The sequence below is a fragment of the Haemaphysalis longicornis genome, unplaced genomic scaffold (assembly GCF_048455015.1).
Source record: "Haemaphysalis longicornis isolate Haplotype H1 unplaced genomic scaffold, Haemaphysalis longicornis Haplotype H1 scaffold_1, whole genome shotgun sequence".
Taxonomy (NCBI): Eukaryota; Metazoa; Arthropoda; class Arachnida; order Ixodida; family Ixodidae; genus Haemaphysalis; species Haemaphysalis longicornis.
The window spans coordinates 415,274,898-415,346,986 of record NW_027526203.1 but is presented as its reverse complement, the minus strand read 5'-3'; the positions used below and the strand labels follow the sequence as shown (position 1 = coordinate 415,346,986).

Below are 72,089 nucleotides of genomic sequence, written 5' to 3'. Positions count from 1 at the left end.
ACACAAGCAGGCACAAAATCAGGGCACGCTGAAGATTTCCCGAGGTCATCTGAATAACTTGTTCCCTGCTGCCGCAGATGGAGGTATATATGTGAGGGGCCGTCACTTGGATTTCCCCACCTTGAAGAGCCATCTGCAGAAAATTTCAGAAAAAGAACAAAATCCAGTGCAACCATAAGCCCCTCACACCAAATCACAGGCATGTGAAGTACGAAAAATATATTGCACGAAAATGAAGACGGAGACCAGAGAATGAAATGAAAGGTCACACCAGAGATGGAGTGATTTACGGCCTTTCAAATAATTTCACATCCTTTCAGTAATCGTTACACAGAGTAATTTGGCCGCATTGTTCAGAACAACGCGAAGCCACTATAGTCATACCGGCAAACCTTCCCGAATTTTAATCGTGCCGTGTTCCTGTTTGTCTCGCGAAATGTTTCTGCATGCTTACCCAGAACAGACAGAAACTTTTGGCTACGAGATAAACTGACATACGTTTGCAAAAGAGAAAGCAAAAACATTTCCGCGCCTACATGTGGAATCACCAGTAGACGCAACAAAGCGAACGTCGCACTAAACCCAGGAAGCGTGCTTTCACGATGCTGACGCCGTCTGCGTCACATTTTTGGATGTACTTAAACATTTCCTCCCCCCCCCCTTGTACTGGCAGTTTCATTTTGAACGAGGATCCCACGTGGAAGCCGAAACATTTTTCATTTCAGTAAGGTGTTCTTCTACCGGTGGTTTCTTCCTCGGCTATTCGTAAAAAGGAATCGCCAACTTACATTTTTTCTTCGTCCAAATGTTCTGTGGGAGAGGATACATCTAGAACTTGCACCGATCTTCAAGGTGCATTCCCTGTAATGACTGAAAGGGTTATTTGGGTTAACATGTAATAGGCTTTAGAGCTGGGCAGTTGGTATACATTCATAATGAAAGAACACCACAAACTTGACAAAACGAAGAAAAGAACACCGCACAAGCCCTCACTAACAACTGGAGCTTTCTTAAAGAGCTCTTTTAGATAAAGAGTTCTTGTTCGCTCTGCAAAACCACGCATCTTATAGAATAGGTAGAGTTGCTGAAAAACTACAAAGCTCCATGCTGAGGAAATCGTTTTGTTAATTCATAAAGTTCATGTAGTAACGAACTGATAGGAAGAGTCACTAAACATGAGGCAAAATAAGATACGAAATATAACATCATAACACTTGAAGTAAGGTCTCGCATTTTTATAAGTGAATCATACTTTTCTCTGAGCAGGCCTGGGTGCCATCTTTACAAAGAATATTTGAATGAATGAGTTTTAGTTATTGCATTTTCATACCGTTGTTTCCACGGAAATCAGACTTCATTTCAACTTGTGTCATACGCAGGGGAGTCCTGGTTGTCAGCTCAAGGAACACTGCCTGCAAGAAAAACAGCAGTGCTCATAAGTCATAGCATAGGTAGCCAGATGCAACCACACTTTTCGAACAGCCAGGAACCGATGAGGGTGCAGCACCCATTTTTACACCTGCACTTACTTGTCTCTGTGTAATTCGTCACAATTTCTGTATCATCAAAAAACAATCAAGCAGCCTTTATGCTGGCTCATACATAGCACCATTCTGTAAAGTCGCTTTACTTCACTACACTAGTATCACGTGAGACAACCATTTGCCCTGCAATACCACGCGAATAAATAAACGACTGATTTGTGCGAATGGGAATAATAAACCCACTTAACATGGTGAAAATGCCCCGCTACCTCAAAATGACTAACACCAAATTTACCCACTCAGGGAAAAGAATGACAAAAATGAAGAGTGTTGTAGACATAAAAACTTTTTATTGTGCGGTAGGGCAAACTTTCACAAAAAAACAGGCTTGTGCTGGACAAAAGTGAGTTGAGAAATTTTGGGAAGCATTTAGTGCACTACTTTTCTGCAGCACACACCTGGTGTTTATCCGGATATATTACTACAAGACCAATAAACTAGACACCATTCCGAATATATGCAGCGAGAAAAATGAATATTTCCCGATTACTGAAACAAAATGATAATACCCAGAGAATAGCGCGATAATATAAGACTTTATTGGGAAAAAATTCAAATATTCAAGCAGAGCTACCTGACAATTACATGGGCCAACAACTCGTCAAGTGCGCCCGATGCAGCCAACAGCTTAAACAAAACGCTCAACACATTGCGAAGGCGCGCAAAGCAGAAAGCAGGTCACGAGCGCCGTTATCTGTTATAATGTACGGGCTTTCACGACCGTCCGCTCTAGTCTGACGCAACGAACGCAAGCCCGTGATTTCATTCAATTGCCGTCGCGGGCAACAGAAAACGTCCAGCGAAGCAACCAGTCGGGTAACAAAAATCCCTCTCGACTGCTGCAATTTCGAATTGAAAAGCCCCCAGCGAAAAGATACATCCAATGAAAACACGGAAACCGTTACGGGAATATACTCACCGAGTTCGCTTTCACTGGCGCCGGGGCATTGCTCCAACATGCGAACTTGACGCTGGTCGTAGAAGAACGGGCCGTGTAGCGCTGCCACTCACAAATGGGCTCGCCGCAGCCTCCGCGACTCACGCCGACAAATAAGTCGTGTAACAGCACTCCTCGCTTCATCGTAGGGGTATCACAGCGGTAAAAAGGCTCGAGTGGCACGAAAACGCGGCCACCGGGCCTGCGGGCGCCGCCATTTCTCTATATCCCGTCATGCAACAGAGAAATCAACGGCCGCCTGGAGAGAAGGCGCGACGAGCATCTCTTATAGGTTACGGGGTGTTTTATAGGTTACAACGTAAAGGTTACATGTCAGATTTTGTTGATGTAACCTATAAATCATTAATGTAACCTATAAACTGCTTTTAACTTCACGCTTGTAACCCTTAGAATAGACTGGGATAAAGAAAACATCAAAATGGATCCATTGTAACCTTTATTTTACAGGTTACATCTCTTTAGAAGTTACATTATGGGTTACCAGGATTAGAGTGTACGAAGGCCCAGACAACCCCGCGCTCGACGCGGATATAGAAGAATGGGAGGTCCGCCGAGCGGTGCAAGAGCTGAACTGCAAGTCGGCAGCCGGCCCGGACCTGATCCACAATAAGGCCCTGCGTAACCTTGGCGACGTGGCCATTACGGCCCTTACGAATTTCTACAACGACTGTTGGCGCTCCGGCACGCTGCCTAAGCAGTGGCGGACCGCCCGAACGATATTGATCCCTAAACCCAACAAGCCGCCCAGCATTGAGAATCTCCGCCCGATCTCCCTAACGTCGTGCGCGGGCAAGGTGCTGGAGCACGTGCTAAACAACCGTTGGCAGAGTTTCATGGAAGAGCACGACGCGTACCCTGCGGCGATGCTGGGCTTTCGGGCCCGGCTGAGCACGCAGGACGCAATGCTACTGATCCAGCACGACCTGCTCGAGTCCCCCAGCAAGACCGACTGCAGGGCGATCCTAGGCCTCGACCTCAAGAGTGCCTTTGATAACGTGCTGCACTCCGCAATCCTGGCACAGGTCGAGAGGCTCGGGCTGGGACGGCGAACGTACGATTACATCCGGGCCTTTCTCTCGAATCGGACGGCGTGCCTCCACGTCGGTCACCTGCAGCTGGAGGAGCGAAGGTTGGGCAGCGTCGGCACACCGCAAGGGGCCGTCATCTCCCCCTTTCTTTTCAATATAGTCATGATACCAGTGGCCGAGCGCCTTGCCCGATTGCCGCAGGTCCAGCACACAATATATGCAGATGACATATCATTGTGGATGACGGGAGGCACGACCGGCCACATAGAGGAGTCACTGCAAGAGGCAATCTGGCAGATAGAAGATTGCCTGCGGGGGACAGGCCTCCGATGCTCTCCGCAGAAGTCGGAGCTACTGGTATTGCCACCTCCTGGCCACTGGCGCAAGTCGGCGGAGAAGGAGGCGGCTAACATCACGCTGCGGACCGAAGACGGCACCACCATCCCGCACGTCCGAGAAATCAGAGTACTTGGCATGCACGTCGACGCGGGAAACGGCAACCACACCGCTCTGAGCCGGCTGCTAACGAAGGTGGGAGTGGCGACCCGCCTGGTCAAGCAGATCTCCACCAAACGACACGGGATGCGAGAGACGAATCTCCTGCGACTGCTGCAGTCGTTCGTGACGAGCCACGTCTCATACGTCGGCGCGTTCCACGGATGGCTGCGGCACGAGCGGGAGAAAATCAACGCTGCAATAAGGAAGGCCCACAAGACGGCACTGGGCCTCCTCGCCAGTACGAGCAACGACGCCCTGGCTCGACTAGGAGTCCATAATACCCTGGAGGAGGTGAGCGAGGCCCAGCGCACGACGCAGCTGACTCGCCTCGCAACAACCAAAGCCGGAAGAGCGATCCTACAGAGGGTCGGCCTGCGCCCGCCAAGGGCCGAATCCTATTGGGAGGAAGCCCCGAAGCGGGAGGAGGTGAGCAAGCAAGTAGCAAGGCGCCTGGTGGTCCTGCCGCTCCCGCGCAACGTGCACCCGGACCGCAACAAGGAGCGAAGGGTTGCCAGGGCGAGAGCGCTGGCAGAAACATACGCCGACGACGCAACGGCGGTGTACGTGGACGCAGCCAAACACCAACGCAAGCCGAAGACGTACGTGGCAGCGGTTGTCCGGGCCACGGACGGGAAAGTACTCAACGCCTGCAGCGTCCAAGCGACGTCTGCGGAGCAAGCGGAGGAAGCCGCCATCGCCCTGGCGCTGAGCGGCACACCGGAGGCGACCACGATCCTGAGCGACTCCCGCACGGCCATCGCCAACTTTGGCCGCGGGAGCGTCGGGACGCCGGCGGCGATCCTGCTGCCGAGGACCAAGTCAACCACGACCCATCTACGATGGTTCCCGGCCCACGTCGGAGTCATCCCAGGGGGAGCGGCCAACCGCAACGAGGAGGCGGACGTCGTCGCGCGTGAGCTCGCGTACCGTGCGGCGCCCCCCCGCCCCTCGGAAGCGGATGAGGCTGACTTCCTGGACCCGGACCCGCTACTGGACTACGGAGAAATCCTCGCTTGGTACCGAGAGGGCCGCCGAGCGTTGCCTGGGCCTCACCCGAGACTAGGGCGACGTGAGGGGGTCCTCTTACGACAGCTACAGACTGGAACAGTACTCACGCCGGCCCTAGCCCGGCACGTGTGTCCCGGACTGTTTGAAAGTGCTACGTGCAGTGTGTGTGCGCGAGAACTGGCAACCTTAGCCCACGTGCTGTGGGGGTGTGACGCGTGTGCGGGGGGAACCGTGCGGAACTCTCTGCCACCGGACATGGAACACTACATCAGTTCGCCTGACCATCAGGCGCAACTCCAAGCCATCCAGCGGCTCGACGCGGCCCTGGCCCGGCAAAAGCGAACGGAGGTAACTCCTAGTAGCTAGCGCCGGACCGGTCCACGCTGAGGTCTAGTGAGATAGGGGGTTGGTGAAGCCCTGCGCGGCCTGATCCACCCTTACATGCCGGATTGATAGCAATAAAGTCATTTTCCTCCTCCTCTAGACAGCCCCGCCGAGCTGTGAGAGAGAGGGGAGAATACCAAGGAGCAGGGTTTTGCGCCACCACACAAACAGCGCAAGCTGCAGTTTTAGCACAGCGGTTAGCGTACGCTAACGCTAAGGCAGCGGGTGCCTCGACCCGACTGGGCAGCGACGCATTCGTTCCGCGGGGACGGTCGTCTATGCCTTGCCAAGCCCGCGACCTCCTCTAGTACGACAAGGGGCGGCCTTCTCGCCGTACCCGCACGCGCATGCGCAGTCGGGTCTTGGCAACCCGCCGCCGTAGCGCTAGCGTAGTACGCTAGCCGCTGTGCTAAAACTCTATTGTGGCGTGATCTGGCGCACTTGTGTGCGCGCTCACCCGCGCCAGCTGCGAACGGGGAGCGACAGATGCGGGCGAGGAGGAAGAGAGGGGGGAATCCCCGAGCAGGTTTTAGGCGTACGCCACTGACGGCGCAAGTCATCCAATACAAGCTTCGCTTGAAAATCATATTCCACCCGTGCAAGGAGCTGACGCGGTTGTAATGTGATTTTTGTTATGTTTAGTTACTGAAATCTACGCGCAACTCCATCGTGGTCACTGATACCAGAGAATTGCATTAACTGATTGAATTAACGTTTCGGCGTTCGAAAATAAAAACGAGTGTTCCCGACAGTGAGTGTCAAACAGTGTGGAACTGCATCCAGGCCGTCCATTCGTCTACAAACGCTGGCTCTTTGGATCGTATCCCCACAGCTTCTTCTACTTTGCCGCTGAGAGTAACTTGTTTCAGTACATTTAACCCCCTCGTTTTCGCGTATTTATGCTGCAGATCAATTGCTTTCGAATTAAATAAAAGTCGAGTGCACAGCCACAATCACTGATGCGTCTATGGGGAAACCGTCGGGCTGGTATAAGGCCGTGCGTTGCTGTCATTTTGCTTAATTCACCGGAAAAACCGGCCGGGGAAGATAAAACCCGACATTTCTTTGCCCACTAAACACGAGGCATGTGAAGCGTTGAAGCTTGGGCTGGTTCGTACATAATCGTAGGTGTGAAAACAACAACGCACGTTTCTCTCTCTCTCTCCTCCGGTGTCTCGTCGGTAGCGCTTTGGTTTTCATCCCTACGAAGCATATAAAGACGCCGCTGAGAAAGAGATTCGTATTTATGTTTTGCATGGTTTTGCAATGCGTAACATAAGCAGCGGAAATGATCGAAACTTCTGGAACTAGAACTCCGATAAAAGAATCTATTGTAACATGTCCGTCGTTAGCTACAATGACTTTGCACGACACGCTTTCGTGGTTACAACGCTAGGTATGGATTCGTCGGCGAGAAGAAAAGCAGCCCCGTCGTGTACGCCACGGTCATGCCGACAAACTTCGAAACTAGGCGAGAAAACTTGCTTGTTGTATCATCTAACCGAGATTATGTGCCAACCAAACTATAACTGAGGGCGTCTTGTTTATTTTTATACTGCGTCAATTCATAATTCAGACGTCAAGCTCCGTGGGCCGACAAGCGTCCCGACGAACAGGAGCTTGCTTTAGCTCGTCATGCGTTTTGTGAACCATGTTGCCATACAGAAAACATTTTGGTATGAAAACTACATTAGAGGTCAAGTCTTCCGTGTAGAAGTGCTTGCGAAGTAACAGTTATTCGTGCCTTAAGATATGTTCAGACTACCGATGCAGAAGCCATATCGTGATCCATGGTTGTGAAAAAAAAAACGGCAAGTCACGCAGTTCGGTTGGCCGAGACGAGAAATGACGTCATTCTTTAAAGTTATTACGACAGTTGAGGCAACAGTCTCAACCCGGCCTTAGCTGCTAGGAAGATTTGTTTTGCTTGGCAAACTCGAATTGTCAAGTTTCGCGATAGGTGCACCGGGACTGAAAGACGTCAAGTACAGTGAACTCGATCTGCTTCTTGACTTTATTGCCACTGGCAAGAATGAATTGCTCATCTTTAAAGTGATTAAATATTGCAACGATATATGTTGACTCTTGTTCGCTTGAAAGTGTCGTGTCTTGCGTGCTTTTTCAACGTCAGACTGGACGGCCCTTATGCACAACAATTCTGAGCACAACAGCACTGTTTCCTCTGACTAGGCCCATGTTTCATACTGGCTGTACGGCGCTACTTTACTGCCACATCACGTGTGTGTCATGCTAGTTCTACGCGGCTACAATCATGCCGAATCGTAGCTTCTCAATGCGCTATTTCGAATGGTATTCGGACTAGTAGCCAATGAAGACGGAAAGGAAAGCTAAGGAAGAGAGGCACACACGACGAGCCGTAAGTATGCGTTGAGTGCGCAATGACCCGACATTAGGCCTAATGTTCCGCTTTGAGGTCTAACGCCACATATCTTCACGTACAATGAATTTGGCATTGCTTTCACTCCGTTAGGCTCAACGATAGCGTTACTCAAGCTTAAGCGTGAATATCTCGGGGGGATTTGCCAGTGACGATGAAAACTGCCGTCAAAGGCTGATGGATCGATGCAGCAATTCCCATTGGCATAACGCTTTCGCGTCCAAAACACGTAAGCAGACCTAAATGCCCACATGAATTTTTTTTTTGCAGAGAGAGAGAGAGAGAGAGAGAGAGAGAGAGAGAGAGAGAGAGAGAGAATAAACGTTTTTGAGGAGAATAATACCCCGGTCACACGGCAGATCTAATGACATTCACTTTGGCTGACATTAGATTTGCGGTGTGACATGGGCATAAGTTTTGGCTACCTTTGTGAGCAATGAATAACTTATCACAGATGCTCCGAAATCGTTTTAAATGCGAATGCATTTATTAGCCGGGGGTTGTCTTGCTCCGTTGGCCGGCGTGCACCTGCATTCCTCCAGCGCGAGCGCACGTGAGCTCGCGCCTCGTAGTTCTGCCTTCGTCGTCGTCGTCGTCGTCGTAAATGCGAATGTGCGCCTGCATTCCTCCAGCGCGAGCGCACGTGAGCGCGCGCCTCGTAGTTCTGCCTTCGTCGTCGGCGTCGTCGTAAATGCGAATGCATTTCTTAGTCGGGGGCTCGAGACGCCGTTGCTGCGCAGCTGGACGCGGCTATGGAAAGTGTGCGCGTGCGCTCCAAACCCTCTGACCCCATAGTCTTGGTTGGCGACTTCAACGTTGACGTGCGCAAGAAGAGTGGCGAGTGGCTGGTCGAGTACATGCAGACCAGGCACTCTATGCATTGTCTCTCTGCCGGCTTCGACACGTGCCCCACTACCATTCACGGGAGTTGCATTGATCTGGTCTTTACGCGAAACTGTGACGCGCGTATGCTTCTCAAAGACCCTTTGACCGTGCACTTTAGCTATCACAAGGCAGTGATTGTGGCCGTCAGGTACAACGATAACACAAACAGGTGCTGATGAATAAATGATTACGTTCACACTCTCGTCATTAATTACGCCATTACGCGCAACACACTCATCGGTGCACCCAGTGCATTCGCATTTCTGCACGATTCCCTTCGGGGAGGTGCGGGGGAATTTTTTTCAAGAATCTATGCTAAGGGTAAAAATATATTCGCTTGAAGCATATCCTAACGGTATCCTTCAATCTCAAGCAGCGATCTTTGCCTTCTGTCAGCTGCTTCAATCAGTATACAGGAGCTTCGGTGAATGACGACAACGAGAGCGGTCAGCAGTATTAGAATATGTTTACTCCAACTAGCTATCTTAACCATCTGCTGCTTGCTGACACGGCATTTGATCTTATTCCTTGAAGTGTCAGATACAGTTCCAAGACGGCTAGCTTTATTTAGCTACCTAATTGGAATATTTTGGTCTGTCTGTCTGTCTGTCTGTCTGTCTGTCTGTCTGTCTGTCTGTCTGTCTGTCTGTCTGTCTGTCTGTCTGTCTTGTCGCCCGGCGCCACGAAGACAGGTCACACTCAGCGAGCTCCCGTAATCTGCCCTCTTCGCCTTTTCCCAGATTTTTTTTAACATCAAAACACCGCCCAACTTCCATCTCCATGAAACTAACACCAGTCTTTTTTTTTTTTTTTTGTCGACCACGCGAGAACACGCACTCTTTTTTTAAATCACACTTATTTTTTTAAGGTCACGTAAAACTAATGAAATCCGCCTTGGGGGTTTCAACTCCACCCTCGAATTCCACTTCCTAAATCTAAAAGTAAAAAATTACACCATCTTCCCGTAGGGGAACCCTGAGTAGTATGCGAAGCAGCCATGTGGTCGGTCGACTGAAGTTCCCATTAGTTTTCAGTTCGTCGTTTCCGTTGACGTTCAGCTTCCCGTGCCTTCGTTGTATCAGTAGTTTCTTGACGTAGTTTCAATGAGTGAAGGACATAAGGCGCACATGCTCCCGTCTCGGTTTGTAGCCCAGTGGGAAGCGCCACGTACCTCCCGCTGCGGCCAGAGAGTTGTGGGATCGAAACCGGGCGCCGCCTAACTATTTCATTTTAGTGGACTGCGCTGACGTCAGCCCAAACGCTGACGGGGCTGAAGAGACGATGCGCAGTAGAGTGCGGACGGCGGACGACAAGGGAGGGAGGGACACAGCCCCGAGCATGAGATGTTCCGCATCTAATAATCCGTGCAGTATTTTTTTAACACAGCGTCACCTTAATAGTCAAAATTGTCCCGTGAATAACAACTTAACAGATTTTTCCTTAAAATTTTCACGTTTTCAACTCGAACATCCGCACATCTAAGCTAGCCTTAAACGCTCTCGAAGGTTTAACTTCTAACCGAATACACGCAAAAGCAATACCACCCACCACTCGCAACCACGCGCACTGAACTACACCAGCCGCTCTGTCAAAAAGATGCGTTTTTCACTTGAAAAACGCCCTTTAAAACGTCCACGCTGAGCTCACTGCGCGCACTTAACCACTAGCTTAACACCGATACCTTCATTGTACCCCTAATGAGAGGATCGGGATGGTATACGTTTTGGAGAGTTTGAGGGGGAGAGAGGAAAAGGAGTTCTGCGACAACTGCGGAAGAAACGCCCTGGCTCTTTTGACGCCATTCGAAGCGAACACACAGAACACAAATAAGCCGGAATGGGAGTAAATGGCTTGTGTCATAACTCAGTACCAATTCGGAGTTTTCAAAACTCCTTCCAATGGGAGTTTCGCCTTACTCCCATTATTTCGGCAGTTTTTTCAGTAGCATATGGGAGTTTCATTTTACTGCCACTACAATGGGAGTTTCCAGGGGTACCATTGGGAGTGTATCGTTTCCTCCAACTGGGAGTTTTCAGGGGGCGCATTGGGAGCAGTGTTGACCTGCATTCGAGGTTTTTTTTTGTGTGTGTTTTTGTGCGCTTCATATATATGCGCTGCAGTGCAATTTATTACTGCATTTGGGAGTTCTTAATAAGGGCACAGGCCACATTTTTGTTTTTCGTTGGGAATCACGTAATTTCTAGTTTTTTTCCGCTTCAAACGTTGAATGGCGAAACGTGAAAAGTTTGTTTTCTGCACAGTCAATTTATTGCATAAAAATTACATGAATACGATATACGTGTGCACACGTTAATAAGACAATAAAACACTGAATAAACAAAACACCTACATCGAGAACACACGGTATCTTTGTAAGAACTTTATCTACTACAACACTCCTCAACAAAAAAAATTTAAGCCATTTGCAAACAATGAGGACAGCATGTCGTCGGTGCGCTGTTTGCTTGCACGTGCCTCCCAAACGCTGACGTTGCCGCACCCCCTGGCACGTTCTTCTGGAAGCCACAGCAGCACATTCATTAGAGGGATAGCAAAACGCTTTAAATCTGCGGTAACAAATACATAAGCATATTGGGTATCTGACCTGAAAAAAAAAAAGAAACGAAACGGCACTGTAAAGACGCTGAACTTGTCACTCTTGTGTCCAACTTTCCGTAACGTCTGAATGTTTGTTTAAAGCTACGCAAAATTGCACTTCTGTCCGAGACACCTGCGCTCACTAGTTCGTCAAAACGAAGTGTTCTGCTGTTCAAAAAGGTGCGCGACCCTTGTGGCGACCAACTTCTTAAAATGCTTCCTTTCCCTCTTTTCCTTGCGTGTAGTGTTCTGGGAACGAGCTTCAGGTTTTACCCCCCGCACTGCCCCTCTCTTCCCTCTCCGAAAGTTACGGAAAAATTTCGGTCGGTGTAACGCCTGCGCGTGCCCCTCTTCAAAAAAAAAAAAAAAAGCAGTCGTCTGTCGACTCTACAGAATGCTCCCTCGAATGGCGTTTGCTGGTTATAGTTACACGCGCCTAGCGTACGGAGAGCTACCACGGGGCCCCGACCTTCTCCCTTTCCAGTGAAAGCAATTAATCGCCGGCGGCACGCGGCAGTCACCCTCCTCGTAGCAGGCGCGGCTGGCACCACACCTACTTCTCAAGAAAAACGGCAGCCCTGCGACGTTTGACCCGCCAACTTCACCCTCGCTTGCCAGTAAGCCACAGACGCAGCCTAACAAAAACACCTAACAGCCGTTCAGAGTTGGGACAGTTTTCATTCTGCTTGCGAGTGTGAATGAGTGAGTGTTCTGCTCGAGACCCGCGCAAATACGCATTGCTTTCACACTGTTCGGCCTCCCCATTGACGTTCCGGGCATGGTGCCGTCTTTCACGCACAACGCTCACCTCCAGTGGCGGAGAATCACCCGTGCAGTGGCGCGGGAAACACGTTGAGTTTATTTGACGCTAGAAGGGGCACAAGTCTCCCAAAATGTTGCGTACAATAAAAAACGTGAAAATCTTACCTTCAACCACCTCGCAGAAGCACAACCGCGTTGTTTTTAACGAGCCACTATCAGCGATCACTGCATTTAGGCCTCGCGTCGGCTCGCTGGCGTATTCCGTCGGCTCGAAGGTCGGTGACACGGAGGCGACGTTGCAGTCCGTCGCACGTCAGTCCAGGCTGGTTCCACAATGTTCGCCACGATCTTCGGTTGTTGGGAAGCACTTCACATCCGTTCGTCCGGCCGCAAGTTCACACTGGCAATAAATTTTCGGGGACGCTGGAGCTCACACGACACACGACACCAACTGGCAGCCATTTTGTAAGGACGCGTAGAGGAGGAAGGGGTGAAGGAGGAGGAGAAGGAAATGGAGGTGGCGTGGGAGTTTTTAATACTCCCATTAGGACAAACGCAGTAATCATAACCAGATACTGCGTTTTGTGAAGAGGCACAACCGTGGTAAATGCGCTTATTTACGACGGCTTGTGGCCCCCGGTGTAAACTGGCAGTTTTTCCACCATCATACTACCACACGTGGGAGCAGGCCGTCTGTCGTGAGGAGTTTAAAAGACGTATTCCAGCCAAGAAACTCCCATTCAGGCTAACTTGTGTTTTGTGTGAAGCAAGCCCATATGGGGCCAATTTCTTTCCGTCAAGACCTGCTTAACATTTTTCAGCGTTCAACCGGCCGCGCGAAAGATGTCCTCCGCAGTAGTATTCTTTGCTACTAGGTTTGCTATTTTCTGCGAAGCCGAACTTTCTTCCTTTGCACCGTACGCGGTGGAGTGGCCTGGAAGAGGGCTTGGCACTGGCCTCGGTTCTCTCGAAGCCCCGATGGGCATGCTAACCGGATTACTCAGCCCTATGCCTGCACCAGATAGGCCTGTCTGGCCGTTGGCTTTTCCCCTGGCGCTTTCCTTGCCGCAAAATTACTTCGAGCGTGTTGGGCAAGTCCCGCTTTAGACGACTGCGTTCGGTTTGTTGGTGTTCCTTCCCTGGTTCAATTTACCCTGATGCTCTTCTTATCCAGTCTGCATTCTTTACCTGGTGCCGACACCTGCGCGCATTTTGAGCGTGGATCTTTTTCTCTTTTTTTGCCTTTTTCTGTTTTTTTCTTCATCTGGTCAGGGCACAATCACCCTTTTACTATCCGTACAAAGTTTGTGCATTTTATTTTATGTTTGTGTGTATGTGCGTGTGTGTGCGTGTGTCCGGGCTTCGTTGTTGCAGAGGGTGGCCCTTTTTATCTCCTACTCGCTCTTCATCCTTTGCGATGTTGGAATATCTGTGAGCGGGCCCCGAACGTCTGTGCGAGTACGGTTGCGTGAGCACCCGCGCCGCTGCTCCGTTCTCCACGCCTGGCTGGCCTGAGCGAGATTTTATCTGCAGAAGTGCTTCTTCGGCTTCAGATCCAAAACTCCCTGAACCCCTTAGGGCGTCTGGCTCCGGAGTGCATTGGCGTGCTGCTGCTTCCTAGGCCGCTGCTTTCTTTCTTCTAATGGCCTACGCTATCCGCTCACGTATTGTTCCGTAAATTTACTTTTGCTCTGCTCTGATTTCAGATGAATCCCCGCATGCCTTTCTGCGGCTGCTTAGCGGTATACACGTCATCTTTTCGATGTTTTTTTTAGCCCCTTTCTGCTGTCTCGTGTTTTCAATGTACTCTGGAGAGTGGAGTTACCATAGCAAACTGTATTTTAAGCGTCTTTTTTTTTTTCTTCTTCTTTGAGGTCTGTTGAGGGCATCCGGTACACGCATTTTTCTTTCCAACTACAGTTCTCACTTTGATATCACATGGTCCGCTTCGTGTGCATTCACTCTTCTATTCATAGAAAATATCCAGCTGTCCGATTGCTGGCTCGACTTAGAAGCTACGTTTCACAGAAGCCCTTCTTACAGAATCTTCGTATATAGTTGCGTAATGCACAAACAAGTTGCATAGGGTCTCAAAGATGTTTGCCTCTCTTCTTATTTTGTGCTTGCCAAGATCTACAAATAAAACTACGCAGGAACAGCTAAAAGGCAAAGGGGAGGCTGAGATTAAATACACGCCAATGATTGGAGGGTGCATGTAGTATTAGAAGAAGAGCTGGGCATGGAATAAAAAGATTTAATGCGCTGAATCGTCTGCTTTTATGCGAATAAATAATAGATTAATCGAATTTGTACAGTTAGAGGAATAAGACGTAAAGTATTAAAGCGCACATTTTCTGGGTGAAGTTTTCTTCCGACATTTATTTATTGGTTTATTTGTGGGGTTGTCAACGCTGCTGGATACATGCCTTTTTAAACGGTCAGTGAATCCGTTCATTTTCGGAGGCAAAACAGTTTGTTGACATTTCGCGCCAGCAGGGCGTTTCTTTGCTTGTCGAGCCATCACGGCTGTGCTGTACACATGTTCGCACGGCGGTGAAGTCACCAGGACGCTCAGTGTAATTTTCTAACAGGTATCAGCTTCGCAAAGAGGGAGCCCTGCACCTCCCACTACTTGAACGGACCCAGATTACTGTTTGGTACCTCTGCCATAGAAGGGTAAGGAAACACCCAGCAGTGCGTGGTTTCCTCTTCGTTTCCTGCCGCAAATATGTACTTTCGTTTTTTGTCGCAAGTATTTTTTTTTTTTAAGTAAGCGTAGTGGATGGCTGACTACATGGCTAGCTGGAAAAGCCTTTCCCACGCACTTTCACGGTGAACTCTGTCAACAGACGCGGGGTTCTGGAAACTCAGATTAAGGAATGTAGCCCTACAGCAAACACTGTAATGCAGCCACGCAAGAAGCCTTTCTTTGGCGGAATTGATGTGAATGGCCTTGACTTGGCATCAGGGCATGGAGGAATACGGACCTAGGTACGTATTTCTCTGCTCTGAGGAGTCTGGTGACACCAAGCAAGTTTTTAAGCGCATTCCGAAGCTGCCCCAACATTTCCCAGTCGACATCTGTGTTATGTACAATTGGTGCTTTACTGCCATTTTCGTCCTTCGCAGTGCGGCACAAAGGCTTCTTGAGCTCAATAACACTGCTTATCATTACATATGTGCTGTTCCAATATATGGCGATGTCCACCCTGGAGCTTCTTTCGAGACACACCGAGGTCCATATAGAACAGTGTGAAAGAACCACCTGGTAAGTTGGACTGTGCCTATAATGACACAGAATGCGTCGACAAATGTCAAGCAGGGTCGTTCTGCACCAGCCATGCTGAGCCCCTTCGGTACACACAACTGCAGCGTATGAGCCGTGCACTTCCCCATTTGGGAGTTAGTCTCCTTCATCCAGAGGCAGATGTTGTGAACATTATCTGTGCACGCAGCTATATTTTTATCTATTTCCCGATCTATGGTAGTGTGGAAATGTGGCGCTCCGTCGTGTGTCTCGCCTAGAGTGTTACAGATCGAAGCACCCAGTCTTCGTTAATGCAATGCGCAGTTCCACCGAGGTAGAAGTCAAAACGTCAGCTGTTAAGCAGATGAAGCTGGCAGTCAAAACTCCCGCTTTAACATTGCATTTTTTCACATTGTATAAATCATCGACCCCAGCATCCACTGCGCGACGCGACGTAACATAATAAACCTGAGGCTATCTGAAGAACAATCATTAATTCGCCGTCTTCAACAGTTCTCAGAGAGTAGCTAGCAGAAGCAATCCAGGTATCAAGGGCTTGTTTGACGCTTCAGTTATTTAAGGGGATTTTGCGGCGTCGTCGATAATTCAAGACAATAAAGAAGACGCCGGCAACAAGAGGAAATGAAACAATCATGTTTCGGCCCCCCGAACGGAAGCCTTGTTCACACTTCTTCATTATGTCTTCGATGATCCTTCCCAACCATACGGGCGTCCGTCGAAGTCTTGATTTCATAGACGTCGATAGTTGTTTGCCTTTTTTCCGAGGACTCTTTCTGCAGTGCCCAGCCTGGGTGCTTTGCTCGCAGGTGCTATTGAATCCAGCAGACGCTTCCACAGAGAGCAAATGCCTTTTTTCACATATGGCTTCGAGCTACAAATTTCACCTCTACTGCCAACGCTAAATATGAATTTCCGTGAGAGTTTGCCTTTGGTGCTGGTACACTTCATATGCTTGCGCCGTGCCCAACGCTGGAACGAGTATGCCAGCAACAGTTGTAGACCACCCAGCAAATCTCATGCGCAGAAGGCAGCAAAGGCGACGCCGCTGCCACGAGGTCCATGGATAATTGGTGAAACTAGGCGCTGTAGTATGTGACAAGGAAAACTCCAAGTAGCCAATTTAAAGCGCATAATTACGACTCGGCGTATGCCCGTCGCTCCTATCGGTGACTACTGTCGGCAGACATCCCTGTTTTTTTTTTTACTGGAACAGAGCTGAAAGTTGGGCTAGTTGGTATAGTTTCATCTCTTGGTAAATAGCTTGGTAGGAGGCATCGTCGCCCAGTACAAGGAGTCTGCACGACCTGGCCGCATTGAGCGTGTAAATGTTTTTTGATTGGTCGCTCCAGCTAGATGGGATTGGACGCGTGCACTGGAGTGGTAGTGGAAGAAAAGTAGGGAATAACAGCGTCAGAGGAGCAGGAAACATTAAATTTAGAATCGCTGGGGGAAGGAGGTGAGGGGGAGGGGGGAAATGTGGAAAGCTGTTATAAGGTGCTAGGAATGAATGAAAATCATAAATACTGGGAATGGGAGATGATGTGAGAGAGAAGACGCAAGTTGATAAAATGTGTTAAGGGTAGGACATAAAACCGACGCCTTGATACAAATAGAAACCCGCTCGTCATAAACATCATCCTCGTCTTATTCAGTAATACGCACCCCCAAAAACCGCTTCCGTCTCGGAAATGCGCGCAGTGTACAGGCAGACAGACAGATGAGGATGTAAGGATGCACTGGTATACGAGGGGAGGTATAGGAAAATAAACAAGGCTACTAACTCCCCCTGCCATCAAAAAATTGGATGCGTATCTGCTCGTTTGGCTGCAGTTGCCCTCAAAAGACGAGAGTCTTCTGCCGCCTCTGCCACGTACTCTCGCCCCACCCACCCCCCCGCGCTGCTCCTCCCCTCCTGCCTCTGTCCTGTTATGATAAACGCAGTAGAGGTTTTCTGAATTCGATGCAATATTCCCGTGTTCGCACTGGTGCGCCATCTTAAGGGACCTTTTCTTCCTGTTCGGCTTGGCGTGCGAGCCACGATCTCGAGGCTCGGACACGAGTTCTGTTTGTATTTAATTTGTGGTTAAAATATTGTTTTTAACGCGTTTTTTTTTTGTTTGCTGTAGCAAAGCTAATGCCCACGTCTACTTAAGAACACTTCATAGTATCAGTTATGTGTTTATGATTTGCCTCAAATATGTGTAATGTTTTCTTTTTTTCTGGATAATGTTGATAAGTATTTAGCATGCTAGCAGATTTAGTAGTTTGGAAATGTTTCGCCTATATAAACGTCTCTCTCAAGTATCCGTTTAGCTTCTGACCGGGAGGCTAAATCGAGGGACAGACAATCCGGCATACATGCAGGCAGACCAAAAGTTTCGCGTTCGAAAAAAAAAAAGTACCCAAATGAAGACTCTCATCTGTAGGAAGCTACGCACTGAGCTTACGCAGCTTCGGCGTCTGCTCTCACCGCGACGATGAGCTACTTTGCAATGCCCTTGAAGAAAAAAACAAAATGAACAAAACAATCGTATGTTCATGTACAGTACGCACGCGCTATCTCGCATTTCTAATTGTTAAATTTATGTTCGATATTTCGGCGCACGTTAAAGATCCCCAGGTGGTCAAAATTAATCCGGAGTCTTCTACTACGGCGCGCCTCATCGCCTGTGCAGTGTTGGCGCGTTAAACATCGCAATCAGTCAATAATTGCTAAATTTAAATTGATTCCTTGTTTAAACACGTTTCGTTTTGATTTTGCTTTTTTCCTCCTCCCATGTTCCCCTATGCCACTTTCAGAGTCTGTCCATCTCCCTCCCGCAAAGAAATCTCGCGCAAACCAATGGTCGGTCGGACGGACGGACGGCACGAGAATTTGAATAAATGCAAAAAACGGGAATAAACAGACTGTCAGCCTAGGCGCTCTGGATACTGCACTGCCACTACTGCAGCGACTGGGGAGCCAAGGGTCCGACGCGCCGAAGACGACAATGCCGGCAGCAGAAGCTCCGCACGCGGCGCAAGCTCACGTGCGCTCTTGCTGGTTGAATATATCAGTTCATGCCCAAACGCTGTCGCATGTGTTTGTCTATGCCGGTCGCGACAATACGATTACTGCCATTACTGCAGGCGGCACTATAGCGACGGCCGACTACTGTCAATGAACACCCCCGAAAAAATTTAAAGCCCCTTTCTCAAATAGATCACGCGCTTTATGCAGACGATATTACAATATATAGAACGGGTGGTTCAACTGGCGAGCAGCAAGACGCACTTCAAGCCCCTGTTGACACAATCAATTTAAAGCCGACCTTCAACCTCTTGGCTTAGCATGCGCCCCAGCAAAATCAGTTATTAATTATCCGAAAACGGACCCGTGGGCGCCCTCCGCCTGAAGGCCCTGATCCCGACGTGACGGTCGGTGGCACACAGGTACCCACGGTATCCAGACTACATATTCTTGGCTTGAAAATTCCCAAAGAGGGACCAGGAGGACCTCAACTACTTCGCTTACAAACGGCCTATAATCAAGCTGTTCATGTAATTGAAGAATCACGAACCGTCGGCGGGGGCTCAAGGAAGAGGACAGCGTAAAAATCATACAATCACTGGTATACAGTCGCCTAACGTACCGAGTACGCCATACCTAAGTCTAAAAAATGAAGAAAAGCAAAAATTAAATATTCTCATCCGCAAGGCATATAAATTATACTAGGACTTTCCACAACCGAATCAACTGAAAAAATTCTCAACGCCTGGGAAGAGCTAGTCAAAGCCCGGCAAGCCAGCCAAATGAACCGTCTACAACTAACACCCACCGGAAGAGCGCTCTCACCCAACTTGGCTACTAGAAAATGCTCCTAGAAAACGTTCCTAGAAATGCCCCTATAAAATGCTCCTACCAACCAAGTCACCTCTCACCCCACATTAGAGAAAACATCTACGTATTCAACATCCCACGCAACATCCGCCCAGAATATGACAAAGAACGATGCCGCAGAAGAGTCTTTGAGAGTAGGGGGCAGCGAAATGAGCGGGACGAAGCGGAGACGAGACTAGACAAACACAGGCAGGCGCTTAAATTAAAGCGCCTGTGTTTTTCTAGTATCCGCTTCATCCCGTTCATTGCGCTGTCCCCTACTCTCAAAGTTACGTACCAACCGGATCAAGCTTCAACTCTTCTGAGGAAGAAGAGCCACGTATCTACAGCAACAACTAACAACACGACACACCAGAGGCGCACTCTGGTATGGACTCCGCGAAATATTCAAAGCGCGACAGCTACGCCATCAGTGTGGTTAATGCCCGTGGGGAAGAGGTCACAGCAGTACCACCCGAGCTCGCACCTCCCCGGCGGCGGAGGAGCCGGCTGTAGCAATAGCAATGACCACTGCGACTGAACCAGTGACAGTGGTCACAGACTCACAACAAGCATACCGCAATCATAAAAAGGGTATCAGCAGCAGCGCCGCACTGCACGTACTCACCTCGCAGCACCAGCCGCTACAGGACACCCACATCGTTTGGACGCCAGGTCATGCGGCGGTACAGGGGAATCAAGCGGCCCACGCCGCAGCCCGCGGGCGCATACACCGGGCACCCCCTGCCATCGTTTTTCCAATGCCAGCAACTCAAGGCACAGAGACAATACCGAGCACATATCGGGACCTCCTCGAACACTACCGGGAAGAACGACAGCAATACCCTGGTGCACACCACCAGCTCGACCGCGAACAATCTACCACCTGGCGCCACTTACAAACCAACAAGTGTCAACATAGCACTTCAAGCGATACACCCGGGAGTGCCAGTACTGTGAAGACGAACCGAACGCACTGCAACACATGGTGCTGTACTGTCCCAACACGCCCAGACGAGCTCCGTGGACACTACCAACACCTCTAACACCCTGGCAGGCCCTGCTGTCTAACCCGACCTTGGATGTCCAGCTCTGGCTAAAAACAGGGCGACGCGGGCACCTGAAGACCACTGCTTCTTGAACTGAGGAAGCCGACCAGGGCTGCAATGACCGTTTTTTAAACAAATGTTTATTCCTCCTTCTCCCCTTTGTTAAGAGAAAGATGGTTAAAACGCGATGCTTTCTCCGTGCAGACCGAGCCAAATCAAAGTCCAGCATCCACGTTCCCAAAATCAAAAATCCAAACTGCCAGTGCCCGAAGCCAAAGTCCACTTCAACGCAGCCAAAGTCCAAAGCCAACCCCCGCGCAACGAACCCAAAGGAAATGCTGACCAACCCGAATGGGATGATAGAGTGTTCATCATCATCATCAGCGATTCTATTACAATGCGCATGTGCCTTCCAGTGCTCTACCGCATCGTGTATTGTGCGTAAAGACCTCCCATCGTACATGTGCCTTGTATGATTGATGTTCCTGTGCGGAAACCCACTGCGTAAAGTTGGCTTTCCTGCAGTGCGTTTTGGCGTAACTACATCGCCATCAGTGAGGCGTAGAAAGCTTCGCTTTAATACCGGTCCAGTATGGCGCAACCGGTCAAACGTCGGGTTAATAACGCACTCTATACCCGGGTTCAGTTCCGACCACGAGAAGCGTGTTTTTTCTTGAGGAGCTTGGTTTTTTGAAACACCATCACGACCTTGATGCGCCTTTGTGGAAACCAATTGTGTAAATCCGGCTTTGCTGCAGTGTGTTTTGGCCTTACTACATCGCAATCAGCGAGGCATAGAAAGCTGCGCTTTAATAATATTAACCAACACGGTGGAGGGAGTAATGCAAGCCATATAATAACGACCTCTTTTAAAAAAGTAGACAAAACGACTCCTACATCGAGTAAGTTTTTTTGTTCTCGTATTAAGAAAATTCCGCCGCTGTCAGTGTCATTGGAGACGGTAGAGCGTTCCTCAAAAAATTACCACTCCGTCCCAGAAAAACTGGAAAACGGCGCGACGGAAATGCGCGGAGTTAACAGACAAAAATCTTTCAACTTTCCCGTGTCTCAAGTTTCCCGCAGACGTCGGTTGCGACATATAGCATTGCGGTCTGCTTAATTACATGATTGGAGTCAGCGAAAAATTGCAAACGGAAAAATGGAAACATAATATTGTACCGTTTTTGGCTCGTAGATATAACGGCGAGGATCGGGTACCGATCACCGAGGCAATTTGGATTGCGGAGTTTTCTTTCTGCGAATGAACAGTTGATTATTTGACTTTTACGGCGATCCCAATATCGCGCGGTCAGGTTCATATTTCTGCGCTCCGGTTAATCCGTTGATTACTGCGCATTGATTCTTCCGGATGACTGCGACCATCTATCTGCTCTTTTGATGAGCAGAAAAACAGAAACGCATTGCGGGGCCTCTTTGAACATGTAAGTGAAACGGGTTCGCAGTATTTGTTTAGTTTACATAAAAAAACTCACTTTATGCGTCTCTGCTCACCCTGTCTTTTGGGCTCACCGGAATGCTTCTCGACTCGGGCCCAAGGTCAAGCGTGTGGAGCGCATCTGGCCATTTTGCTCCGCTGCTATCTGCCTAGACGGCCTTCCCGCAACTTTTCCCCCTAAATGCCCTCCATCGTCTATTTTATTTCATCACAAAAATGTACTTTTCTTTTCTTTAAAAACAAGTCAGAAGCGCTGAATAAACTCGGATAACGAGATCACCACTTCTTCAGGCATGAAAATAATTTTTTCGCGTTAACTGAAGTAATGCAGTCTGCATGCCATAAGGGTGAACGTTGCTCTGCCTCGGGCCAGCTTAAGCGCAAAATGCCTGGATGACCAATCAGAGTGATGAAACCAGCAAACTAGCTTTAAATGAGGCCTATTATATAATTAAACTCGGCAAATAAGTGCTGCGATGCGCCAATTTTAGCAACTAAGGATGACGCTTTCCAATGCGGGTTATATCAGTGCATATAAATGTTTTTAGAATAATCTTGAGAAAATCAGATGTCTAGCATCGTTATTCGTCAACTTTGTTTCCTTGGATGCAGCGCCACTAAAAAAACCATGCATCCCTCCGTCAAACGACAACGCTGGTTTTTGGTGCACCGGGGGCGGCGGGGCTCCTATGTGCTGTCGTTGACTGGACCCTCGTCAGTTTACCCCTTTGAGATACACTCCCAGGTAAGTCTTAGCATACCCAAAGAAGCACATTGCACTGTCAACCATCTGGTGTAGCAACCTATTTTCTTGTCAGCCGCCATCGCTAGTCCAGTAGCAAGTACCGAAAGTGATGGGGTTGCAGGTGCTTTGCACAATAGCTTCCGGGCATAGTGCAAGGCAACTTTATGGCATGCCAGCTGTGCACAAATAATCAGCGGCATGATTTCCAAGGACTGCAACATTTTGCGTTGTGTTGCATTTTCCGGATTGGAAATTGGTGCTCCAGTCATGCAGTGGTAAAAATAAAACTGAAGGCATCAAATGTCCACATTGCGTCGCTTTGTGTTGCTTTGAACCGGCATTGTCACTTTGCGTCGGTTCAGACCTGTCACAGAGAGCAAAGCTCACTGCTCTGTAAAAGCCCTGTTCATTTGTTCTGCCCCGAAAATGAATGCGTCATGACAGGCGTGCCTTTTGGTCCATCTGCAATGCGAATTAAGACGCCTAATGTATGGTTGTTGGCATTTCCAGTGCAGCGTGCTGTCACCTAGTTACTGTCACTGCATGGTCCACATGATATCCGTAGTGCTGTTACCAGAGCTGAAGTTTATGCCAATAGGCAGCTGTCGCACTGTTGTGTTGCTTCATAGCTCTTTATGCTGTGACTGCCAACAGTGACCCGCTGCGGTGGCTCAGTGGCTAAGGCGTGGTGCTGCTGAGCTCGAGGACGTGGGTTCGATTCCCGGACGCGACGGCCGCTTTTCTGATGGAGGCGAGAAGCAAAAACGCCCGTGTGCACGAGATTTCGGCGCGCATTAAAGATCCCCAGGTGGTCAAAATTAATCCGGAGGATACGGCACGCCTCATCGCCTGCGTTGCGCCGGCCCGTTAAACCCTACAATCAATCAATCAAAGTTTCCCATGCCGTTTCGAAATGGAACAATCAGATAGACGCCGGCTTTAAAACGCGAGGGACCCAGGTTCGAGTCCTGCCGCCGGAAGCGTTGTTTTTCTTTCAATTCAGCGTTTTCGCGTTACAGACGCCGTCAGTGAGAGCACTAATCTTCGCTTCAAAAACAACCACCAAACAATGTTTTTTTTTTTTTTTTTCAGGCTGTATGCAACCACGCCCAAAATACGATTGCGCCTGAGGAAGTTGATGAGTTTCTGGGCATAGTGTCATTCCAGTGTACTACAAAGTGACAGAAGCAGTGTTGTCGTACAGTGCGCAGCACGCTTATCTACAACAGTGACTTCTACTTCAAGTGGCTATACCTGAAAAGTGCTGCCACAGACTATTCGAACAAATGCTGGGAACTGAAGTAAACGGCTCAGACTAAACTTTGGGACAGTAGTTTACTCTCTAGGGACATCATCATCATCTTCCTTGCCAGCTTCATTGTATCATTGTAAACCAGCACGGGATATTTCGTTCCAAGATAGGTACAAGCCCAGCACATCCGGTGCGATGCAGAACGCTAATTAGACATGTTCATATGCCGCGCCCCACCTCTAAATCGGCCTAAAAGATACCAAACCACTTTTATTGGTGAAAAGAATGCGAATAATTGAGCTAAGAGAACATTTTACAATAAAAGAACCTCCAGTCTCGGAAAAAAAATCATGCACCCCTCCGTCTAACGACGACGATCGTTGAACGCGAAGCTTTCTCGCGAGGTTGTCGTCTGAGTTAGGAATTTGACTCGTAGACGGTTTGGACTTTGACTCATTGAGCTTTGACTTTGACTCGCAAGCAGCTCGGACTTTTGATCGCTTTGGCCTTGACCCTTGGCCGTTTCACTTGGCACGAAGAAAACTTCGCGTTCAGCTATCGTCGTTGTTAGACGGAGGGGTGCATGATTGTTCTAATTTTGGGCGTTCATGCACTCCTCTCAAAATCCAGTGTGCTTCGACGGTGTCCGAATGGCACAATCGGAATGGCGCAATCGGATAGGCGTCGGCTTCATACGCGAGGGACCCATGGTCGATTCCGACCAAGCGAAGCTTTTTTAAAGACGGTAGTCTTTCTTAGGCTACTTAAACGCGGAAATTTTGGTCTGTCTGTATGTCTGTCTGTATGACTGTCTGTGACTCGATTCAGCCACCCGGCCAAAGTGAAACGGAAGCTGCGCAATAGTCTTATATACCCACAGTCAAATCTAAATTCTAAGCCCGGTGTTAACGTTCATACTTGTCAACATTGTTAAAGTCAAATAAGTCAAAGTCAAAAATCAAATTTATTTTTGAGTACAGGTATACAAGCATATTAATATACAGAAGAGGGTCCCAGAGTCCTCAGACTGTAACGGGACCCTCTATAAAAACGCACAAAGTGAGTTTGTCAGAGCAGTGATTAAGAAATAAACATGAGCAAACATACGGAAGAGAGAAGAGAAGTACACATAACTGCCAAGAGCAAGAACAATACATTCAGCAAATATAAGTCAGAAAATCAATACATAAGTGACGTTTGCAGTGTTCTTTTATTTAAAAAATCACGCATGCTTGGTTTTTGCGATAACAAATGAAATACTACATCAACTGCAGAAAACCGTCGCCTGCTGTTGCCCGCGCCACTCAAGAAATCAAACGGCAACAGCAACGAAAGGTTCCAATAGATAGGTTCCACGTTCCGCTTGGAACATGGAACGCTCGTGGAGTAAGGGAACGTGGTTCTATAAACGTTGTAGTAGGGTGCCCTGATTCACGCGCGTCAGCGTGAAGAGGACTTGGTCCCTTCTAAGACACCTACTCGATCCATCACGTTCTAAAAAGGAGCAGGCGAACCAAATTACCCGACTTACCAGACAGCTTGCGATCGATCTGTACCAGGCAATTCGAGACCTCATCAATAGATATGTACCAGATGGGGAACAGCAACAGCACCCGGACAACTCCGGGCCGCCTAACCCCTCCTTGGACGAGGATATCACAGAGGCAGAGGTCAGGGGAGCGCTGCAGGACGTGCGAACGTCTTCCGCCCCAGGGCAAGACCGAGTCACGAATAAGATGCTCAGAAACCTCGACGATGGCTCGGTATCTTATCTCACCAAGTTCTTCAACAAGCATTGGACAGAGGGGACTCTTCCTCGAGAGTTCCGTCATGTGAATATTACCCTAATTCCTAAGCCCGGCAAACAGCTTTCGACAGAAAATCTCAGGCCGATATCGCTAACGTCATGTATAGGAAAAATAATGGAACGAATAATTATGGCACGAATAGACAGGCTAATAGAAGAAAAAGAATTGTTCCCGCCCAACATGTATGGCTTCAGGGCAGGGCTTGCGGCAAACGATGTCCACCTGAGGCAAAACTGGGATTTGCTGAAGGACCCTCCCTCACGTGACTCAGCGGCCATTCTAACCTTGGACCTGACAAAAGCATTCGATAAGGTATCTCACTCAGCCATCCTGGCAGGCGTAGAGCGCATAGGGCCAGGCGTACGGACGTACAACTATGTTCGCGCCTTCCTATCACACAGAACAGCCACGCTGACACTGGGTGACTTACAATCTCCTGAAATACAGCTACCATCATGCGGCACACCGCAGGGTTCGGTCATATCCCCCCTACTGTTTAATCTAGCAGTGTCACACATAGCCTGTGCTCTGGATCAAGTGCCCGGTCTTCAATACAGCATGTATGCAGACGATATAACCCAATACGTCCCTCGACGAAGTGATGCATACATAGAAGAAACCCTTCAAGCTGGCGCTACAGCCGTCGTGCAAGGAGCCCGAGTAGCGGGCCTGCAATGCTCTCCCACAAAATCAGAGATGCTTGTCTTGCCAGCAAAAAGATCTGGACCTTCGCGAGAGGCTTCCATCCATATTTTAGTGGACGGGAAGCCTGTACCGCGGGTCACGAGACTCAAAATTCTAGGACTTATGCTAAAGAGTAATCGGCGCAATACGGAGTTAATCAAAAAGTTATCGGCGCATGTTACCCAAATAATAGGCCTGCTCCGTAGGATCGTTGCCCGAGGGCACGGCCTGAAAGAGCAAGACCGTTTGAGACTCATACAAGCGTTTGTTATCAGCCGACTCACATATGCTCTTCCCTGTCTTCCCCTCAACGACAGCGAAATGAGGAAAGTAGATGGTCTCATCCGCAAAGCATACCGAGCCGCCTTGCAGTTACCACCGCATGCATCCACTGCCAGATTAGAGGCAACAGGGACATACAATACGGCAGCAGAACTAATCGAAGGCCACCGCACTGGCCAAGTCAACCGCCTAGGGCGCTGCTCCGCGGGCAGACTCCTCTTGCAGAGACTAGGGATCGGCTCAGCTAAAGCCCTGTGTCTGTGTGCTGCATCAAATCATCAATCGGAAATCACATCATCGTTTGAACGATTCCCAAAAACATGCACCCAAAATTTCATATTGAAAGGCGGATTCATCGAGCCACGACACTAGATAAAATATTTCCCCCTTCCCAAGCGACCCTCTATGTCGATGCCGCAGAATATCGACATAAAGATGCATTCGCAATTGCCTTAATTCACTCCACTTCATCTCCTCCTCTTACAACCCTCACCATTAACACCCGTCACCCGCATGTCGCGGAAGAGGCGGCAATCGCACTGGCATTAACCCGAAGTTCCACCCCTGATATTGTATTTTCGGATTCGAAAACGGCCGTTCAAAATTTCGCCAACGGGCTAATTTCCGCCCCGGCACACAAAATTCTCTGTCTAAATTTGCCATCCGACATGGTCGAACTCCAATGGTTCCCGGCTCACACGGGCATTGGAGGGATAGAGACGGCCCACACGGTAGCCCGAGCACTTGTCACCCGGGCGTACGATGTGGACTTTTCCCTCCATGGAGCCAGATCGACCAGGGACAGTCTCCTCACATTCCGAGAGGTCACACAGCATTACCGCCTCTCCCGCCGCAAGCTTCCCCCCGCTCACTCATCCCTCACTCTGGAGGAGGAACGCCTCTGGCGTCAACTCCAAACAGAATCTCTACCGTGCAGAGCCATCCTTCATCATGCCCCCCCCCCCCCCTTCCTCTGCCCCCGCTGCGGTGAAAAAGCCACGACCCAACACCAAATGTGGGCTTTTGCAGAAAACCCCTTCCCTCCAATTAATTCTCCTGACCAGTGAATGGAGGCGTTGGGCCGCTCGGACCCCCAGCTCCAGAAGGAGCTTGTGACTCGAGCGGCTGAAGTCGTCGCGACCCTCCGGGCCGTGCCCACCATGCCCTAACCCTATAAAAGTTATTTCTCTCTCTCTCTCTCTCCTCCGTACGGCAGCGCTGGCATCGAGTCACCCGACTTGGAGCAGTGGAACGCGGTAAATATAAATTGACTTGAGCAAACCTCTAGCGTGTTATCTTGGGAGAAACGAGACGGGAGAGGAACAGCATGAGAGGTGAGGGGGATAGAGAAGGGGGGATTTGCTTTGCAGGGACTCCAGTCGACTATCGCCTTTCGTCGTAATTTGCAACGAAAGGAGCAGATACGCGGCCATTTTTTTCTCTTCATCGAAGATCATCATCCTCATCAGAGAAAGGCTTTCCTGCAGTGTGTTTCCGAAGCGACATACGCCATCAGTGAGACAGGAAGCTTCGCCTCAAAAATATTGTCGACACTGTGGTTCGAACCCGACGCGTTCGTTCCAAAACCCACGATTCTACCCCTAGGCTACTTGAGGCGGAACAGAGGAGCCTTTAGCAGTTTCATGAAAGAATAGGAGGACTGTTCCCGGCGCAGCAGCATACGGCGTTCGGTGCGCGCAGGAAATGCCTAGCTTGTCCCGGGGTAGAATCTCGCAGAGCAGCACCGGTCCCGCTTAGAACATGCTCAGTGCAGCGCTGCATTCTGCTACTCGTCTGCGGCCGTGACAAAGCCGCTGCAACTGGAATAAACATGGGCTTGGCCACACTACCACGTCGGCCTCCGTCAACTGGCGACTAGCGGACGTTATCTCCGCCATGGCAGCGCCGTGGTGTTCTCCCAGCCACTACGTGGACGACGACACGCTACAAAGGCGACCCACACTCCCAAAGCTGTCTGGACTGATTTTGCTTGGCTCTGTCAAGAGCCCCGCCACATTGTTGGTCGTGCTGTAGAGCCATCTTAACATCAACGAGATCCAATCTCAGAAACTCAGGTACCATGTTACTGGGCAGACATTACATCATGACGTAATTAGGAAGGTACAGCTCCCTACCCCCGGCCCTAATGCATGCGAGAATCTTATCGTCCTCAACCGTTATGGTATAGAAACAGAGAAGACAAAGATGACAAGACGGGCTGCATTTACCACCATCAATAACTCTTCGTTAACCCAGAAACCAGAACCCAAACCCAGAACAATGTAAAAAAATAGTATAAAAAACAAAAAAACAAACAAACAAACAACAGACAGCATAAAAGACAATGGCAGTCTAAATCTCGCCAACCAATCCTAAGAAGGATACGGCTCGTTCGTCACATCGCGTTTCTTCTTAGGGAAGTTGGTAATTAGTACAGTGTACTAGAAGGTAGAGGTGTGTCTTGCGGGAGAAAAACCAATGGAGAGCGTGGGCCCCTTTTGCGATGAAAAAATTGTATGGAGCGCAGGCATTCCCCGGAGAACTCCTGTTACAGCCAGCGCCACCTAAAAGTTTTAAATCAAACTCAACAGTTATTTGACGGGCTTTATTAAACTTTATACATAAAATGAAGAAATAAGACTATAAGGGCAATCAAAAAGGATTAATTTAACAAACAAAACTTCTGAAGCCAACTGGTAAGCAGTGGCCGCCACGGGTGCTGCTTACAACGGGAGTTTCAATTTTCATCGCAAAAGGGACCCCTCCCCCCCCCCCCCCCCCCCCCCCCCCAAATAATCACCGAACGACACACCTCACTGTTCTAGTACACTGTAGTAATAAGCCGGTTTGTAACAGGGGAATATTCGTCACAGGCCAGTTCGTCCCATACGAAAGTTCGTCATTGGTGCAGGAGAACAACTTCACCGTATTTTTATTTTCAAGTGCATACAAGCTTCAGTGAAATAAAATGGTCCAGGATAAGACGGCTAACGACTCAAGAGAAGGAAACGGAACAGGGAAATGGCAGAATAAAGAAGACGCCTTGGTCGAGGGTAAGGATTAGCAATCTGCAGCCCCATCCCCACATTTGCGGGCGGCTTGTGTCCTTGAGTCGCACACGAGGGTAGAAGGGTACATAGCACGACGCATTTGAACATTCAATGCTAATCACAGGGCCAGTGAGGGCTGCGTGATTCCAGGCTGAAAGGTTTTCTTTTTTCCCCTCTTGGCTGTATAGCTACTGCTTTTTAGCAACGCATCCAGTGGAAAGGGAGGGTAATATGACCAGAGCCTAAAATAGTTTTTTTTTTTTGCCCCTGCCGTGTAGTTATCATGTATTTATAAATAAGTAACGCCAGTCAGCCGAACGGTATACGTACTGGAAGTTGCCACAGAGCACCACGGAAGGGCGACATGACCAGCTGTGATGGAAGTACATACACGGCGAACCGGCGCATGCAATGCATTGTAATACTGAAAAATGTGGTTGATTCCTCTGTCATAGGAATCGCTAAAACACGAAAGTAAAATGTACAGCGAAATCTGCAGCTGAGCTAGATTTGCGGGTCTGCGGCTATCTTGTAGGTATGCTTGGCGAGCGACGTCCTGCTGGCGGGTCGCTTCGGCAAAGGTGTACTGGCGTCATTTCCGTGACGGATATGACGTCAGTGAAATCTTGGTGTATACCGGCATAAAACACTTTCGTGTTAAATTATAAAACCCGAAAGCGAACAACCCGACGTATAACGTACTTTTTAGTATAGTAAAGGTTGCTTCCCCGCCAGAAGACCTTGTGTGCAGGGGTGCACCCTTTACAGGCCGCTTGCTTCGTTGTACTGGCGTCATTGCCGTGACGGATATGACGTCAGCGAAATCTTCGTGAATCCCAGAATAAAACACTTTCGTGATAAAAAAAATCGATTCAATGAGGTTCTAACACGAATATTCTCGGTCCCGATACAAGTGCGCTCCCACTGCTCTACCGGGGCCTTCTTTGTCTGACAGAGGCAGGCGCTAGTCGGACCCGAAAGTAGCCGATTGAAAGCCAGCAGGAGGAGAAAACGACGCTTTCTCGCGTAGCTGGACTGCAGGGAAGGACGAGAATCAGGGAGGACAGCGAGGCGGAGCAGTCTTCCAGCCACCCATCGAGGGCCGCCAAGCGATCGGATTTCCCTCCCGGCGCGCTCCCAATTAGCCATTCTCTAATTAAGCGAGTCGCCCAAAATTAACGGTGCCCCAGGCTTGTTCAGTCAATTATGCAAAGAGGAGGCCCTGCCTCAGCCACTGCCGCGTGCGTACCCGGGCAACCGCCCATGGTGACCCGAGCGCGCTCGCCCCGGGAAGAGTCGTCCTCTCACACTGGCGTCTCCGCTCATAGGTCGTCAACTTGAGCTATGCGTGGTGGGAAATGGGTCGCCGGCAGATCTGGCGGATAAGCGCCTTAGGCGAGAGGTGGGAGCTTGCGGTATGACCTTAGGCCGCTTTGCGCAAGCTATGCATATAAGAAGTGCAAGAGGATTGCCGTTCCGCATTGGGGACTTCTCACTCCTATCATGAAGGATTATCGTGACCGTGCATCTCTTGCGTACGACCTCCCCTGTGTAAATTTCCTTAACTCCATGGTTACCAGTGAGATTCGCCTAATCACTGTACAGTGGCCGCTGCTTTAATTTTGTTGCGAGGGTAAAAAATTCCGCCCATTGTTACGCGAGATCTAACTCGTAGTTTTTGCCCATGCGGCGAATGATTACGTATTCGCCGATTCCCGAACTCACTACAATTTCCGGATTTTCGCGGTTGTAAAGAGCCGCCTTAACGGCATATCGTTAGAGCCGTCCCATCTCCTCAGTGAAGCGTTTTTATAGAGTGCACCGAGGCGCGGCGATGGCAGCACTCTCAGTGCACCACTGGGCCTGTCTCTCCTGCAGCTCCAGCGCGGAGGCCGCACGGCAGCGCTCCCACTTCGCCGTACTGCGATAGCGTCGCCATCCTCCCATTGGATTCGTCTGACAGCATGCGCTATTTCTCCTTTCCTCGTCACGTAACCTTCATGTCCGCTTCCGACATATCCGGTTCGCGCGATAACAATCATTCTCCACAGAAACTACATCAGCGAATCGTGTCTCAAGTGAGACGCCTCTTGCCTAAAGAGGTTCTTAATATGCTGAAGGATGGCACCCAGCCGGCGACAATCAAAAGTGGCTCGCCTGCAGGAGCTACCAGTGAGATAAGCCTGTCACAGCGAAAATGCTGACGGGGTGAATTAGGAAATGACTTGGAATGTAAGGTGAAGCGCACAACAGGCGCTGTTTTTTTTTTTGTTTTGTTTTTTTTTTAAAGTGCGGAGCACTTTAGAGGCCCGGCTTGCTGCCGCAGCTCGTCCGGGGTGCGCGCCGTCACACACGCAAACAGAGGCTTCGCAAAGATCACCGCTTCCCCTGGTCAGGGTCGAAACGGGGTCCCTCGCGTTAAGAAGCCGATGCCAATCCCATTGCGCCACATAGTCACACTTTTCTCATATGCAAAGTCTTGATGGTGATCTTCGCGCTGCGCCATTTCAAGGCCGCAAACAAGAACACAATAATATTAAATAACGAAAAAAATCATTATTTAACGCAATAATTACCCCAGAATAATTAAAACGCAATCCAGTGTATTTTCATAGATCTTTTCAGGACCTGCGGCGCCCTCTTCTGACTGCTTTCCGTATCAACGCCAGGCTGATACTGAAACTAGTAAAGAGAGTGCTTACAGCTTTCACGTTGAGTGGAGCTGCTTTAATTTTTTTGCCTCACATCCACGACTGGAGTTATCGCTGCAGTCTAACCTGAGATGAAGAGCCCTTAAACAAGAATACAGAACATCATTTTATACTTTGTATTCTTCGGTGAGTACCCCAGCGAAATTGGTCTGTAATGTGCGCGAGCGGGGAGGAGTATGCCCTGAGAGCCTATAGAAGCCTGCCGAAAAACGGCGCTGCAATTGCCGCCGGCCTTCGAGCTATAAAAATCGAAGTAGTTGTGTGCATGGCGGCGAAAAAAATAACCCTAACTCTCGTTCTATTCCATCACTCTTAAAAAAATTATTTTAAAAAGGTAGTAACTGGTCCTATTTACTAACTCCTTACGAGCTATACTACCCCAAGAACGGTATGTAGGTCCTGCCACTAAGTGTGGAACCTAAATGCTGTCGTTACTAGTCTAGACTGTGCACTTAGTAACTGCTGCTTCTTTGATACCAACATTCACTGATAGTAACAAAATTCTATGAATTATTGAACATAATAACTACATTAAAAAGTTTTTGCATATCCACATGCTGCCATTAAAATGCATAATTCTACAATTATCGCTAAAATATTTGATTTCTTGCGAGACGAGCCCGCTGACTCTATCACAGGACTTTCCGCTGCCGGCTATAAAAGCAAGAAGAGCAGATGTATTTCTAAGGTAACTAAGTTATACTCGCTCTCCTCGTGCATCCTGTTGGCTTTCTTGCTCAATTTATTTGTTGTCGGTGTGCGATATGTGCGTGTTGAATGTGTCTATGTCGTCCTGCGCTCTCAGCCGATCCACATTGTCACGCGTAGCTTTTTACTAGGTTGTACATGGCCAGTTGGTAAAAGCCCTAAGTACCTAGTGGATGCTATAAGTAACTGGTTAGTGTTGTGTCTGTAAGTGGCACGACCTTTTTCTTTGAGTGATGTATAGCCTCAAATACGTTGCATGACGACTATCTATCGGCCATAAATATCCCCCGAGAAGGCAAAATTTCATTAACATATGTCGTGAACGCCAACGTTCCATGCACATGCCCATACAAAGCAGTGGTGTGAAGGGGAACCGGGATCTGTAGAATGTTCCATCCACTGCAGGAAGTTTGCAAAGGTAATCTAAGGATAGTCATGCCGCAAAGACGAACTCGATAGTAGATGGCACGAATTCATTGTGCTTCGAGGCGAGCACTCATTCGACTGGTCTAATTTATAATTGGCGCCCATTGAACAACTCGCGTAGGGATTACAGTTTTTTTTCTTTTTTGCGTAGACGAACGTAGAAGTCCTTCCAGTACTGCTATTTATCTCGTGTTTCAGGGTGCAGCGATCCCATTCTGACGCTCCATTACGTCGCCCCTCGAAAGTATCTTGAAATGAATTTCAAAGCAGAAAATGACCAGGACAAAACAGCAGCGAAGCACGAACACAGCGCAGACGGCAAGTACTGCCAGTAACGATCGATATTCCACTTATCGATAGAATGTTCTGTGAACATTGGACTCTGAACAAGGAATCACAAAACAAGTAACCACTGATGAAGTGACCGACGAACAAAGAGTCCCTAAACACTGATCGATAGTATGTTCAAGGTAACCCCTATCGTACTAAATAATGAGCTCCATGCAGCAGATACTTGACAATGTTTTCAACGTGGGTGTAGATTTTAAATCAAGACATTGCATTGAAGTTTGGTAAGAAATCGGCACTGAAGCAGTTCTGCAGTGAAGTTCGTTTCTGACACAAAGACTTGTTTTCTTCATGCAGGTTCAGTAAGGCCGCGATAACTACTCTCACTCGTCGTCTGCCTCATCTTTCGTTCGTCGTGTTCTTTGCCGCGTTTTTTTTTATTTCAAGTACGTTCCATCAGCTCACGAGTAGCATCAACTCATATCCCGCAATCTATTTATGCACGCACAATTAAAATCATTCGTGTCATTTCATGCACGCTAGCGGGAGGGAAGTACTTCCTGGTTTCTGGCCACCTTTGAATTAGCCGTAATCAGGTGGGGTGTTTGCACAGCCCTGAGTGTAGGTGATTGAATGTGCATGTGACGATGCGGGTGTGCCTCCCCTTGAACAGAGAACGTTTATTGGCGTCAGTCACGAGATTTCCGCCTAAATATCCCGCTAACGGCTCTTTCTAAAGTAGATGTATCGATTTTGGGCGCCACGGCAAGCGCAAATTCAGCTACTAACTCAGGCCACACAATAAGAAGAACAAAAGAGGAAGTAGAGGGGCTGAAAATCTGAATTCACCAACAACGCTCGCCGACACACTCTAATGCATGTGCAAATAATCTCAGCTACCTAGGGATCTCACGCTCGCTGACGTGTACGAAATCTCCCTGAGCTTCCTCCACGCTCAGTGAATCAATGATATGCGGCAGAAATGATTTCAACCAGATATTTATTTCTCTCTCACAAACACATGCACACACGCACGCACGCAAGCAGGACGCACGAATTAAACTGTGTATGTAGGTCGTCTGCGCTGGTATAATTTTGAGTTCGCTCCCACCACCACCCGAGTGGACTCACGGTACATGCTTCATCCATTCGCGAAGTTTCGAGAGTTGGAAGCTAGCTTTGTCATGCGCAGGCAGTAGACAAATTGTGTCCGACGCGGCCAGCGTTCTTGCTCTTTTTATCCTGCGCCAATTTTCTAAAAATACGTGGCTTCGAAAATTACTGGTTCCCTACAACCGAGCACCCACAGTCCTGTCATTGGCAGCGCCCCTGGCAATTGTGGACGACGGGAACGACAGGCGTGTACTGCGCCGCTATTCTATAGCGGGTTTCAGTCACGCAAACATCCTACCGCTCTGCGCAGGCATGCGCTGTGCCGCAGGTTTTACAGATTCCATGTACGCTAGGTTGCCCTGTTCTCTAAAAGTTCCTTTAAAATTGCCCTTTCTGCCTGTTTATCGTTTTCGCCTGCCTGAGAGAAAACGCTGGACAATAAGAAACAGAAACGTTGCAGTATATACGCGTTGTAGTTGGGAACAAAAATGAACAGAGAGGAATGAAGGCGAAATATATTGCTTGAGTTTTTATGCTTTGCAACAAAATTGAGTAGCCATGCTGTCCCACTGCTACGTGGGTGACCAGCGAAGCTTGTGGGTGTATAAAACCAACACACGATAAAATCTACGTTGGAAGAGTTTCATTTCGTCCGAACCGTGTCGCGAACGACCGTGCGGTGAACTTCCGCAGCGTAGTTTGAACAATCACGATGCATTCCGCCCGTGTGAAACGGCGAATGTACATGAACTGAAGTCGCGCCGGCGAGACTCGCCGTTCTTCGACGGCATTAAGTTTCCGCGGGTGAGGCAGTCTTTCGGGGTACACGCAACTAAGAGACGGCATTTCGTGTGTACGCACGTCGTGCTCTCCTGGCAGCCCAAGGGGAAGCGTCGCGTGCGTGGCTGTGCAGGGTTAAATCTTTTTCAGCAAAGCTGTATATGTCTAGGATCCAGCAGATCGTCTCCGTGGACGTAGACCAATTTTCGGCATACATATCGGTTTATATATGAAGCTTCTTAGCACATGCGTCAAAACTGTTGATGGATGGCCCATTGTTCTACTCCTCGCCACCGCCGACGCTTCTTTCACAAGTCGCGGAATCGGACGATGACAGCCCTGCTGCCGCTATCAGCTGTTGCAATTTCAACTCGCTATGGGACGGACACGTTTCGTTCGCTCTGAAGAAGAAGAGCGCGAATTGAAGGAGCGTCGCGCGCACAGAAGCGCGAATGGGTGCGAAAACAACGGGAAGCCGCCGCCGAAGAACGTGTAGCCACCCTTGCTGCTTCGAGTAATCGACGATAACATTTGCAGACCAAGCTCGTGGTGTGGAAGGGCTAACTACAGATTGTACATATATAATGTACAAACATAATGCTAAATGTGCAAATATAATTCTCCTGTGCGCCGGAAAACCCACACGGCAGAGCTTCTCCAAAGAAAAAAATCGAAGCCCCTTCCACACTGCGAACAGGAAAGACCAGCAAAGCTGGCGCTCTGGTGGGATTTGCTACTTTTTTGTGTTTAGCTATCATGGTAATTTGCTGCGTTGAATTATAAGGACAGTGGCGCGATCTGCAGGGGAGAGGCTAAGGACGCACGCGATCAGTGGGTGAGGCAACGGCGTTTTATTAAAGCGCAGCCAGCCCGATCACGGCGCAGGCTCTAGTGCGCCGCACAGGTGGCCGCTGAACAGCGCGCCCGCTGTTCAGCGGGGAGGCGATGCTGTGCGTGGTGAGGAGCCTACACGACTCGGTAAAGAGGTGGCAGCTGTGGAGAGGAGAAAAGTGGGGCCGTAACTGCCCTCGCTCTGCAGATGGTCATGCTTCACTGAGTAACTCACAGTGTGGGAAAGCCAGCTTCCAAAACCAGCTTACACCGATTCCATTAAAGTCGGCTTCACCTCTAAACACAAAGGCATTGCAGAGACGATGCATTTTCAGGGGCAATATAAGTAGTCATCAAGATATGGAGGCCCTTACACGTTATATATATATTGTAAGGAGACAGGACGCTTCTCTCAGGAAGGCAGCAGATCGAGCGGTTCCACCTTTACTCGTCGGATCGTGACTCCACAACTCAGACACTCATGATGATGATCATGTACAGATGACGATTATAATGGTTATGTACAGGTGAGAGAGGGCTTCCGGTGTTGGCATTTGGCACAAGAGGAAGTATACTTGGCCACGTTTGTGGAGAGTCCAGGCCAAAAGTAGCGACTACGGATGCGGTCGTAGGTTTTCGCGAAACCAAGATGTCCTGCCGTGGCGTCATCATGAAACGCCTCCAAGATGGCTCTCCGCAGCGGCTGAGGTACAACGGGGACCCACCTGCTGCCTTCAGGGTGATGACTGCAGCGATGGAGGACTCCATCCACAAGCCGGAAATTCCTTAGCTGTCAACGTAGGCGACTGTTGGGAGGTGGTGTGGAGCCTTGCATCCTGTCCATTATTGTGCGACAATAAGTGTCGCTTCGCTGGAGTTCCGGCAGGTTAGCTGGATTATCAACCATTGCATGAAGAATAGGTGTGACCGATAGAGTGGCGTGGTTTGCAGGGAAGGTAGAGGCAGACGTTTGCGGCAAAGGGCATCGTGAAAGGGCGTCTGCGTCTATGTGCTTCTTTCCCGACTTGCAGGCGACGGTAAAATTATACTGCTGGAGACGGAGAATCCAACGTCCCAGGCGTCCGGAGAGGTTCTTGAGCGTGGATAACCAGCATAACGCGTGGTGGTCCGTGACGACCGTAAAATGCCTGCCGTATAAGTAAGGACGGAACTTTTGAATGGCCCACACAACAGCGAGGCACTCCTGCTCTGTAATGGTGTAGTTCTGCTCTGCTGTCGTGAGGGACCGACTAGCATAGGCGACTACTCGCTCCCGCTGATGACAGTCAAGTTGTAGCAAGACTGCTCCGATGCCCTGGCCACTGGCGTCCGTGTGCAGAATGGTTGGCGCAGCATCATCAAAATGGGCAAGCACTGGATTCGATGTTAGGGCGACTTTAAGGGACTGGAAAGCCCGTTCGCACTCCTCATTCCAATCAAAAGCGATGCCAGGGCGCAGGAGGTGGTGCAGGGGAGAAGCAATAGTCGCGAAATTTCGGATGAAGCGGCGAAAATATGATGCTAGCCCGAGGAAGCTGCGAAGATTTTTCTGTTGTAGTGGACGGGGAAAATTTAGAATGGCGGAAATTTTCTCTGGGTCGGGTTGGATTCCATTTTTGCTGACGACGTGTCCCAATACTTTTATAGATTTGCTGGCGAAAGTGCACTTTTTTGTATTCAGCTGCAGCCCTGCATTTGAGAGGCACGTAAGCACTTCATCTAGACGTTGCAGGTGTTGATGAAACGTAGTTGAAAAAACAACGATGTCGTCCAGATAGCAAAGACAGCTTTTCCAATTGAGCCCACGGAGCACAGTGTCCATCATTCGCTCAAATGTAGCCGGAGCGTTACACAGACCAAAGGGCATCACGTTGAATTCGTAGAGCCCATCTGGTGTAGCGAAGGCAGTTTTTTTTTTTTGTCCTCTTCGTGCATCGGGATCTGCCAATATCCAGAGAGTAGGTCAAGACTAGAGAAATATTCTGCCCCTTGGAGACTGTCCAACGCGTCATCAATGCGAGGCATCGGGTATACATCCTTACGAGTTATCTTATTTAACGCACGGTAGTCAACGCAGAATCGAACTGAACCATCCTTCTTCTGCACAAGCACAACCGGCGATGACCACGAACTTGATGAGGGGCGTATGACATCGCGCTTTAGCATGTCGGAAACTTGTTCTTCTATAATTTTTCGTTCGTGCGAAGATACTCGGTACGGGCGACGGCGTACAATGGCTGAGCCGTCGGTTTGAATCCGATGCGCGGCGACCGACGTACGTTTCAGTGTGCTGGAAGTCACGTCGAAGGATGCGCTGTGCTTCCGCAGAACGGTCAGCAATCGTTCCCTCTGCGCCGCCGTGAGATCTGGGCTAACAGTGGCAGCAATGCCAGGCACATCATCCGAGGGGGCACGATGCCGCGTGAGCGAAGGTGTACCGGTGTCAGACAAGATCGAAAGAGGCTCGCTGTCGACTACTGAGGCAACGGTCATGCCCTTACGTAGCAATATGGGCTCATTGGTGGTGTTGAGCGCTGCCAGAGCTGCAAATCCCCGCGAAAAGCGAACGAGGCAGGTAGACATGGCGATTCCTCGGGGAATCAAGCGGCTCGCAGGAGAAGCTATCACGTCACCTTCAAAAATGTTGTCCGATGAAACCGACAGGACTTCTTCGCAACCGGGCGGGAGGACGTGGTCAGCATGCAGAGTCAAAAACTGATGCCGCAAGTTCGCAGCAGCTGTAAACTATGTATCTGTAATTTGAATAGCTGGATGGCGACAGGATATAACGGCGGAAGCTGAGGACAGAAAGTCCCATCCCAAAATCAGTTCATGAGAGCACTGTGATAGGACCGCAAATCGGATGTGATGACGATCTTTCCCGATGAAGACTCGTGCAGTACAACTTGCGACAGGCCGCATAACATGTCCGTTTGCATTAAATAACGAAGGGCCAGAGTAAGGGGTCTTCACTTTTCGTAGACGAGCACACAGATTAGAATCCATAACAGAAAGGCTGGCTCCGGTGTCAACTAAGGCTTGCACACAAATTCCTTCCACTTCCACAGATAAAACATTTGACGGGCGCTCTGGAGGAGTTTCAGTCTGTCCAAACGATGCAGTTTTCTCTCCACAAACTGCAGCGCCTAGTTTTCCGGTTGGAGGTCAGGGTCACGAGACACGGGGCGAATGGGCGACACAAAACGACGGGGAGGCGTGGGTGAACGACGTCGCGAGTCATGACCACTGCGCCAACGGTCCATTGAATCTTGAGGGGACGGAGAGCGCTGTCCAGGAGAGTAGGCAGGTCTTTGAAGGGTGTAGTTGAAGCGGACGTCATGTTCGTAAGGTGCGTAGCCTCTCCGTTCATCTTGCAGACGTCGTCGGCAGAAACGCGCGATATGGCCTCGAATGCCGCAGTAGAAGCAAACCGGGCGTTCGTTGGAACGAACGGCGAAGCGTGGCCGCCAGTTTGGATAAGTACTCTGCACGGAACGTCGGGGCGAGATGGCTACTAACTGGCCGAGCATGGTCGGAGATGACGGAAGGTCGTCCACTGGCACAACGGGTGGTCGTTGCAGTGCGTCCGCGTAAGAAGCACCGATGGGAGCAACTGGATGGCAGTTGCGAGGACTGCCAGTCATTGACGCCAACTCTTCTTTGATGACTTCTCGCAAATCAGTTGCTGGCTGGGAGCAGCGGTCACCGTGAGCACAGGAGTTGAGGGAGCTTTGTTTCTGGAGCTCCTCGCGGATGATGCTGCGTATCAAAGCTCGCAACTCTGGCTCTGACGGAAGACGAGCGAGTCCCGTAGTCGGCTGTAGGCGGATCGCGTGAAGTTGGTCAAAGCGCTGACACGCGGCCCTGATGTCATTTACGCTTGATGGATTTTGCAGCGCGAGGGCGTTAAAGGCAAAATCAGCGATTCCCTTAAGGACGTGCTTGACTTTGTCGCCTTCCGACATATCTGGGCTAACGCGGCGGCAAAGAGCGAGGACATCCTCGATATACGACGCGTACGTTTCATCGGGATGCTGCATGCGAGTTTCAAGTGCCTTCTTTGCTACATCCACGCGAGCGGACGAAACGCCGAAAGCCTTGCGAAGCTCTTCGGTGAATGTAGCACAATCAGTCAGCCTGTCCTTGTTATTCAAATACCATGTCTCGGCAACTTTGGTCAGGTGGAATCCGACATTTTGAAGCTTAAAACCGTCGTCCCACCTGTTAAACTGGCTGACCCTGTTGTATTGTTCCAGCCAGTCTTCGACGTCGTCACCACGAAGGCCACGGAAGAACGGGGGTTCGCGCTGGTGGCAGGTCACCAGGAATGGCGGTGAGGCAGAAGCGGGTGCATTCGGGGCGCTCTCTCGCTCCATCGGAGGGCTTCGCGCCGACAAAAGGCGGCCGGAACGGAGCTCCAGGGGTGTAGCTGGACTAGGTAGAGGCCGGGAGAAAGCGCAACCTCCACCACTTGTAAGGAGACAGGACGCTTCTCTCAGGAAGGCAGCAGATCGAGCGGTTCCACCTTTACTCGTCGGATCGTGACTCCACAACTCAGACACTCATGATGATGATCATGTACAGATGACGATTATAATGGTTATGTACAGGTGAGAGATTGGCCACAGCGGTGGACGGTGAATAGGCATGGTCTACGACAGTTCCACGAGTCTACGAGTACACGAGTAAGCGCTCACAATATATATATATATATATATATATATATATATATATATATATATATATATATATATATATATATATATATATATATATATATATATATATATATATATATAGAAAAGAAAACTTTGAACAAGGTAAAAGCACGATTGTTGCCAACGTTTCAGCAAAGAGACTTGCTTTCGTCACAACGCGGAAGGCCGTTTCCGCGCTGCCGGTTGGTCTCTGGCAGCTGCAAAGATACAGATAGTGCAGATCAACTGTGTGATTTGCCCTACCTGTATCTTTGAAAAAGACCTGTCCCCGGTCGAAACGTTAGAATAAATGTTGTTATGTTTTTCACTGTGACTTCTCAATCGTACATTTATATAATATATATTGCGGCCTTCGAGAGTCACTGCAGGGAGGTATCGAGACTCGAGTAGTCTATAAAGGGCCTCGGTCGGCCCCGTACAAGGCCCACAAGGCAAACCGGGCAAAAAAAGGAAGGGGGGGGGTGTTTCAGGCCAGCGGCGAAAGTAGGTCATCCAAGCTGCCAAGATCATGGCACGTGTACATACACAATCGGCTTTCCCGTGCTTTGCCGTGAAGCCAATGGCCTCGTGGGAAATACGCTGCTGCTGCAGCGGAAACCGAAGAGGCTTCACGTTTATTTCGCTGGTGGCGCCAAGATGCACGCAGCGCTCTCAGCGCATGCGCAACGATTCATAGCGACGCCGCAGCTCGCCGAGCTCACTTTCACTCACCGGCGTGGACGCTCAGGTCCGCTTCTGAAGCCAAAGCGGCGTTGCTGAAGCGCACTGGTGACCCCGCCCACTTCCTGCGGCACACGAAACATTTAGCAAGCTTCGAAGCACAGGGTCGCATACCAAGGTAGGTTTTGCTTGTTCAAACGGACGTCGCGCGTCATGTAATGCTAGAATTAGGTTATACGTGAGCGTTTCGGGAACGCTAAGTCTCCTGCAGCGGAAACGGCAAACCTTTGCTTTTTTTTCCCCCCGAGGAATTCGATGCAATGTTTCTAATGGTTTTCGTCTCGTGGTTAACTGTGCAATTTTTTGTGCTGTCCTTGCTGCAACGTATAATTATTTTCTGGATGTGCATTTCATCCTTATTTAGGCTTTAGCCATAGTCTCCTTGCTGTCAGGTGCTACTCTTCATTTCAGGCTGCTCCGACACCTGCAGCGTCGCTCCGTCTAAGGTATAAGTTAACACTTGGCAGGACTAGTCGCACTATCTTTCCTATGTCTAGAGGCAATACGGAAACGCGTGGCGTTCACTGCTATCAGTCAAGCGTGGCGGCCCGTTGCAGACCCAAGGCAGATGCGCCCTTCGCGCGCCTAAATAGCCACTCGTCGTGAGCATCAGGTTGCAGAACAGCGTGTCGTCTGTGTTCTGAATTACGGCTAAGTTGATGGGATATCCTAGTCGCGCTGAAGTGCATAAATGGAACCCACGTAACGGCCTCTTCCTTATCTTTGACACACAATGCAGCAAACTTCTGAAGTGCGCGCCGTGGGGCGCAAGCTGGAGCCTTAACTGCGCTTGCATGCGGAGAATATCGTCCTGCTTTTGACCGGCGCGGCTGGTTGCCCCTTTGACTCTACGATTTCTGGTTTTTAAACGTCGTTTGTGCGGTCGCTGCAAAAGTGCTGTATGCTGGCAGTCGGTATCCCAATTACCGTGGGTTCAATGGCAAGAGGCCGCTGTAAAATCGGACAGCATGTTTTATACCTTTAATGAAACTAAAGCATTGCCCGTAAAATGCGTCTCCGAAACGCAATGAAGAGGATTGGGCATGCACTGTCATTTTTTTTTTTTTTTTTCAATTTTTCTGGATTACTGCAGCTTTTCTTCAGGGCCGGAACTCAGACTACAAAAAAAGTACCCGCTTTCATGCGGGAAGTGTAGCCCTGCTTGAAGATGTTGCGAGACTTGCCCTGGTATTCCCAGTCCTTCCTCCACTCCAGCTCTCCTCAACCGGCTGGAGGGAGAAACTGGAGCAGCGGAGGGACTCAGAATACGACCCTTAGCCCCATTTTCTGAAGCCTATAGTGTGCACGGCCAAGTCATCGCTTTGTGCGTTTTGTGCACTTCGTTGTGCACTTAATTGTGCACTTCGACCCTGCTGTTTCATAACGTTTGGTCTTCTTGCTTATCCGGAAAGTTTTTATAAGCGTCTAACTCTAAACAAAATTCCGGGACCAAAATAAGCTGAAATACTCTGCCCACTGTTTTTTTCAGTCATATGGGAACAATGATCGGTCCTTTTTGGAAAAAATATGAACGTCTGTCCTATGCTCTTTTCATTTTCTTTTGATTTACAAAAAAACCTAGTGTACAGTGCATTCAGCAAACATTATTTTTTAGCTGTTTTCTTCGAGCAAATCGGGGCTTTGTGCTTGCGGCCGAAGGGGCGAGGTCATGACTACTCGACTTTGCAGGCACCTCCGTTGCAATATTGCTTGTCCGTATTGTACAAGCCCGGTTACTCTCCACCGGAAGCATGCGCGCTCGGTTTCATACCTTTTCCCTCCCCCCCCCCCCCCTTCTCCCGCTCCTGTATTTCGTGGCAGATGAGTCTCGTGGTCGGCGACCTGGACAACGACGGCGAGGAAGAGCGCATCGTTTTCGAGCCATACCGTGAGTGCACCGTTCACGGGCCACAGATCGCCACGCTTTGCTCTCGGAGACTTGCGCTCTCACCGAAGAGTGCCAGAAATAAAGCTAGTAGTAGTAGTAGTGCCACTTTATTTTACACTGGGTTCAGCTAGAAGCGAAGTGCAGGCATACCAAGTCAAAAATCGGCGCATGAGCAGTTCCCTGCCTCAATGGGTATTTCAAGATGACTGCAACATGTATACCCGCCGCAGTTGTCTGGTGGCTAAGGTTTTGTGCTGCTTGACCAAGGGCGATTCCGGCCACGGTAACTGTTTTTGTGGTGAAGGCGATAAACAAAAACGAACCCCCCCCCCCCCCCCCCCCCCCCTTGTGTCGAGATATCAGCGCGCGTTAAAGATCCCCAGGTGATGTGAATAAATCCGTGGCCTCTCTACTACGGCGTACTTCAGAGTCCATACAAGTGTAACTTCGGGGCGCGTAAAACCCGCAAAATTTGACTTTTTTTGTTAGTCACGACGAGTGGGCAAATATCGTGACATCTCGTTATCCTCCAAAGAAAAAAGATGCCTGTAATTTTATTTTGTCTAAAAATGGTGGAGACGCGAAGATCCCCATGCTTAACCAATTTAAGTTATGACAAACTACATTGCTTTCGGTAGCCCCTCTGCATGTCTTGTCATAAATTACGAGTCGTGGTTAAGTATTAATAGCGCAGAGGCATCATACCAGCACTGTTCATGTCTTGTACAGGTGCCCCAAAAATAATACGGAGCACGGGAGCGGTGGCCGGAGCGCGCAAAACTGCATGCCAGCGCGATCTATGCGTACAGGTCCGCGCAGAAGTAAACGGAGCACGGGAGCGGTGGCCTAACTGCATCGCTGCGCCTCGTATGGGCGCCGACGGGAACCATGGAGCGCCGGTCAAAGAGTGTGTTCGCACTTCCCCCGCCGCCCCATCTGATATGTTTAATCGCCGCTCAGCTGTCATGTCATGCTGGGCGAGACGGTCTTTAAAAGGCAGCGCTGGGCTATAGAGGGGCGCTGGTTGCATTGCCGCTCTCAGGCATCAGTGGCGACCGAATCAGCTGCTCATGAGCTGGACGAAGCTGCGCGCGCCCGGAAACGTGCTTTATTGCGCGCTGTAAAGGGCGGCATAAAATTGTAGGCCGCTGCGGTTTGGCATGGCATGTCATTGCATATACTTTATTCTATGCCGGCAACAAAATTGCCCTGGAAAATATAGAAAGCACATTCAGGAACACTTTCGTTCTTTGAAAAAAAAAAAAAAGAAACTCGCTTCCGACATCTTCTTTTTTTTTTTTTTAATTTTGAGTTTGTCCCAAGTTATTGCTGCCGCTCAGTGCAGGTCTGTTCTGAAGAAAGGGGGAAAGGATATCCATGCGGTGGAAATTCTGTATTAGAGAATGCCGTAAGGAATAGATACAACTGTTTCCTGCTATTACACGGTGCATATGCTGTCGTCGGATTAAAACCGACGTTGTTGTTTTTAACGAGCACCTTATATTATTTAAGACAGTGTTGCAGATTTAAATTAATTTCCGCATTGAATTGAAAGGTGGCTTCATCGCACGACCGGAATGTCTTGCAAAAAATCGCCGTCAGGGCCCCAAAATGACCGATGATGAGTATAGTCGTCATGACCGATCCGTACTCGTCATCGCTTAATTTGGTACACAATTTTGTGACGGCTATCATTGTTAACCGGAGCGAAAGGGTTAATGCGACAACAAAATATGCTCCCTATGAGTGCCGCTGTAATCGCAGGCAACGTTTGTTCTCTAATACGTAATTTCCACCGCATGGGCATCTTTTCCCCCTTTCTACAGAATAGACCTGGACTGAGCGGCAGCAATAACTTCGGACAAACTGAAAATTAAAAAAAAATAAATGGGGGAAGCGAGATTTTTTTTCCGAACAACGAAAATATTTGTGAATGTGCTTTCTATATTGTACACGGCAATTTTGTTGCCGGCTTACAATAAATTACATCGCAATGACACGCTACGCCAAACCGCATCGGCCTACAATTTTATGCCGCCATTTACAGCGCGCAACAAAGCACGTTTCCGGGCTTCGTCCAGCTCATGAGCAGCGGATTCGTTCGCCGCTGATGCCTGCGAGCGGCATTGCAACCAGCGCCCCTCTCATAGCCCAGCGCTGCCTTTTGAAGACCGTCTCGCCCAGCATGGCACGACAGCTGAGCGGCGATTAAACATATCAGATAGGGCGGCGGGGGCAATGCGAACACACTCTTTGACCGGCGCACGGCCTCCGCGATCGGCTGCCGGCGGCGAACACACTCTTTGACCGGCGCACGGCCTCCGCGATCGGCTGCCGGCGGCGCGCCGCCGGCAGCCGATCGCGGAGGCCGTGACCGGCGCTCCATGGTTCCCGTCGGCGCCCATACGCGGCGCAGCGATGCAGTTCGCCATTTTAGGCTCAGCGGTCTCGGAGCAGGCCTTATCGAAGCCGCCAGCGTATAACAACCGATAACAACCGAAGAATCAGCTGCTCGTTTCAAACAAGTGTTGCGTCGGCGTCACTTTATGTAGCTTCGCGATGCCGAGTTGTTGTGCTTTCGGCTGCTCGAATAAGGTCAGTGCAGTCGCGGCCAGCTCGGCTGTAGCGAACTGTAATTTATCAAAGCCCTCACATGAATCAATTTCAGCTGTACAGCATAAAAAGGGTTCACAATTGCGCTTGTTAGCGCGCTTCTGGACTTGGAATACGGTAGTTATTATGGAACTGGGCACTACAGCTAATTGTAAGCTGGGCGCATTCTTTAACTGCGCGTTCTTTGTGCCAGCCTGTTCCAGATATGCCCGACAGGGCCTTACTCGAAGTAATTGTGAACGCCAGTCGCACGAACATTGCTATGCCGCGGACGTACTGCCAAAAGTACAGCCGTCATGGGCGAGGCCAACGAGGAGACGTGAGAACTTTGACCTTGACAGCAGCCTATAACGACGTGAAGGTGACATATTTTGCAACAGCGTCAAAGCACCGGAAAGTGCACGGAATAAAGGTGGCATGAATGTCAGTAGCTAATGCGGGACGCATACTGAGCGCTGCCTAATGCAAACTAACGCAAAAAACGCTAACGCAAAAAAGCCAGCGCAGCGCTCGAACTGCGGCGAACCAAGGTCACCGCGAACCATGCGCAAGCCCTCTGTGCAGCGCTTGCACGACCACAACTTAATCACGCAAATGCAAGAACGGAATTACTGTAACAGAGCAATTTGAAACGTCCACGTTCGATCCTTTCGCGTTCACGAACTATCCTGAGCCTGCCGCACACGTAAACAAACACCGCGCTGTCCGTATGCGCCAGCGGCATCCATCCCGCAAATATCCCCTTCTATACAAAAATATACAACAAAACAGCCTCACTTAATGCGTGTTGGTAAAACGGGGCTCTAGAAATACTATTAATGCTACCAAAGAGCGATTGCGGCTCGAAAACAAGAGCAAACTGCACGAAAAACTGCAGCGAGCGGCCCGAAGCGTTGCGAGGGCGTCTGCTCTGAGGAAGCCAACAAAAATGGCGGCCCCGCCGCGGAGTTAAAGGGACCGCGGCGCCGCGGGTGAGGGGAGAGAAAAAAGAGGAGGGCAGCGGAGAAGCAGGGAGCAGTTGGCGCTACCTCAGTAATTTTAGGGACCTTAGTTCGGCCACCGCTCCCGTGCTCCGTTTACTTCTGCGCGGACCTGTACATGCGCCGCAGATAGCGAGAGTGCGTGGGCACATCCGGCTGGCCCCTCTCGATGTTCTGACGCTCGTCTTATCGCCGGCTCAAGCGAAGCCGCGCTGCTGCCACCCCTGCTCGACAGGGGCGCTTTCGGAGCTTCACGAAGGCCTGTTCACGCAGAGCGAGCGAAGAAAGCTTCGTCTTCAGCGGGGTCCGCTTTCTGCTTCGTAATGAATGCCACCGGTTTCACTATGGGCGCCTGCCGTGCTTCGCGATCCGCTTGATTTTGAATTATGTGGCTAGAATAATGCCTGGCTCCAGCTAGCGCATAAAAATGAGCAAAAAACAAATTTCATGCGCGTACTGGCTGCACTGCCTTAACGATACAAATGGGCGATCAAATAAAATGGGAAGTAATACCTTTGGACTCCAGTTACTTCAACACAAATATACTTTATTACGCGGGAGACACAAACCTACACAAATTCACTTAAAAATGAAGTGTGTCCCGGCTTGAGAAGCCAGCGATTGGGTATATTTTGCAACAATGCTCGGTGAAATGAATCAAGGGTGGTTGCCATTGAAGAAAATTCTGAAGCAACCCTTTTTCTTGTCAAAAAATTGTTTCAACTATTTGTTTCATTGTAAATACCTTTGATTCATTTTTTAATCAGTGCGAGATATTGTCGGAAAGCCCTCGCTAAGTTCACTATATTCCCATTCTTTTTTCAGTTCATTGAATTTGATATAATGAAGCCTATTTGTTTTGAAGCAACTGGCCTTTGCTCCACTCACATTCTCAATTCTCTTGAGCGGCGCTTAGAACCTTCGCAGCAATGCAGCCAGTACGCGCATGAAATTTTTGTTTTTTTGCTCATTTTTATGCGCTAGCTGGAGCCAGGCATTATTCTAGCCACATGATTCAAAATCAAGCGGATCGCGAAGCACGGCAGGCACCCATAGTGAGAGCGGTGGCATTCATGACGAAGCAGAAAGTGGACCTCACTGAAAGGGGCCCTGAAAGGCATTTTGAGCACACTAAATGAAGTAGCGCAATCGTTAGATTGGGTCGTCAAGGTCATCTGGGCCAAGTATTACTCTTTTACGCGCAGCGGAAAGCTCCCACTTTTGTTGCACAGTTTGTCGCTTTTTTCTCACCCTTTCCTTCGTGTTTTTGGACGCCGCCATCTTCACATGTCTACATCATCGATTCCCAGATGTTCGTCATGAGCTAGACATCCTGCTATTGGGCGGCTTTTTCACGCACTTCCGGCAAAGAGATTAGTCGTCTGCTCAGCGTCGACTCGCCGGCTGATCTGCCAGCGTAGTGCCGGAGTGCTTGGACATTGTACGACAAACGAAACAAGTGTAAACAAACGCTTAACCGTTCGTATTGAATGCAACACGGCCATAACACGACATGGATATTCTCTCACCGGAGTACGTTCCATAAAGAAAGCGTTGAAGCCCCGTGGCACTTCTTTCATGCAATCGCAGAGAACGCCCTGAGCCGAATGCCCGGGTTTGACGGATACATTTTTTATCACTTCAAAACAATCCAGAGATGCGTTTCGAACGAACACAACGTCACAACATGCGTTGCAAGTCTGAACCGCGATTGACAGACGATGGGTTGCCTCCTCCTGCCCGTCGTAAATTCAGCACTCACCTCGCGCGCGGTTTGCGGGACGAACAGCAAGTCACTGGCGCGCAAGCCGAGATGGCTTTTAGCCACGCACACTGCACATACCCCATGCGAGGTTGAGTCGTACGTCGCTCGAGAAAGATAATCCAGACCATGGGAGGCACTATCCACCCGCAGAAGCACAACGTCGCATTTCATCGCGAAACAAAGGCGTCCACAACACACACACCATCGCCTCCTGTAATGCCAAACGCATCTCACACTTCTTAATGAGAGTGAGTGGTACGTCTGCAGTGCCCACATGTCGCGAGGTGGGGCCCCGAGCTGAACCGGGATCACGCAACCGTAACTGACCTCTGGGGCGGTTTGTGCCTTGTTTCCAAGGCAACCGATGTTTGAGATTGTCAAAGAAAGGCGCTCGCTCCAGCGCTAGAAAGCTCAGAGCCATAGAGAAAGAAATACTGGTAAGAGTGGACACTCCCATAGAGCCCTGCGGCCGAATGACTGTACTGTAGTGTAGCGCACCGAGCGGACGGAGAACCAAACTACTAACCATACTTTCGTTCACTTTCGGTTTCGGTTTCGCGGACACCGATTTTGGCGGGTAGTTTGAAGGACTGGAAAGCGCTGCTCACGGCGACGGGCATCGGTACAGTATTCGGACGCTTTCATGCAATAATTAGTGTTTATTTGAATAAATCATTCTCAGGCTTAATGCCCGTATGCTTTTACAAAAAAAAAAAAAAACCTTTTTCTGAAAACGTGAAATTGCAATTTACAGTACCACTCACACTTGGTTAAGAATTCTGTCGCGTGTTCAAATGTTGCCGAGACACATAAAAGAGACGCATCATAAATGAAGAAATATTTATTGCATGGCACTAAACGGAACAAGTTCAAATTGTCATCATTCTTTGCAACACACATATAATAATAAACAGTGAGTAATACACAACAGAGACAATACACAGTAGTGACAGGAAAATACGTTTCCAGGAATGAAAAAAAAAAATGCACAAGTAAAGGTATCACAACCACACAAAGGATTTTTTCTCCACGGTAATTGAAAATGCAGAAAACCCAGAAACTCAGCCATCCACAGGTTTACTTGTATCTACGACACCCTCAGACTCTGTGCGCTGTTGCAGTCATACAAAAATATCAACCATAACATAATCTAGACACTCGGATACTTGCAACTGTTTACAACCACTATCTCCGCAGATAATTTTCTTAGTCTGGCAATTTCTCCAGTTAGGATGTGAAAGAAGGGAAAAACTTTGGCTTTGATGGCCTTGCTTATTTGATGAACGCTAATGAGATCTATTGCCTCGGGGCAACTCCAAATCAGTAGCAGGAATTGAACAGAAATCCCATTTATGTGGAGATGCACACGCAAAAGGTTAAGAGGAAAAAAATCAACTTCCTATTGGTTCCTTGCAAGGGTGCATTTTCCCAAGAAGCCGGGTTACCTTCCGAAAGCGTTGCCTTCCCAGTAAAGGCAAAGGGCCAGGCGGGGATATTTTAGGTACGTGCACGTAGTCAACCGACAGGTTCCAGGCTCGATTAAGGCACACAAATTCATGCCTTCCGCTGTCAATACGAACAGTCTAATATAAAAAACAGGGAAGCAGTATATGCTTCTCGTGTATGAGACAATGGTGGCACATTACAGAATCCCATAAGCATTTGACAACGTAGGTCCCAACATGGTTCTCTTCATCTAGGCCAGTCCGACAACAGGCAGCACGTATGGTGACAAACGACATTTAGCATGACCTCTTACCCTGGCAGTCTTCATAATGTAAAAGGGTTTTTGTGAATGTACTGTTTTCACAATATTACAACTAGCAGCAACAATAACTTGCGAGTGGAGTTTGGAGACTGTATACGCTGTTAGTGGTTTTAATGATATGAGGCATGCCAGTGATAAAAAACCGTTTGTTCCTTGAGTCAACGATAGTCTTTTCAGTGGTCACGCCTTATTGAGTGCCGAGACTTGCGTTAGATTTTAGGTGCTATTGGCAAGGTTCAGTAGATGGAATACAGTTGCGGTATCCATCAGAAGCATCAATAAGGTAGCAAGAAGCATTGCAGGCAGTCATCAATACAACTGAATAACTCTGGGAGAACAGTTGGCACGGCCACTTTTGTGAGTCCTGTGAGGGCAGGATCCATGAAGTGCTTGAACCATGTTTGGTATGACGAATGCAGCTGGCTGGTTGGCTCTGTCTTGAGGGCACCTGTAGACCTGCACAGGTGATAGGTGATATAGTAGACAAACTGCTTGCAATGACAGATGATATGCGAATAGTCTGTAAATTTCACTGCAACTAGTATTCAAGTATTGCCTCCAGTGCATGCCACCTATTTAAAACACAAGTTCTCTTATTCTATTCAGCAATCATGCGGTCAAGCTATTAGCAACACTTGAAATATGGGTCTTTGTAATTTCGCAACACTGGTTGCAATGCAATGCAATTCACCTATTGTTTGGGTTAACAAGAATGATAACGCTGCTCACATAGCCTGAATCCCTTTGTCTTTTTTTGTAAAATCAGGACGAAGAGCGAGAGCGAGCTGAACGTTAAACAAACCTGTTGCCCCACGGGCTCGCGAAAGAAACGCATCCCGAGAACGGGCACCTGGCGAAAGTATATTTGGGCGCTGTGTGGGCACCATGGCAAGCAGCAGTGAGCGTCGTACTGAGTACTACTGACCGCTAAAGGCCATGCCTTAAAAAGATATGACAAGAAACACACAGTTCCGACTGAATAGGTGAAATCTGCGCAATACGTGCTTAATGAAACTAGCCAAAATATGACCTGAAAAAAGAGAGCAAACGCTTGAAGAAACGGCAAGTGTGGAACAGTTGTATGCAATGCCTGCGATACCGGAATTGATATACGATGTAGAACGAAGACCAAATTTGAAGGTTTCAATGCACTGCGCGCTCACCCCGCCTCGAGCAAAGCTGTTATCTGCCGACGAAAGACGCGTTTTTACCGTACCTGGCGCGCCAAAGCGAAGCGACGAGCGCGCGTTATCGGCGTCGGCGAGCGGGTTCGCTTTGTACGCAGGCAGCTTGGTATGCACCCATGTGTAAAACTTACGATGAGTGTACGGCTGCTGGTTATGCCCAGATAAGCCAAATTAATGCAGATACGGCTACTTCGCCGTGTACGTTAGCCCGGACGGCTTTGCAGCGCATCACGGCCATAATAGCAGTAACAGTTGGCCAAGCTAGCAATGGCTAGCTAGTATAATACAACGCAGCCTGCGGCTCACGTAATTCAGTGCAGCGACAGCGCACAACGCCTGCTTCGCCTACGGACCGCCGGCCGGCCGGCCACTTCCGCAACTCACAGCCGTCGTTCGCGGCACGTAAAACGCTACGTGCGACGACGGGCGCGTACCGCTGGCATCCCTCAGCGCTAGATAAAACGGCACAACCAGCCTAAAATACCATTACGTCCAGCTAAAAAATGGTGTCTTACGCCTTTCCGGGGCGTTTCCAAAGCGCTTATCTTAAAGACGCAGCACTAGCTATGCCTGATTCCCTGAGGTTACGCAGTGCTCGCAGCGTTTGCAGTACAAGGAAACGTAAATATGATACGCCACACCAGCACTTTAAAAAAGAAAGTCTCACCTTTCGTTCAGGATGCAAAACCGATGTCGCAAATAAAGCGCTAGGCGTTTCCTTCTCAACAACAGAGGTTAGCACGAGGCTGCAGAAACGCACGTGCAAACGCTGCCGAAAGACCCAAATGGCGGCTTGCGCTTGCGGCTTGGCCAGGCTTGGCGCAAAGAAGCCAAAAAAATTTACATGACAGCCATTCAACTTATTACACAAATAAAAATGTGAAGTCTAATGTGCAACAAAATTTTAAAAGTATAATATTGTGTGTTAGCTTAATTTTAAATATATAGTTTTTAACAACTTGCGCCGACTGCCGGACGGCGCACGAATCAGTCCACTCGGCCGCGATAAGCCCGTGTGTCCACTCTTCTAATTTTTTATTTCTCTATGTCAGAGCCGCGCCGGAGCATGTTTTGCCAATGTTGCCGCTCTCCACCACGCGTCGCCCCAAGCTGAACTGGTCACATGATTGAAGCGTTTTGTGCACGGGTTCTGTATCGGTTTAAAATGTCTTTTTCACATGGCGCCGGCAGGAATTACCACCACCGAAAAATAAGACCCGGCACCAGCGGGGCCACATCTGATACGGCGCTTTTTGGATAAACAGTGCGCGGTGCATGAAAGGGACCGAGCGCAAGATCCTGCCCAGCGGCTGCGAGTTCGCCGCCGATTAAAAGTCACGTGCTGCATTGCAGCAACGCACGCCGCGAAAGGGCAAGGCCAGGCCACCGCACACATGCGGCCAGATTTTTCGTTCGCTTATCCATCCTTGAGCGGAGTGCGGAATTCATGGTGTCAACAAAACTTGCCCGTAGCAGACGGCAGTCGGAGGAGCGTAATGCGGAAGTACGTCACCGCTGACTAGCGCAGCATCATGGGAGGGAGTGCTGGCGCGCCGTCAACAGTTGAAAAGAGGAGGAAACACGGCGCGACGATAATGCGCGGTTTTTGATTTACGATTTCTCAGCTAATACTCATCGCTTTAACAAAATTCTTGCGGGAGGAGATTGCTAATACATTGTCTTATTTGGTTACATGTACATCCATGCATCGGCGGAAGGTATTTCAGGACCCCTTGAAGACGAAGCTTTCTTCGCTGGCTCTGCGCGCTTCGTGAAGCTCCGAAAGCGCCCCTGTCGAGCAGGGGTGGCAGCAGCACGGCTTCGCTTGAGCCGGCGATAAGACGAGCGTCAGAACATGGAGAGGGGCCAGCCGGGTGTGCCCACGCACTCTCGCTATCTGCGGCGCATGTACGCATAGATCGCGCTGGCATGCAGTTTTGCGCGCTCCGGCCACCGCTCCCGTGCTCCGCATTATTTTTGGGGCACCTGTACACTGAGGCCGCCGGGATTACTTGGAGACGCACGTGTGCCCGATTTTGTGCGAATTCGTTACCCGACGTATCGGCATATATGCGGCGCAGTGTCAGCGTCATTTTGTCATTGTGTTCTGCCTTTGTGCGTCAGGATGCCTCGGATTTGACTTCCAGGTTTCTATGGCGCCCGCAATTTTTCGAAAATTGTAAAAATTTCGGGTCGTGATATTTTTTTATGCCCTAGATGGCAAGTCGATGTTGTCAGTGTTAAAACCTCGGTGACATCCTTATGTGAATGTTGCGAAATTTAAGCAAACATAGCATGTACACGAATATCGGCAACATTCCTAGGACACAGCCCTAAATATTGCGAAAAATAATGAGGACGTCGCAGAACTTTTCAACGGGAAGCTTCCGCCCTTACCTCTAAATCCAGTTTTACAGCGGAGCTGTACCCTCCCGTAGCTTTTTCTTGTCCGTGGCCTAAAACTCCTAGTGCGCAAAGAGAAAATAATACGTGTTTGCATTCCTGGGGGAATTGAAGACTGGTCTCCCGATAAGAAGCCGAGTTCCTAACCACGGCGCTATGCCGGCACGTTGCCAGTGGCGGACTGCGTGCCGCGTGACAGGTGAACGTGACAGCACGTGAGTAGAACAAGTGCGCGCAAGTCAGAGCTCCGATTCTGGAGAAGTGGCCGCTTGAAGAGTGGCCAGTCTGCCTGCCGAAGTAATTCGCATTAACGACCAACGGAACTGTACTCGGACGCTAACACGGTGTAACAGTGAAGACTTTGATCAGTGTTGCTAGGCATTTGCCTTCAAAGCACGCAAGCAAGCTTGAGTTCCCGAGGAATTCTCGAGGGTAAATTAGGTTGTAAACTTTATTAACGGCACGTTAATAAAGTTCCCAGAACAACTGGGAACAGGCCACAATCGTTTTCAGCGCACAAAAATCCTCAAAGCAGTCCTGAGGAATTTGAGCAAAGATTAGGCATAACTGGAAATTACCGGTACACCCCCCCCCCCAAATAAAAAAAGAAACGCAATTGAACCAATAGGTACCTAAAACCAATACTGTAGTATGAATTTCCGACATCTGGTGGTCAACCTACGAGAGAGGAAAGTAAATAATAGAATATTTGAAAAAAAAAGCGGCTAAATAGCCCTAACTGACGCGTATTTCGTCACAGGTGTTTCTGCCACCCCCCCGTCGGAAAAAAATAACGGATTTTAAGTCATTCTAAATGTCTGGCATATCAAAACAGAACAGACAATTACAGTAAAGGTAAAATCCGATGCGCCTGTCTTGCGCCAACGCTGGAAACGACGTTGCAGTTTTTAGAGTTAACCAGACGAACACCAAATATAAACAAGGCCAGCTCAGATAATTAGCACAATTTAATATTTTAACAAGTATCAGTCGAACTGAGAACGGCCTAACTTGAAAAGTAGCACACACTACAAAGGCTGACGCGACAACATTCAAATTGCGCGGGACGTGCAAGGATTCTTTACTGCGCGGTGCTGTGGCGAGGCGAGCCCTCTCCTGGTCATCCACCTTGCAGGGGGAAATGGCCGCGAGTTTTTTTTTTTTTTTTTTTTTTGTTTGTTTGTTGGTTGGTTGGTTTTTGTTTTTGATACTATTACCTGAGACAAACGAGAATTTGTAGCATTAGCAAGGAAAGAAATGGCTAAACATTTTTACGTTAAGAGAAACTGCAGTGACGTTACATGCGGGTTCAAGTAAAATTGTTTGTTACTTTTTCCTATAATCTCTCATCCGTTCACCGGTACAGGCGTAGTATGCCAGGTATCGTAAAGCAGTACATCCATAGTTGGTAAGATTCTAAAGTAACATACGTTTGCACGAAATGAGCCGCTTATATATGGGTTTCACTAGCTATCACACATCTTCCATAAACAGTTTCCGAGATAAAGAAAATGTGCAGCAATAATTTTTATGCAACCGCCATGAGTTTAGCTCTACTTTTGTGAGGCGCACCAATACTTGAAAACCAGTTGAAAGAAGCAGTACCTTGCAGCTGCTGTCGCTTCATCGTCCGACGTGCGAGTCTCGTGTAAAATTAGGGCGCCCTATTAGGTTTTCGTAAGACAATGCCTTAATTACAAGACCCCTTCCACCCCTCATGGTGAAGTAGCGGCTAAGGCATTGCGGTGCCTTACCCGAGGTAGCGGGATCCATTCCCAGCCGCAGAAAGCACATTATGGTTGAAGCGAGAAGAAAAACTTGACGCTCATGTGCTCAAAACATTGGCGCACCCAGTAAAGGACTGTGTTTAAAAATCTCTGCTTGACTGGACGTGCATAGCCATTTCGAAGGCCCCCTAGATACTCTTGGTTCGGGACGCGGCGGCTGGCCGGTGCTTTTATGCATGCGGCCCGGCCCATAAATTCCTGGGCAGGGTGCTTGTGGTTGTGGAAGCTTCTTGGGGGGTGTCGAAATCCTTCTGGGGGGTGTTGGGGTGTTGGGGGGGGGGGGGGTGCATAAATCCCTGTCGGTGATGCACAACGCGTGCCTTCCCCCCCGTTCCAGGTTCCTCGTCCCTGCTGAGCTCCGAGACGGCGCTTCTGTTCGTCTGCGTGGCCGCCATCGCTGCCGCCACGGCCTGCTGCTGGTGCGCCTTCTACGTGGCCTCGAAGCGCAAGCGGCTCGTGGACTTCCTGCACCGCCTGCACGCGCACGGCCATGCCGCAGCAGCGGAGCCCCAGCCAGCCGCCGACCAAGTGAAGGCGCCGCCGGCGCGACCCTTGTCCGACCTGGACTATGCCCACTACCTGCAGCCGCATCTCAGCGCCTACGCGCCGCCTCATCTGCCGCCGCTGCCCCGTTTGCCCCCGTCGGCGCCCCTGCATACCTTCCATCCGGCCGGCTTCAAAGATGTTGCCCATGTTAGCTCGGTCTAGCTGGGTCACCTACTGGCCTGGCGTGCGTTTTAGGGCAACGGACATTCTATTGCGGGTTTATTTTATGATTGCTGTTGAATTGCTTTACGTTTTTATGTGTACAACGGTCCCCGTCTACGGGACATATTCGCCAATAAACTGTATTCTGGCTTTTTTATTACTGGGCTCTTGGCATCCGGACGCATCTGCGTGCCAGCCGAGAAGTCCACAGTATGGAGCAACTGGCATGGTTTCTATCGTGGTGCTCCAAATCACAAATGAAGCTCAACATTAATATAAGGCAATGCATTTTTTTTTGCGATAACTAGCTAATTACCTGCTTTTCACGGTGGTGGTAAACTTTATTTAGCCAAGCTCTGTTACGGGGGCGTGGTGGCCGCTGGCTTTAGCCTGGCGGCGACAATGGCAGCCCGATTCGTCAGGGAGGCTTGAACCTCCGGATCAGAGCTGCCCAGTGCCCTCTCCCAGTGCTCGTCGCAGGTGATGGAGAAAAAAGGATCATTGGGACAAGCCCACATGGTGTGGGATAAGGTGGCGGGAATGCCGCATGATGGGCAGTTCGGGGAGAGAAATAAGGATGGGTGAATGCGATGGAGCAGCGCGCGACAGGGGAGGCTGCCAGTCTGCAGAAGGCGCCACGTGCGTTCTTGCACGTTGTCGAGACTGACGTGAGCAGGGGGATGGATATACACGGCGGGCGAGGCAGAAATGTGTCGCTATGTCGTGATAGCTGAGTAGGCTATCTCTAGCTGATCTGGCACCGTGCGAGGGGACGAGGCTGGGGCCGGCTCGAAAAGAACCCTCGAGCAGCAGAATGGGCCGCCTCATTACCTCCCAGCCCGGCGTGAGCAGGGGTCCAGATCAGTTCTACTGAGGTGGAGGAGAGATTTTGAGAGAGAATTTTGAGCGCCTGGGGGGATAGGAGCCCCCTGGCGAAATTTTGAATGGCCGTTTTCGAATCGGAGATCACAATGGTGGGAGTCGGCCGGTGCGTTAAGGCAAGCGCTATTGCCGCCTCCTCCACCGTAGCAGGATTGATGGTGCGGACAGAAATTGAGTCAACTGGTTGTGAAAGGGGGGTCGGCAGTGGCGAAAAGAAACGCCGGAGCAGCGCTCAGTAAAGCGGCTTCACCGTAATAAAAACTGGGAGGGGGGGGGGGGGGGGGGGGCGGGGTTGTAGACATATACCATACTGTTTCGCAGTAAAAGATCATGCACCCCTCCGTCCAGCGACAACGATGGTTGAACGCAAAGCTTTTTTCGTGCGAAATCAAATGGCGAATGGTGGAAGTCAAAGCCGCTGCGATAAAAAGTCCAAACTACGGGCGAGTCAAAGTCAAAGCTCAACGAGGCAAAGTCCAAACAATCTGAAAGTCAAAGTCCAAACTCAAACAACAACCAAGGAATCCCTCACGAGAAAGCTTCACGTTCAGCCATCGTATAGTCGTTAGACGGAGTACATGCTTTTTGTATGTGCGAGGGGATTGTGCGCTCGTGTTGGATAGCATAGTTAAAGTTTATATCAGACGGGCCTGGCAACCTCGCACAGCTAGTGTTGATTATGCCAGTTTGAAAAAGACGCCCTGTAGAGGTGTGTTGCGGATCTGGTAGCGTGACCGCTAATGGCGTCCGTTGGTCCTGAGTTGGGGCAAACATTGGGGCCGAGTAGGGCGATGAAAGAAACTTTATGTACAGAAATTTACATGTCCTAACGTTTCACTACTGTTTTCACACGCTAAACGTTTGCTTCTTTATGTATGTCACGTGAACGGATGGTGGGGTCGTCTTTACCAGCTGAGAGCAATGGACACAGGGAAGCCATTGACGTGTTTAACAACATACATTTAATGTACACTTGGAAAAGCCTAACACAAACCACTCAATAATTAAACTGCACACCAATGATACACACCCAAGCCTCTAACAACTCCAAAACACAACTCAAATACAAAACCCTAACTTAACAGCTTAATATACACTTCAACTCAAAACCCAAACGGCTCTACAATAAAGTCCTACACTAAGTACCCTCTAAATACACTCATACAGTTCTAGTTAATCTCTCTCGAACCACAACTCCCTAGTTGTGTCCTTGACAACTGCGTCCCTACTGGACTGGCCTACCCCGGTCGTCGGCGCTGACGTGTCGCACCCTTGCGTGGCCGGGACTCAGTGGTAGCCGTCGTCTCGCTTCGCCGGTGCCGGCGTTCGATGCGCGCGGTCACTCGTTGGACGGCGTGGGCTCCGCGCGTCCTGACTTCTTTCCTCTGCGGCTACCCCCTGGTGGCCGCCCTCGCTGGAGGTCCTTGATTCCGGCGTTCGATGCGCGCGGTCATCCCTTCGGCGGCGTGCTTCCTCGGTGGCTACCCCCTGGTAGCCGCTGCCGCTGGAGGTCTCAGGTAGGCTTGGCACGAACGTCGCCTTTCGGGGCCGTCGAGACGAACGTCGACGGAGCGTGGACGCTGGCCGCTGGTGCCCGACCGATGCCGCTGGGGCCACGAAGACACAGGTTCGTGGTGCACCTAGGATGACGGTGCCGATGCGAAGTCGGCCCGCTCCCGCCCAGGCTCGGATGGCGTGGTCGATGGCCTGGCCGCGTCCCCCTGGCTCATTCGTTGAAGCGCACGTGCTCCGGCCGCCTCCTGGTTTCTTTGGTTTCTTGCCTCCCGTTGTCTTTCCTCCCTGTCCTTATATGGCCATCTCGCCACTTGTTCCATGCGTGGCCTTCCCTGATTTGCCGACCAGTGTGCTGCCACCTATGACCATGATTCCGCGGTGTGTCGGCGCTGGCGCTTGCTGATTGGTGCGCTCCTGGCGCGCACTTCAAATGGCCGTTCCTTTGTTCTTTTCATTCCTGTTTTTCGGGGGTTTGATGCGTCCCCCTCTCAGGGGGTGCCCTGACACACATGGCAATGTACATCCAAAAAAATGACCATAAGAAAAATATCTTTGGGACAGCTCCACCTTTTGGAAAGGGGAAAGTTTACCTCCTCCCATAGTAATACTGAGGGAGCTTAATAAAAGCCATGTCATCTTGACCTTTTTCGAGCTCTGCAAATTCTCTTATTACAGTCTCGAATAGCGAGGAACACAACGTGATACCCTGTACCATTTTCATCCCCCAAATTTCTGTGTTCATTAAGGGTAGGGGGGGAGGGGTATTGACGACTCTACTGGCTCTGCCCACCATCACACCCCGTCAAAATAAAATATTCCAGTAAAGCCTAGAAGCTAGATGCACTGTGTTCTCACATTCACAGTTTTGCTTATCTGTGCTCATTTTTATTTCACCCTGGAGTGTCAGCACCATCCGTTTTCGAAACGTAGTGGGGCATATGGCGGGGCACAGCAAAGGGAAGAAAATTGCGCCCACCTCCCCGCGAGGGGGAACCCTGTGTAGATGCGACGCATCGTGGGGTTCACTTGGTGTTTCCGTTGGATTGATTCTGAAATCGCGTGAAACGTGTCGGGAACGCGTATGATTATTATGTTTTATGATTATTATTATGTTTTATTGGCCAATCTTGGTCAATCTCCCTAAGTGGTATGCTTGGGACTTCGCTGTCGCAACGACCTTTACTCCATCATTGTTGCTGTAAGTGGGAGTTTCTTTTCTTTTATTGCAAAAGTTAATCATTACCCCATCATGCGTTGTATCAGTAGCATCTTGACGTAGTTTGAATGAGTCAAGGATATAAGGCGTGTTCGTAGCATTTGATTCTGTCTCGGTTTTGTGGCGCAGTGGGAAGAGCACCATGTACCTCGCGTTCTGCCCACAGGGTCGTGGGATCGAAACCGGGCGCCGCTAACTATTATTTTTAAATGCAGAGCATTTCAGTAACTCACGATGTCACCCGCGTTGACGTCCGTAGTCCGCATCGCTCCCCGTCGGTCTGTCGTTGGATTGGATTCGATTGGATTGGATTGGTTTGGATTTGGATTGGATTGGATTAAAGTGGATTGTGTTGGATTGTGTTGCGTCATAGCCACGCCACGTTGCGTCATAGCCGCGGCAGGGCGTTCACGGCACGTTTCACCATCGACTTCATCGACAATGTCTACGCTGGAAGAGAAGGCGGCGCGGCGGCGTGCTGCGGATGCTGAGCGCAAGCTCCGCAAGCGAGCCGCCGACGCCGAACTTCGCCAGCGAGAAGCCGCAGCCATTCGTGAACGTCGGGCGGCGATGCGGGAGGGAAAACAAGCACAAAAATAACAGAACTCCTTCCTGCTGGCGCAGTTTCAGGCAGGGGGCGCGCCAGCACTGCGAAGGCGGGAAATTTGAAATGCGTCGGGTGGTAGCAGTGAGCGGATAACGGCGCTACAGCCCATTATGGCGAATCAGTGCTCTGCATTTCCGACAGTTTTCACGTAGAGTGGAACGGCTGTAACTTTTTTTTATACAGTGTAGGGGGAGGGGCGGACGACAACAACGCCGTGCGACGTGTATATGCACTAACATACACGTCGCACGGAGCGTTCTGGAGTTCTGTGATGCCAAACACAGAAACGTGGCCATGTTACAAATTGACCTGGAAAAAGCCTTCGACAGGGTATCTCATGACATCTTATTTGCAGTTTTAGACCACGTTAAAGTTGGTTCGGTGGTATTTGAGGGAATAAAGATGGCATACAAAAACTGCTCGACCAATGTAATAATAAACAAAGAACTAACTGAAAGAATAAACGTAAATGCTTCAGTTCGTCAAGGATGCCCAATGTCACCGTTACTGTTCGCGCTTTACTTGGAACCACTATGCAGAAAGATAATTCAAAGTAGCATAATCAAGGGGTTTGTTTTAGAAGCAACCGAGGTCAAAGTACTCGCGTATGCAGATGATGTGGCCGTATTTTGTATTGACAGTTAAGCGTAACAAACACCTTACCTTTGACAAAAGAGTTCTGCGAAGTAACCGGCAGCAGTGTGAACCTGGACAAATGTAATGGAATGTGGCATGGTGAGTGGCAGGAGACGCCCCGCGTTTATGATAACGTATTATTGTGGTCATCAACGCCCACAAAGTATTTGGGAGTTCCATTCGACAAATACCGCGAGAACACCATGTACTGGAGGGGAAAAGAACAAGAAATGCGCGCACAGACAACTGCATGGGCAGGCCATCACGCATCCATTTTTGCGAGAGCGACCATATGCAATATGTTTCTTTTTGCTAAATTATGGTACGCCATGCAGGCACTGTTCTGTACGAGAGCAAACATTCAGAGATTTCATCGGATGTTTGCAGTATTTGTATGTTAATCGTCTTTTGAACGAACAAAGCGCAGCAGCTTGTTTAGAAAGTTACAAGGTGGGAGCCTGGGACTGCCTAATCTGTTTGTAAAACAGTTAGTGTCAAGATTTTTGTTTCTACGCGACCAGTGTGACCCATTTATACGAACATTCATTCAGGTTAGATTGTCCTCTGCAATGCCTAATTTTATTGTGTCAACAAGAGGTGTCCAACGATACGCTGTTAGTGGGTACTTACGCGAAGTTGTGTCGTCTTTCCGGTTTTCGAACGCACGATTTACACTAGACTACTTGTCTCAGGTAACGCGCAAACGTCTGTATTGTGATGTTATTGAACTTTTATGCCTGGAACCTATGTACAGAGGGCTTTACCGCGGTGCTCATACTAACAACGTCCTTAAAAGAGTTAAGCGTATGCCAGTAACAGGGCAAGGGGGGGGGGGGGGGGGGGGAAGGAGTAAAACCTTTTTCCTTAAGTTACACACACAGACCCTGCCAGTTTTGACATGGATGCATGAAAAGGAAATGTATCTGCCATGGGGCTACGAATGTAGGCTTTGTAAAAAGCCGGAAAATGTACAGCATGTCTTTGTGGATTGCTGGGACGCGGTGTTTTTTTTGGGATGTCCTCCAACGAACCTTCCACAAAGATCTGCCACTAACACTAGATGGAATACGATACCTTGACATAAAAGACGATGTCATACCATACGATGTTTTTTTCCTGCTCGGCCTTCACGCCATATGGAGGAGCAGAATGGCAGTACGTAACAATGACGTGGACGCTATGCCTGTGGTAAATTATTTCATTGAAAATGTGTGTAAGCTTAGACAAGTGCACGCAGCACAGGGGTGTGATGATGATGTAGCGAGAATCATGAACGATTTGTGTGCGATGAAAGTGCATAAATGTTAACTGCCTGCTTAAAGTATGGCAGGGTGTTATTACATCAACCTGTTGGGTGAGCCTGTAACTTTTGTGTTATGCCAAGTCAGGCAATAAAGAAAAAAAAAAAGCATGGACAAGGCGAGTGAATGCGATGCAGTCGCATCGAATATGTAAAATTAATAACAGGATGCATGAGGCAATGCAGAAAGCAGTATGGAAAATTGGAAGGGGACCTATGCTAATTTCTGCCTCGTCCGATGCAGGAATTTCGTTCCGTACGTGCCACTGCAGCATCCCAGGCTCACTTTAAATTGTAAAAGATATATAAAGCAACACTACTGCACCCCCAAGCTGGCTTTAAATTGTAAAAAAGCATGTTTTGGATGGGGAGTGTGCAGGGCCACACTGATATAAGCCACGAAAATCCGGTCACGTAATCGGGTCTCCTCTTTATTGCCCAAAGAAATCAAGGGTTTTAAAGGAGAAGGAAAACAGGCTTTCAAGGCACTTGAAAACTCAATTTTCACTTTCGAGGGTTTTCAAGGTCCTCTACGAACCCTGCACAGTATACAGTAATTCCATTTCCGTTGTCGTTAATGCAATCGATGGCGAACTTTCTTTTCGAATTGCGAAGGCTCCCCATATCTCGCGGGTGAGCGTGTCAGTAGATCTAAACACGACTGTAGAGCGTTCCGCAACCACATCTGGAGCAGTGGGCAGCCAAGTGACCTGGTGCTGAAACTTGTTCAGCACCAGGGCACCTGACTGCCCACTGCGCCAGATGTGGTTGTTCTGCGGGATTTTAACTCACTACAATCCTCTTTAGATCTGCTGACACACTCACCCGAGAGATATGGGGAAGCCTTTGAAATTCGAAAAGAAAAACACTGTGTTAGTTCGCCATCGACTGCATTAACGACAACGGAAATGGCACTACTGGACAGCTCGTAGGCCAAAGCACACGCAATGATGAATATTGTACATATCATTCATCGAGAATGATTACCCTCTGCTGTCGCGTCATCTGAATGTTTGCATATAAAGTGTGTTGTGATTTAAAAAGTCGGTTGGTATACTGCGCGCTTGTGTAGTTCTCCGTCCCTGTCCCGCTTAGCGCCAGCAATGCTTCAAGCTAAAAACCAACTAGCCCCATTCCAAGCTCTGGTTGATGTAAAGGCATTATGTGCCCTTTGAGGCGAAAAATCCGGGATTGTGAGGAGCGGATGGCCTCATTGAAAAAAGTATCGAACTTCATACTATTTAATTTATGCAAAAGCAATTAAAAGTATATGACATCTAGCCTTAATATATCATGTATGTTTTCGACAAAAACACAGAACCAGGAAAGGGTTTTCCATAGAGCAATCGAGATGTTCTTTAATGCAGTGTCGATAATAACAGCAGAACATGCACGTAACTAAGCAAAAAACACTAGCGGTGCAATAATGGACACAAAATTTTCAACACGGTAAGGATAACAAAAACATGTCTAAAAATTTGCCATACTAGCTGTTACTGCAATCAATTCACAATAGCACCACGAAACAATTACGAATATATAATTTCGTTCGAGTGCGGTAGAAAAGCTTCGAAATCCGCGCTCCATAGAAAACCCTCGCCCCGAATCAGCTTGGAGAGGGAATCACAGACAACAGGCAGCCCGCACAGGGATTCACGTCTTCTTTCTCCAGTGTGTTATTGGTGAGAGGGCTGGCTGAGAGCGCTGTGCAACGCGCGCAGATCTGGCTCGCGGTGCTGCACGTGGTGCCATTGGATGACTCATCCTTTAGGTGGTTCTCATTCCGTCTCAGTCATGTGACTAGCGATGGTCTCGTTGACGAGGAAGAAAGAAGTTAACCACGCGGCTGGCGATGGTCTCGTTGACGGGGAAGAAACAAGTTAACCAAGTGGCTAGCGATGGTCTAGTTGACGGGGAAGAAACAAGTTAACCACGCGGCTGGCGATGGTCTCGTTTACCGGGAAGGACACAAGTTAACCAAGTGGCTAGCGATGGTCTAGTTGACGAGGAAGAAACAAGTTAACCAAGTGCCTAGCGATGGTCTCGTTGACGAGGACGAAATTAGTTAACCACGCGGCAGGCGATGGTGCCGTTGACTGGAAAGGACACAAGTTAACGAAGTGGCTAGTGATGACCACCGCTAGTGCCGCTAGCCAGTATCGTTGGTCTGGAGAGAGAGCAGGGCGCCAGCACTTCTACCAGTTCGCCTTCGCATATGGAGGCGAGGGAAGTATCTTGAAGCGCCGTTGCAGATCCTCCCCTGGGCTAAGGCGAGGTCCAACGGCGACCGGTTGAAAAACGCAGGTCCCGGCCCCTTCAGCCTGGATCGAGTGCACAAATCGGGGGACCTCTGGCGTCGTCGTCCTCGTCGCTGTGCAGACGTCGGTCCGTTGGTGGCCAGCGGTGGGCAAGCCGACCTGGCTCCGTTTCGATCAGTTCAACACTCACGAGGAGCGGCCCTCCGGGCGTGAGCGAGTGACGTCATCGGTGCGCCCCCGAAGTTCGGCAAGTAGTAAGCAGCGCCATGGAGCTCTTCAACGTCGCTGCGGCGGTCCGTAGGTGGCTAGCGGAGGGCAAGCCGACGTTGCCCCGTTTCGATCTGTTCAACTCACGTGTAGCGAAGCCTTGTTCGACAGTTCAAGGTAAAAGCAAAGCCAGCAGGCGGTGTCAAACTACGCAGTCCCGCGTACAAGCACGGTCGATTTGCAAAGCACGTGCGATCAAGCGGGTGTCAATCTTCCCACCATACGACGAGGGGACAACTGGTGCTTTCGGCTGTATATTCCGAGGCGAGGTTCAGATTCCCAGCGTTTTCAGCCGTCATACCGCCGAGCAAACGTGCGGCGTCAGCGACGCTGGACGTTCTTTTCCCTGCACGTGAGCGAGTCGCTCAGCGCCACGTGTACATGATGATGATGATGGTGCCCTCGATGGAGATGTCGTGCATATCCACAAGGGAACTGGCCGTGCAACGAGGATAATTTCAGCCAACAGCAAAAATATCACACCAAAAAATTGCTTCTCTCTTGAAGGTGGTCTTTTTTGCACAAAAAAGAAGCCCTAAGATCCATGTGACTAGTGTTACGACTGAGCCCGTCGCTGGGCTTCGTCTCATCACTCCTCGGCTGTGCGGCGAAGCCACAACGTGCGCCTTCCCGTTTGAACCCATTCCCATTTCATCCTTCCCGCTTGTTCCCTCCCGTTTCAACCCGGCGCAAAACGACCTTCTCATTTCGCCTGTTCCCATTTGAACCCGTTCCCATTTGAACCTTCTCGTTTGTTCCGTGCCGCTTTAACCCGGTACAAAACGCCCTTCCCGTTTCGTATTTTCCCATATAGTCCCTTACCGGAATAACGAACCCAGTTTCGACTTAGGCGTGCAATGTTCGAAATTATACTTACGTCCGACTGTATTTTAACCTCATAAAAAAAACGTTCCAGCTGGCGGAGCCAAAGTATGCAGACGCCCTATTCGCCTGCAACCTTTTCGCAATTGTCCGTTTTACGATACGCGGCGCCAATTAAAAAACAACACGTGGGTTGCTGCGTTACGCCCGACCCCGTACAGCGTTGGTGAATTACGTACAGCTGAAACCACACCCTTTCGTCGTCTTCTGCATTGGTCGAGCGGTCTGGAACATGTGGCTCGCTTGCATACTCAGCGGCAGCGGTGATAGTTCCAGCCCCTACGGTTGCATATAGGAATGCACATGCACTTATATGCAACACATACGCAAAAAGAAAAGACGAGAATTGACAAAATAGAACCTTTCCGCGGTCGCAGTGCCAGTTTGTAGCGTCCGGACCTCTTGCCGAAAATGAAGTTGGGTGTTTTAACAAATGTAACTATTTATTTATTAGGGGTAGTACAGGGCTACTGTTTTATTTCTACGCAGGAAAAAGATCTCGCGAAACATAATTACAAAATCTAGCAAACTACATAAAAAACGTATTTTATGAACGCAGTAACTATTATGGACCAAGCCAGTGGTACGGTCAATTTTAATGTGTGGCTAATGGTCACTTTATATGCACATATCTGTAAAAAAATGGCCATTGAAGTCTAAAGCTGAAATTTTTGCTTGGAGGAAATGGTTCGCACAATTTTTTCATCCAGCCGTTAGGAACACCCCAAGCTGTGTTCTCTTGCGTGTACCTTTTACTGATAATACATAGGCGGGCACGCAGTACATGGAAAAGCAAAAACAAACATTTATCCGTTTTATTATAGTTTTTATGTTATTATAGTTTATTATAGTTATCCGTCCATAATACAGAGTTTTAGCATATCGTTGCCGTGTTTGCGTCACCATTTACTGTGTTACCGGTTCGTACACCGTTTGCGGTTTGCGTATTCCGGCCGCCGCGGTGCAAGTAGCGACATCTGATAAATTAGTTTCAAAGCAAATCACGCATAATTTTGTTGCTGTAGTTCACAATAACTGTAGTTGTTTTGAGAATACTGTAGCCATCGCCTGTAGAGCTAAAAAAGAAACCGTGTCGGTGGCGCCATCTACCGAGTAGAGTTAGAGTCTTTGCCCCCGCGCGAAATAATTAGGCAAGAAATGAGTAAAATGTTGTATAACTTACTAAATAACCTACACTACCTTGCCCAGCGCAATTTCGGAGGCTAAAAGCGCACTGCGAGCTCAGAAAGTTATCTGAACTATTTGAGGCGGGCGTTTTGGGAGCGGGTTGAAACGGGAAGGGTGTTTTGGGAACGGGTTGAAACAGAAGGCGATCAAACGGGAAGGGCGTTTTGGGAGCGGGCGCACACGGGCCGGGCCAAACGGGAAAGGCGTTTCGGGAATGGGTTCAAGCGGGCCGAGTTCAAACGGGAATGGGTTGTTTCGGGCTACACCCTTCGAGCAAGCCCCACCGTGTCGGTAACTCATGTTTTCACGTCTCGACAAAGCCCGGGTCAGACGCTTCGCTTTCGGCGTGTTTCAAACTTCGACGGTTGCCGGCCCGGCGAGGCACGTCTCAACGCGCTTCAAGGTCACAGAGGCACCGCGATCGCAGCGGAGTCCTCCTCTCTCCCCTCTCTCGGACTCAGCGTGCGCCGCTACTACCGACTGCTCACGAACTCTGGAAAGAGTGTTGTGTGTGTCTGTCACGTTCGTGCACAATCTAGAGGGAACGCTGTTTTGACCGTTGCGCTTTTGGGTATAAATACGAGCCTCTCAAGCGCTATAACCCCTTAATGTAAGAGCATAAGAGCAGAGAATCAATGCTGTCGCTCTGCTCAAGTCCTGTACTGTTACCTCGCCCGTCAGGGCATTGTTTTTTTGGCTTCGGCTCACCTCTCGCTATGAAGTAAACAGAAACGTTAGCCTACGGCTTCTGGACTTCTTCACGGCTGCACCAGCGGCTGGCCGCTCGCATCAAACCACGCTACCACACGTATGTCGGAGGCGACGGAGCTCGGCTCGGGTCGGCCCACCCAGTCGCAACACTAGTAGACCTCCCGCTGTCTGCTAGTTATGTGGTCATTCGGGGCGAAGTAACTGGGATTCTGCCACGGGGATCTTTGCAGTGCGTTGCACTCATTCATCCTGGAATCAGGCCGTCTGCCGTGCTAGACATCATTTAGCCCTACTGGATTCCCTTGTCAAGTATATGCGTGCCCAGTTCACTGCTTCGTCTGTACCACTTTCTTCGTGTTTCTTACTTCCAATTTTCATTAAATGGTGTCCGTTTTTACCTTTTTTTGTTTGTTTCTCTAATATCCTTACTTTTATTTCTCTATATAGTCATCTACTGCTAATCCATCCTAGTATTTAAAGAATTTTCTTTCCCTACAAAAATTACATAATTTCTTTCGGTAAGGCGCCCATTTCCTGGCCAATCCCCCTGAGTGGGGTACGCGCCATTTCACTGGAACCACCACCACCACCATCTTGGGAATCATACGGTGAACGCCTCTGGTTCGATTAAGGTTGTGGGAGTGATTAACGGAACAATCAGAGCAAGAACACACGTTATCGGGTTAAAAAGGCTGGGCTAAACACGAGGAGCTTCGTGCACGGTGAAATGTTGTAGACGGTCGCCACGGTGACAAAGTTACGTCATGAAAAAATGTGACCAGACCGTTGGAAAGCACAAAATTGCTGCCGGTTTAAATGTAATATAGCCCACCTTAATGTTTGCTAGCATAACTATACTTGCTATGGTTACGCGTTTTATAGCGAAAGCTTAGTGCGCGACATCTTTCAAGGTCACTCATCGCGTCGCAAGTGATCTTAATTAAGCGGGCGGTGTGCAAGCTTCGCCTTTCTTATTGTTTCGCTCGCTCGGAGCTGGCTGGGCCGTCTGTGCGTGCACTTTGGCTCAAGCGGACCAGGCGAGAGTTTCACGGCTGCTTCGCCGGCGCCTGGCCCCTCAGTCTCGCCATCGATGGTGCGCTGGCTGGGCTGTTTGTGCGTGCCCTTCAGCGCAAAAGAAAGGTTGAATCCCATCATCCAGCAATTATAGTGAGACGGTAGGCTAAGAAATCTCAATGGCGAACTTTTTGAAAACACTGCATGTATAGTCTTTGCTTTTAGAATTATTAGATGTAGAATTAGAATTAGATGTAGAATTGTTAAACATGAGCCATTTCTTCTTGGAGGTCAAAGGTGGTGTAAATTGCCTAAAAAAACCAGTGTCAAACTCAAAACTACTCTTACAACCCGTCGTGCGAATCCGCGAGCAGCTATATATAAAAAAATTGTCGCTAAAGAGGTTACGTGACATCATGTCATTCATACGGAAACTACTCCAGCACTGATTGTTATGAAACCAGTCACTGTCATAGGGCCTGCTTAGCGTATAAATGATGAGTCATTTGTAACTAATTTCGCACGTTATATTTTCTCAACTCTGGTGTGGATGTGTTGGCGGCCAAACCCGGTATAAATTGAGCGCAACAACAAATCGACACATACTAAAGTTACCAACATCAAAACGGATAGGCCGCAAATGCCAATGGACTTACTTCCCATGAAATTTTGTCTTTCAAACGCTGAAGGCAAAAACATTCGCATAATTTGTGGTGTTATATTGTGAGAATCATTGAACTCTAGAGAAAAGCGATTCCGATGTCTTAAAGGGAAGCTGAAGCGCTTTCCAAAAAAAAAAAAAAAAATCAGTTAGAGGCACGTTTAGTTTCTTGCGTGCTAACTCCGAATATCACATTGAATTTTATCGTACATGAGTCCAACCGGCATTTATCTTGCAAAACGCGCGGTCCCGTTTGAAAGACACGCGCTCTTCGTCTTTGACGCCTCTGATTGGTTGTGCCCGTCATGACGTCAAAGGAGGGCACCCTTCGGCCGCGCAGGTTGTCGGAAGCATTGGGAACGATCGCACGGCAGCGGCGCTTGCCTTTTCAGCAATTTAGCTTGCAGTTTATTCTTCGCACATGACTGCAAGTTTATTTTCCAACTTCCCGTGCTGTTGGTTCAAATATTTTAAAGCGTGAATTTGCTTTACACGACCGAGAACCACAAAGCAGTGACTTTGGCGTCGGCTAAAGGGTACCGTCAGAATATTTCTGAACTGGACAGCCAGTATAGGGGGTTTCTATTCCGTATGTTAAAACTAGGTACTGCTTAAAGTGTTTGTTACTTTATACGAAACCATTTATGCCCAATATTAAGCGGGGTTTTATAAACAATGTACAAGTGAAAAGCACGTACGTGCACTGCGCAAAAATATAGCGTTCATGCGCTGTAAACGTATATGCGAGACATATGTTGCCGTTACACGCATAAACCAACAAGCGGACTCTGCTTCCGAATTTCCTTTGTTCGTTGTCGCCCACTCCACCCCCCTTACTCATCCCCATACACACAACGACACGCGAGCCCGCGTTCGCGCCATTTCGGCAGCGGCGCTAAGGCGCCTCCGCGATCGCTAGCTGCACTTCGATGAGTGGCGTTTTACAGCTTGACTTGCATTTATTCCCAAAACACTGTAGCATACTGGTGCCTCTGCACCATCATCGGCTCTAGTAGGGCTTGATTTTCGCATGCGGGTTGCGCATTCTGCTACAATATTACGGCCGCTTTGTTATAATTAACAGACCAGTTGGGCAAGGCAGTTACGTTGTAGTTACGTTACTTTAGGTAACAATCACCAAACGTTTGTGATAATGAATCGTTGGCCTGCTTCACAATTTCTAAATTTAAGCATTTACCGCGCTAGTCGGACAAAGGCCGTATATTTACTCTTCGTTCCTACTTTTTTTTTGTATCATCGTTATATATATCAACGACTATCGCTGGAACACAGTTGAGGTTCAGCAACAAGTGCTTGCCAGGTTATAATATGCTGGCACACGGAATCTTGGGCAAAGAATTAGGCCCCAGCAGTCAACACAAATTATGGTACGGTGGTGGTTCGGAGTGGTGTTTTTTTATTCCAGACAAATATTACCTTATCATGGCATGTATACTTGCAACATAAGTAATGTGGTGGTCTTGGTTCTTTTACTTTGTAGGAATACTGTTTACCTATTACCCGGGAGATAACTTCTATCAGGATTGGACCCTTGTTTTAGTTTCACCAAAAATTGAGCTTTTGAACTGTTCTAAGCCCATAGCGAAAAAAAAAAAAAAAACAGACGTGTTTGGTTTAACAAAACAGGTATTTCCTGAACAAATGTGACTGTTTCTGGAACGGAAAGAAACATCCCGGGCCAAAGTACAGCAGTATTCACCATCCTTCCTAAATCTAGTGTCTAATGTGAACATTCATGTCCGTTGCTTAAAAAAAAAGAAAACAGGGAAAAAACGCATTGGAGCGTTTTACAAAGTATAACGTAGTGTAGTATATTCTCTGTCATCAAGCACAGCCACCTCATTTGTCGCTTCCGTATGTTATAAAACATCCCGCCGTGGTATTATCCTGCTTAGGAATACGGCACGGTAATGTATGCCTCGTTTGGCGTTCGTGCATACTTTTTGAACACGAAAATTGTACAAGTGCTATCAACAACAAGTATCATTCTTCCTGTGGCGAGCCTCTACAGGAAACACGGC

General features: G+C 49.1%; 1 protein-coding gene and 1 long non-coding RNA gene across 2 annotated transcripts; one reads left to right on the top strand and one right to left on the bottom strand.

Annotated features, from left to right (window-relative positions):
• The first annotated feature begins 41,720 nt into the window (after positions 1-41,720).
• Positions 41,721-57,065, top strand: LOC144155587 (uncharacterized). Its single transcript, XM_077687125.1, has 3 exons — positions 41,721-41,929; positions 43,633-43,699; positions 56,540-57,065. The coding sequence occupies exons 2-3, from the start codon at positions 43,633-43,635 to the stop codon at positions 56,908-56,910; spliced, it is 438 nt and encodes a 145-aa protein (XP_077543251.1). The 5' UTR covers positions 41,721-41,929; the 3' UTR covers positions 56,911-57,065.
• Positions 49,884-52,812, bottom strand: LOC144155588 (uncharacterized). Its single transcript, XR_013319594.1, has 2 exons — positions 52,680-52,812; positions 49,884-51,281 (listed from the first exon to the last, which is right to left on the bottom strand). It is a non-coding gene; the product is annotated as an uncharacterized LOC144155588 (long non-coding RNA).
• Positions 57,066-72,089: the final 15,024 nt, after the last annotated feature.

What these genes read in the sequence shown, in the direction of transcription:
- LOC144155587 (XM_077687125.1), top strand. Translation starts at nt 43,633, where the DNA reads ATGAGTCTCGTGGTCGGCGACCTGGACAACGACGGCGAGGAAGAGCGC. An exon ending in CATCGTTTTCGAGCCATACC is followed by an intron (nt 43,700 to 56,539) that starts GTGAGTGCACCG and finishes CCCCCGTTCCAG; the next exon opens with GTTCCTCGTCCCTGCTGAGC.